General features: G+C 38.0%; 1 protein-coding gene and 1 pseudogene across 2 annotated transcripts; one reads left to right on the top strand and one right to left on the bottom strand.

The window, feature by feature from the left end:
- Positions 1-32,272: 32,272 nt before the first annotated feature.
- Positions 32,273-33,211, bottom strand: LOC307102064 (peptidyl-prolyl cis-trans isomerase A-like; annotated as a pseudogene). Its single transcript has 2 exons — positions 33,195-33,211; positions 32,273-32,599 (listed from the first exon to the last, which is right to left on the bottom strand). The product of its transcript is annotated as a peptidyl-prolyl cis-trans isomerase A-like (transcript).
- A 128-nt stretch (positions 33,212-33,339) lies between these two features.
- Positions 33,340-38,833, top strand: LOC307102062 (NKG2-D type II integral membrane protein-like; the record flags this gene model as incomplete). The annotated part of the gene is made up of 6 exons (XM_079775517.1): positions 33,340-33,343; positions 33,556-33,648; positions 33,862-33,897; positions 34,356-34,507; positions 34,808-34,911; positions 38,716-38,833. 6 exons carry the CDS (start codon positions 33,340-33,342, stop codon positions 38,831-38,833), a joined length of 507 nt encoding a protein of 168 aa, XP_079631643.1.
- Between the last annotated feature and the right edge of the window lie 32,596 nt (positions 38,834-71,429).

The raw sequence follows: 71,429 nt of genomic DNA, 5'->3' as shown, positions 1-71,429 counted from the left end.
AATCCTGGAAAATTTTCAATGTTTCCTCTTCTTTCTCTTTTTGTTAATTAAATTTATTGGGGTGACATAGAGTAATACAATTATATAGATTTCAAGCATACAATTCTATGATACATTATTGACATATTGTATTATATGCCCACCACACAAAGTCAAATCTTCTTCCATCACACATTTGACTCCCTTTACCCTTTACTACCCTCCACCCCCTTCCTTCTGGTAACCACCATACTGTTGTCTACATCTATGTGATTTTGTTTGTTTTTCAAGTTTGTTCATTTGTTGCTTTCAGTTTTATATCCCGCATATGACTGATTCAACCTCCATATGTTGTCTTTTTACATATACAATAACCAAGGTCTTTGCAATTACCATCCAATAACTGACCATTTTTCATATATTTGCAATGATTAGAGGCAATGTCAGGTTTTGTTAAATGGAGTCTAGAAGAGAAAAGAATTTCTATTTTTACTAAAATTTATTTCATAGATCAATTCTATTCTTAAAGGTTACTATGCATTAAATTTCATAGATCAATTCTATTCTTAAAGGTTACTATGCAATAATTGAAATATAACAGAACATACATTTCTTTGGCAGATTTATTAATATGTAAATAATAAATAATTTTTATTTCATTCAACTCTTAAGGAAGGAAAGTGACAGAGTAAGGAACTCCAGAACATTGGTTCATTAATGCATAAAGCTGACTATAACTGACTCAGATTTTTTAGAGATCAGGAATCTAATAAAAAGTGACAACAAGCAAGTGCTTGTTTAATGAAGAAAAAAGCTTCTATCTTTTGGTAAGAGAGCATTTGTTGCATTCAAGTAAATTAATCCAGGTCAGTATTGCTCAGTTGGTTAGAGTGTTGTCCCTTACATCAAAACTTTGAAGGTTCCACTCTTGGTCAGGGCCTATAACAGGTTGCGCCAGAGGCAGCTGATCAATCTCTCTCTCTCTCTCTCTCTCTCTCTCTCTCTCTCTCTCTCTCTCTCTCTGCCTAGGTGAGGATTTAAAAAACAAGTAAATGAAAGAGAGGTGCTAAAATTGTTTTTAGTCCTGATTATTATGCCCATGTGCTTGATAAAATAGAATGAATGGAATACCTCCTAAACATTAGCATTTTAATAAGAAAATTGGTGCTATAAGACCAGCTTTCAAATTTTGTGTCAGGACTCCTTTAAACTATTATAAATTATTCCAGAGACCCAAAGACATTTTGTTATTTGAGATATATCTATCCAAATTTGCCATATTAAAAATTAATTCTGTTATAGTAAAAAGATTCACTCATTTATATGTAACAATACTAAATACATATACATTTTTTTGTTAATATAAAAATAATTATATTCCCTCCCAAAATAGTGCCAACATTGTCATGTTTTTGTTTTATATTTTGCAAATCTTTGTCTAGCATAATTGACAAGTGAATTTTTATATTTGCTTCAGTGTTTAATCTCCTTTGATATATTATGTTATAATGTTTCAGAAATACTTCCATTCACTCATGAAAAAATGAAACTGAAAATCACATTTCAATATTATATTGAACATAGTTTTTCCTTCATAGTCCTCTCGTAAGTATCTTTGTCCATTATGTAGTAAATTATTATGGTTCAGAGAAATAAAAATTAAGTCTATACCTAGAAAATCAGCTGGTTCCTACTCGAGTATAAATCATTAGCCACCATACTAAATATCATTGTTATTCATTTCTAAAAGTCAAATATTTTAAGAGTTCTATGTGAGTTGTAGTAATCAGTATCAGGTTTAATAGAAAACTTCACATCATGGAATTTAACATCTAATTATATGCACACTAGATAATTAATTAATATTGCTATTCTGGGACTGGTGTTTCAAAATAGCTGGAAGAGCACAGTTGGTGTGGCTTGGTGGTTGAGGTCAAGGTTCAATTCTCTTTCAGGGCACATACCAGGATTGCTGGCTCAATCCCCAGTGTGGGGCGAGAAGGAGGCATCCAATCAAGGAGTCTCTCTCATCATTGATGTTTCTCTCTCTCTCCCTCTCCCTTCCTTTCTGAAAACAATCCTATCTAATAAAAGAGTAATATGCAAATTGACCATCACTCCAACACACAAGATGGCTGCCCCCATGTAGTCAAAGATGGCTGCCCCCATGTGGACACAAGATGGCCACCACAAGATGGCCAGCAGGGAAGGGCAGTTGGGAGGGACCAGGTCTGAAACGGAGGACAGTTGTGGGCGATCAGGCCAGCCGGGGAGGGCAGTTGGGGGGGGACCCAGGCCTGCAGGGAAGAGCAGTTAGGGCCAAACAGGCTGGCAGGGGAGCAGTTAGGCATCAATCAGGCTGGCAGGAGAGTGGTTAAGGGGTGATCAGGCTGGCAGGAAGAAGCGATTAGGGGCAATCAGGAAGGCAGGCAGGTGAGCAGTTGGGAGCCGGCAGTCCTGGATTGTGAGAGGAATGTCTGATTGCCCATTTAGGCCCGATCGGTGGGATCGGGCTTAAATAGGCAGTTGGACATCCCTCAAAAGGTCCCAGATTGGAGAGGGTGCAGGCTGGGCTGAGGGACACACAACCCTGTGCATGAATTTCATGCACTGGGCCTCTAGTCCTATATAATAAAGAGGTAATATGGAAATTGACCCTCACATCCTGGCACAAGATGGCCACCCCCATGTGGTCACAAGATGGCCATTCCTATGTGGTGACAAGATGGCCACCACAATGTGGTCAAATGGCCATGTCATCAAAGATGGCCACCACAAGATTGCTGGCTTGGAAGGGCAGATGGGGGTGAACAGGTCAGCAGGAGAGGGCAGTTGGGGGTGATAAGGCTAGCAAGGGAGGGCAGTTGGGGGCAACCAAGATGCAGGGGAGGGCAGTTTGGTGGAGACCAGGCCTGCAGGCGAGGGCAGTTAGGGGCAACAAGGCTAGCAGGGGAGAGCAGTTGTGGGGGGACCAGGCCTGCAGGGGAGGGCTGTTAGAGATAACCAGGCTGGTAGGGGAGTGGTTAGGGGTTATCAGGCTGGCAGGCAGAAGTGGTTAGGGACAATTAGGCAGGCAGGCAGGCGAGTGGTTGGGAGCCATCAGTCCGGGATTGTGAGAGGGATGTCCAACTGCCGGTTTAAGCCGGTTGCTAATTTTTGTAGCAATTAAGTAAGTCATTGCTACAAAAAGGAAGTACTGGATAAAACTAGAGGATTTGATAGGAATTCCTTTAGGACCAGGTGATCAAAATAATTTTTTTAATACATGAATCAGGCCTAAACCAGCAGTTGGACATCCGCCGAGGAGTTCCTGATTGGAGAGGGTGCAGACTGGGCTGAGGGACATCCTCTTCCCCCCGCCCCCACAAACAGTGCACAAATTTTATGCACCAGGCCTCTAGTAAAAATATATTTAAAAATAAACTAATGGGAAGATACTTACTTGTCCAAGATAAAAGCTGAGCCATCTAGCCAAGCCCATTTCAGTTCACTGCTGTTGTAATATAAACTGATCCAAAACTTTTCTGCCCCAATATGACATTGCTTCATTGAAAAAATTTTAATAAAATCCTGGAAAGAATGAGAACAGGAAATAAATAAATCTGATACTTTGGTTGGTTGTCTATATATACATATAGAAATTAAAACTTTTATTTACTTTATTAAACATTTTCATTTTTTATCTGGTATTGTAATGCTATAATACAAAATTCTCTTGGGATTTTTTGGCAACTTACTAATAACCAATAATTTATTCATTCATCAAAGAACTATTATGGAGCCCTGATAATACTGTGAACATTGTGCTGCATATTGAGAATTGAAAGGCAGTAAGTAGACTTGTTACCTGTGCATTTAAGAAAGATGCAAACCAATTAAGTAAGCCATTGCTACAGAAAGGAAAGTACTGGATAAAACGAGAGTATTTAACAGGAACTCCTTTAGGACCAGGTGATCAAAATAAATTTTTTAATACTATAGATATTTTAGGATAAACCATAAAGGTAAATAGGCACTTATTAGGGTGCGGTCACAAAGGATTGAGAAGAGGACAGTAAAATTATGAGAAGTTAGAATTAAACTTTAATAAGTACATAACTGAAGTATGTTTAAAAAGTGGGTGAGGAAGTGGAAGTGATACAAAGTTATTGGTAACTAAGTAGGCTGTGGAGATAAGCAAGAGTTCAGATGGAAATAAAACTTGCACTGATATATGGCTTAGGGGCTTTGAACTAGGTCCTGAGGAAGAGTTTCAAGAAAAAGAACAGCATAATCTGCTGTGTATCATGTGCATTTCCCTGTGCTGAAACAGGGATATCAGAGCAGACAAAGCCTAAAGCCCAAGAAATACCTCCTGGAGAAAATTATTAAAATGTAAAAAACATACACTTGTTTTTACCATTTCTTTTTCAGTATTTAGTTTAAGAAAACTTGAAGACTGAGTAGTACAATGAAATTCACAATTTCTCCAAGAACTTGGTTGTGTAAAAACAGAGTAGCAGTTTTCCCCATGTTGGTGCCAGTTGTCCTCACAAGGGTGACATTTACAACCTAAAGAAAAATTACAGTCAGTCTAAATGCCTCCTGTTTAAGCTGTGAAAAATAAGTGAGAATCATTACATAAATTATATGATCAATTATATTCACCCATTTAAAACTGCTGCTCTGTTAACTAATGTGCATAATGCTAAGACATGACTTATGCCACTATAATTTAATAGGACAATTATTACTATGTAAGCATTATTGACAACTTCAATTTTAAGTGGATTTTTAGCAAATATGTTTCTGGGTATCTAACACTGCATGTTAAGTGTAATATATTTAATTGCTTAATTATTATATATGCATATAAGTAAACACAGAGATATTTTTATTTCATAACTCTTAGGAAATCTGACCTTGTTCCTAATTACCTTGAACTTTTGTCGGTACTGGGGGAATCCCTGAATTTCTTGAAATCAATTTCTTCTGGTCTGTTTCCTGACTGGAAGTGAGATTTCCTGAACATGGCTCTGTTTCTGAAGACCAAATCACAAATATCAGTGTGATTTGTCCCATGTACCTGAAGATAAATATGCTATTGCACAAGCACTTTATTTGTTAGGTGACTACAAACAGTAAAAGTACATTAGCAATGATATCTAAAAGGCACCATATAATTGGAGGGGATACACAGACAAATCTAATAACAATAATACAAGCCTGATGGAAAAATTAACATAATATCGGTAAGATCACAGATTATAGAGAAATTGACTCTGATAAGGACAACCTGTGGGAGATTTTTCAGAAAAAGTAGTCCTGGTGTAAGTTTAAGTAAGAGAAGGAGGTTAACGGGCAGCAAAAGAAAGAGGAGTTCCTATTTCATGTGGATGGAATCATATGAATGAAAGGACAAAGACAGGAAAGTTCAAGGTAAAGACATAGTAATTTGATGTGGTTCTTAAAATCACCTCTAGTACAGAGACAAGAACAACAAAAAACGAAATGGTGCTGAGGATAGTACCTTAGAAAATAAAAGACCTTAAGGAGATTCCTTTCCATGAGCAGTGAGCAAGCTGACTTCTTTTCTATCATAGAGACTTACTCTTTGTAGCTAAGATTCTAACTGACACAAGGAGCACCAAGCAGATGAACCCCAGAACCGCAGAAATTATCTTCCATGAAGTCTGCGGGGCAGAGTAGCCTATTAGAAAGAGATCAATAAATTGGTTCAACATTGGCTTCTATATGCTTATTCACAGTTCTTTAATTTTTTTCAGTTATACTTTACTTTCAGTATTATTTTGTATTAATTTCAGGTGTACGGCATAGATAATCATATACTTGACAAAGTGCCCCCCCCACCAATAATTCCAGAACCTACCTGGCACCATATATAGTTATTACAATATTATTGACTATATTTTCTATGCTGTACTTTACATCCTCAAAACTATTTTGTAACGACCAATCCCTTCACCTTTTTCACCCAGTTCCCTAACACTCTCCTCTCTGGCCACTATCAGCCTCTTCTCTGTATCTATGACTCAGTTTCTGTTTTGTTTTTGAGTGTTTCATATTCAAACTCCAAAGACATGTCTATAGGCCTTATCTGGCTGCCAATTCATGTTGTAAAACTATTCTTGAGTTAATGGTCTTGATATTAATCCTCTCTAATAAAAGAGTAATATGCAAATTAACCATCACTCTGCTACATAAGCCACGCCCACCTGCCAAGCCATGCCCATCAGTCAATCAGGGCGAGTATGCAAATTAACCCCAACCAAGATGGCTACCAGAAGGGAGGCTTGTGTTTCCCCGGCAACAGAGGAAGCCAAGCTTTCCACACACTTTGGCAGGCCCAGGCCTCGACTCAAGGATACAAAGTTTCAATTATAGAAGATACATCAATCCCAAGAGAAATGGCTGCCGGCCACGGATCAAGCAGGAGGCTTGGCTCCACTCCAGGCTACAAAGTTTCAATTGTAGAAAGTAAATAAATTCCAGATACCAGGGCCTCTGCTTGCGTCGCCAGGGGCGTGGCTGGTCTGCAAACCACCACAGGCCCCTCGCCCAGGCCTCTCCACACCCCAAGGGAACCCCACCCTGATCCAGGATATCCTTCAGGGCAAACCCACTGGCCCCCACCTGTGCACCAGGCCTCTATCCTATGTAATAAAAGAATAATATGCAAATTGACCATCACTCCAACACACAAGATCAAGATAGCTGCCCCTATGTGGTCAAAGATCCTGCCCCCATGTGGACAAAAGATGGCCACCACAAGATGGCCAGCAGGGGAGGGCAATTGGGAGGGACCAGGCCTGCAAGGGAGGGCAGTTGGAGGCGATCAACCCTGCAGAGGAGGGCAGTTAGGGGTGACCAGGCCAGCAGAGGAGGGAAGTTGGGGGCAAACAGGCTGGCAGGGGAGCAGTTAGACATCAATCAGGCTGGCATTGGAGTGGTTAGGGGGTGAACAGGTTGGCAGGCAGAAGCAGTTAGGGGCAATCAGAAAGGCAGGCAGGCCAGCAGTTGGGAGCCAGCAGTCCTGGATTGTGAGAGGGAAGTCCGACTGCCCGTTTAGGATTGGGCCTAAACGGGCAGTCAGACATCCACTGGGATCAGGCCTAAATGGGCAGTCGGACATCCACTGGGATCGGGCCTAAACGGGCAGTCGGACATCCCTCGAGGGGTCCCATATTGGAGAGGGTGCAAGCTGGGCTGAGGGACACACCCCCCGCCCCCATGCACAAATTTCGTGCACTGGGCCTCTAGTTTTAATATAAATGCAAGAATGATAATATCTATTCTCTTTTTAAAATAAAAATTTTAAAACTTATATGCAATACTTTTATTCCATTAGAAAATTTGAGAACAGATTAAAAAATAAATAAAAAGACAATCACTTCCCTTGTGGGTCTGGTTCTGTGGATAGAGGGTCGGCCTGTGGACTGAAGGGTCCTGGGTTCAATCCTGTTTAAGGGCACGTACCTTGGTTGCAGGCTCCTGGCTCTGGTTGAGAGCATGTGGGAGGAAACCAATTGATGTGTCTCTCTCACATAGGAGTTTCTCTCTGTCTCTCCCTCTTCCTTCAACTTTTTCTAAAAATAAATGGGGAAAAAATCCTCTGGTGATGAAAAAAAGAAAGAAAAGAAAAGAAATCCAACCACTAAGTATTCACACAAAAGCACTCCACCATCATTTTTCTTGACTGTGTCTATTTTACCTAGTTAAAGCCATTTTTACTGCTTTAACAGGCCATGACATTTCTAATAAATGTTTTTAGGTTAACTGCATAATATTCACTATCATGTATATACCATCAGTTTTTACTATTCTTCTCTATTCAGACATTGAGGTAATTTATATAGGTACAATGTAGTCCCTATTACAATGGAATATTTTACAGAAGTAGAACAAGCAATCCTAGAATTGTATGAAGCCACAAAAGACCCCAAATAGGCAAAGCAATCTTTTTTAAAATATAGGGAGAGGGAGAGGGAGAGGAGAGAGAGAGAGAGAGAGAGAGAGAGAGAGAGAGAGAGAGAGAGAGAGAGAGAGAAACATACATTGATGTGAGAGAGAAACATCAATCACCCTACCAGGGATCAAATCCACAACCTGGGTATGTGCTCTGAGCTCTGACTGAGAATCAAATTGGCCACCTTTCAGTGCATGGGACAAAGCTCAACCAATTGAGCCACAACATCCAGGGCTAGACAAAGCAATCTTGAGAAAAAGACAAAAAGTTGGAGGCATCATGCTTCCTGATTTCAAACTATAATACAAAGCTATAGTAATCAAAAGAGTATGGCACTAACATAAAAAAAATACATAGATCAGTGGAACAGAATAGAGATCACCAAAACAAACCCATCTATACTAGTATATGTTCATTTAATTTTTGATGAAAAAGCCAAAATTACACAATGAGGAGTAGACTTTTCAATAAATGGTGCTAGGAAAAATGGACAGCCACATGTGAAAGAATGAAACTGAAGCAATATCTTATACCATATACAAAAATTAACTCAAATAGATTGGTCTTGAATATAAGACCTGATACCTAAATACTCCAGAAGGAATCATATGTGGTAAGCACCTTGGTGATGATGTTTTGGATTTGACACTAAAAGCAAAGGCTAAATAAGTAAAGTGTGACTCTATAAAGTAAAAAGCTTCTACACAGCAAAGGAAACCACCAACAAATTGAAATGGAAACCAACTATTGTGGGAGGAAATATTTGCAAATTATATATCAGATAAAATACATAAAGACTTCATTCAACTCAAGAGCAAAACAAATATGATTAAAAATTGGGCTGAAAATAGACATATGAAAAAATGCTCAATGTCACTTATCATCAAAGAGATGTAAATTAAAACCACAATAAGATATTACCTCCCACCTGTCAGAATGGGTATCATCAATAAATCAACAAGCAGCAAGTGCTGGGAGAATGTAGAGAAAAGGGAACCCTCGTGCATTGTTGATGGGAATTCAAATTGGTGCAGCCACTGTAGAAAACAGTATGGAATTTCCTCAAAAAATTAAAAATGAAACTGGCTTATGACCTGCAATTCTACTTCTGGGAATATATCCCAAGAAACACGAAACACTGGGTCAAAAGAATATATGCACCCCTATGTTTATTGCAATATTATTTACAGTAGCCAAGATCTGTAAACAGCTCAAGTGCCCATCAGCAGAGTGGATGAAAAAGCTGTGGTACATTAACAATGGAATATTCTTTGGCCATAAAAAAGGCAAATCTTACCTTTTATGACACATGGGTGGTCCTGGAGAGTATTATGCTAAGTGAAATAAGCCAGTCAGAAAAAGACAAATACCATACGATCTCACTTGTATGTGGAATCTAATGAACAAAATAAACTGAAGAATAAAATAGAAACAGAGCCCTACTGGGTTTGGCTCAGTGGATTGAGCATCAACCTGCTGACTGAAGTGTCCCAGGTTTGATTCTGGTCAAGGGCATGTACCTAGGTTGCAGGCTCGATTGCTGGCCCTGGTTAGGGCACATGTGGGAGGCAACCAATCGATGTGTCTCTCTCACATCGATGTTTCTCTCTGTCTCTCCCTTCCACTCTCTCTAAAAATCAATGGGGGAAAATAACATTGGGTGAGAATTAACAAAACAAAAAAATCCCCCACACAAATGAAATAGAAACAGAGACATGGGTATATGGAACAGACAGCTATCAGAGGGGAGGGGAGTTGGAGGACTAGATGAAACAAAGTGAAGGGATTAAGCAAAATACATATACATATATATGTATAACACAAAGTCACAGACAACAGTGTGATGACAGCCAAAGGGAAAGAGGGTGAGGGTAGGTGGAAGTGGGAAAGGGGTGGGAGAAACAGGGACTGAAACAGACTGCCTAGGGCCGTGGTCTGCAAACTGCAAACTGCAAACTGCGGCTTGCAAGCCACATGCGGCTCTTGGGCCCATTGAGCGTGGCGCTTCCACAAAATACCACAACCTGGGCGAGTCTGTTTTGAAGAAGTGGCATTAGAAGAAGTTTAAGTTTAAAACATTTGGCTCTCAAAAGAAATTTCAATCGCTGTACTGTTGATATTTGGCTCGGTTGACTAATGAGTTTGCCAACCACTGGCCTAGGGCAATGGGCTCATGAGGCAGTGTGCAGAGGATGCTTTGTTGAGCTGTACACTTGAAACCTGTATGCTATTGTGAACCAATGTCACCCCAACAGATTCAATAAAAATAAGAATGGAATAGAAAATATATCCCATAAACCATTTAAAAGATTGGGCAGAGGATCTAAATAGACATTTTCCCAAAGGAAACATGCAGATGGCCAAGAGGTACCTGAAAAGGTACTCAGTCATCATGGAAATGCCAATCAAAACCACAATGAGATTTACCTTATACTGGTTTGAATGGCTACTATAAAAAATAACAAATATTGGCGAGGATGTAGAGAAAAGGCAACTCTTGAGCACTGTTAGTGGGAATATAAATTGGTGCAGCTACTATGGAAAACAGTAAGGAGGTTCCTCAAAAGATTACAAATAGAACTACTATATGATCCAGCAATTCCAATTCTGCATATTTATCTTAAGAAAACAAAAACATTAGGTCAAAAAGATATCTGCACTTCCATTTTCACTACAGCATTTATTTACAGTAACTAAGATATGGAAACAAGTGTTCATCAACAGATGAATGAATAAGGAAAGTATGATATATATATATTATTCAGTCATAACAAAGAAGACATTCTTGCCATTTGTGATAACATGAATGGACCTTAAGGGCACTATGCTATCAGGCAGAGAAACACAAATACCATACACTCTCACTTCTATGTGTTGCATAAAAATAAAAATAAAAATAAAAATCCTGAGCTTGCAAAGTGGGGGATGAAGGAAGTGGGTAAAATGGATGAAGGGGATGAATGTGTCCAAACTCCAGTTATAAGTCATGAGGATGTAATGTGCAGCATGGTGACTTCAGTTATTACTCTAGTGCATATTTGAAAGGTGCTGAGGGAGTAAATCTTAAAAGTTCTCATCACATACCCAAAAATTTTTGTAACTACAGTGTTGGATGGTAACTAGAGTTTTGGTGATCATTTTGCAATATATACAAATATCAAATCACTATTTTGTATACATGAAACTAATTATATGTCCATTATCTGTACTAATAAAAGCCTATGTGGTCTTTACGCCCTCATGCCATAACGCCCTCACGTCGAAATGAGTGATTACCAGTAGGCTGTGTGCGCAGTGGGTGCGCGCAGGTGGGCAGGGCTGTGTATGCACGTGGGTGGGCGGGGGCTTGACGCTGTGTGCATGGTGCAGAGGCAGGTCCTGCCACTCTACATGGCAAGGCCGGGGTCCCATGGCTCTGTGCGGCATGGCAGTGGGATGCCCAGCTCCAGCCTACCTCTTTGGGGCAATCCATAGAGGAGCCCCAGAAGGGTCGGTGGGGCCTACCTCTTTGGGTAGATAGATCCCGGGGATCCCACACTGTGAGAGGGCACAGGTTGGGGGACTTCTCCCTCTGAATGCACAAATTTCGTGCACTGTGCCTCTAATAGCTCAATAAAAAAGCAAAAACAACAACAACAAAATTGTACTGCATATTAATTTCAGCCATCAACTCCATCACAGAACAAGTAGCAAGCAGGAATGTCAGACCATAGTCATCGTCAACCAACTGAGATGTATGAGATTGAAAACATACTTGAGACCTTAGTATGTTTTCAATCTCATACATCTTGAGAAAAAGCATACTCCAGCTGTGGTATTTTGTTTTGTTTTCAAATCTATTTTTACTAATTTCAGAGAGGAAAGGAGAAGGAGAGAGTTAGAAATATCAATGATGAGAGCAAATTAGTGATTGGCTGCCTCCTGCACACCCCCTACTGGGAATCAAGCCTGCAACCTGGACATCTGCCCTTGACCAGAATTGAACAAGGGCAATGCTCTATCCATGAGTCAAACCAGCTAGGGCCATACTCCAGATTTTACATGTGGTACTTAGGGCTTATAAAACATGAAAGCAGTATATGGAGATTAAAAGCTTAAATAATTCATTTTTAGTTAATTTATCTGCACTAAGCATAAAATTGTTCAGACATTTACTTATTTACACCAGTGAAAATCTAAAGAATTAGATATCCAAAAGGATGATTGCATAAAAAGATTAAGTATGCATCATTGTACTATTTATATAAGTTAAAATAGGGAAACAAACAACATAAAATTGACAGTATTGCCCCTAATGCATGTCATACATGGCTAATAAATAATGAAAATAAAATTGTAGTGATAAAATAGAAACATACTAATGGTAAAATGTTGAGTGAAAAATATATTTTATACTCATCTGGGGTGGCTCAATGGTTTAGCATCAACCTATGAACCAGGAGATCATGGGTTTGATTCCCAGTCAGAGCACATGCCCAGGTTACATGCTCGATTCCAATTGTGGAGCATTCAGGAGGCAGCTGATCAATGATTCTCTCTCATTATTGATGTTTCTATCTTTCCCTTCTTCTGTGAAATCAATAAAATATTTTAAAATATATTTTTATGTATTTGATAAAGGCGGATGTCATTTTTATTTATTTTCAATTACAAATGACATTCAGTATTATTTTGTGTTAGTTTCAGCTGTACAGCATAGTTGTTAGAAAGTCACATACTTTAGACAGTCACTGGACCCACTGATATTTGAAGTACCTGACACCATACATAGTTATTACAAATTGGAGGCCCAGTGCACGAATCCATGCACCCATGAGATCCCTCACACCAGTGCACGATTGGGGCTGGGGAGGGACCATAGGAGGGCTTCAGGACCCAATTGGCTGGACCCCAGCAGCAAGCTAACCTACTGGTCGGAGTGTCTACCACCTGGTGGTCAGTGTGCATCATAGTGACTGGCTGAAAGAATAGTAGGACACTTAACATATTAGGCTTTTATTATATAGGATTATTGACTATATTCCCTATGATGTACTTCCCTGTGACTATTTTTAACTACCAATTTGTACTTCTCAATCCCTTCTCCTTTGTCATCCAGTCCCCCAGCCTCCCTCCCCTCTATCAACCATCAGTATGTTTTTGTATCTATGAGTCTATTTCTATTTTGTTTGTTCATTTATTTTGTTCTTTAGATTCCACAAGTAAGTGAAATCATATGGTATTTGTCTTTCTCTGTGGTTAAAATTAAGTAACCACAAATTCATAGAAGGTATGAATCAATGATTAATTTCCTTTATTTCTTAAATATTTAGTATTGTGAATGTTTATCTTAACAAGATTAGATATGGTAAATTAAATAACCTTGTGCAAAATGTTTTTGCTCACTTGAAATGCATTTATTCAATCTAGAGCTAAGGTCATGTTGGACAGTGTATCATATATTGGCCATAATCCACAGTCAAAGATTGGGGAGGTTATAGTTTCATTTGTGTGTAAATTTTTGCATTTCTCATGTTCAATTTCAGACATATATCAGACATTGTTTTTAAGTATCAAGTAAAACAATAAAATAAAAGTGAGAAAGCTACAGACCTCGATGTTCAGAACGCATGATCCCTTTGGTTTCAGAGTAGTTAGGTGCCCTCCTCTGCAGCTGGGATGAAAAATGAACTCGCAACTCAGAGTAAGTCACGGCTTCTCCCATTTATGGCTTCTCCCATTTCTGAAAAACATAAACATATGGAAGGTAACATGAAAGCTTTCTTATGACCTCCTTGGCCATAGAAATGCCATATCTAAAATACATGGTTCATACAGATGTTATCTAGATTATAGTTAAACCTACTAAATAATTTGGAGTTTCTTTCAATTTAGAGAATATTTTTAAGAAGAGATGATCATTAAAGTTTAAAAAAGATTTTGAACAAATAAGGGCATGGCATTTTTTATTATATTCAACTTAAATATTTTTCTTAAATTACAAATTACCAACTTACAAATTGATGACATATGTTGAATTAATTCTTGTCATTAAACAATAAATAAAATACTTTTTAAAGCCAGACAATAGAAAACCTCCCAATTTCACTTATAGACCTTCATACTTTTTGTTAAACTCTTATCTCTTTTTAGTATAAATTTGTTTGCTTGTATTCCTCCATTATCATCAGGTAATTATTTAAAATATGACTTAAATTCTACTTGTGTCAAGAAAACTTTTCCGATCTTTCAGTAAGAATTTATCATGTCTTCCCACGAACTCTCATTTATAACACTTTCCTTTAAACCCATCATCATATTTTGTTTTATTTTATGCTGCTATTTCCTTACTAGGACACACTATGATTGCAGAAGTCACTTCTTAAACATTTTGTTATTAATACCATTTTTTGTTAGGTTTATTTATGCTCTTTATAATTACAACAACTTGACTTTGATGCCAAACTGAATATTTTATACATCAAATACATTTTACCTCAAAAGGAATCTTAAAATTTTTAAAATTTGAAGCTTTTTTATTGTCTTTAAATATCTTTCCATATAGAATTAAGAATTTGCTTCCAAGTATTGCTAATGATCTTTTTTCCAATGGTTATCATAATCAAGAAAATATATTCAAGTCTGTTCTCATCTGCCTACCTACCATCTATTTCTTTATCATTCTATAGATCTTTCATCTATCTGAATATGTACCTTCTTATTGATAAATATCACTTTCCATGTCCTATTAAAATTATTTTGATCAAATTTTATTTAATAATTTTTAGGATAATGTATGGTAAGTAAAATACATTAATATCAAGTACCTGCTTTTTAGAGGAAGACGCGAGGATATTTGTAGAATACGTATTTTCCTGGGAAGAAGGAGATTATAATTCTTGGGAAAGAAGTCTGAAAATAAGAATACTTGATGATCCTTGGTATAAAGTCCAACCCAGAATATAAAGAGAAGACAATAAATACATAGTATAATGTCTTCTTTGTCCTACATACAAAAAAGTAAATGAGAACAGAGTCTGAAAATAAGTGTTCTCACTATGCAACCACACAGGAAGCCCTTATATCTAAAAACATCACTAGATCTGGGGCCTTTTATCAGTCTGAACTTTCTTTAGCAGCATTAAAATACCTGATATATTTTTAGTAATGACCAACATGGTTCTCTCAATTCTTGGATTTTAAGATTTAAAAAATAAAGATTATTATTTTTTATTAGGAAAGTAATTCACTTCCACCAACACCCCCTTTTAAGTTCTCTGCAACATATCTTATCAACTGTTGGGCTAGATAGTACATCAAATTTTTTTTAATAAATGTGCATAATTCATCACAGTCTGTTATATTTCCTTTGGTTTATAGCATCATTTGTTATTTATATTTTCAATGGAATTAAAAGTATCTATCTTAACTATAACCTGAACTTGTAAAAGTGAATAGGAGTTAACTAGAGGGGGAAGTAAGTGGAAAAAGCTTGGTAAGCAGAGGAAATAGCATTTGCACATTTCCTAAGCCTAGAAAGAACATATGGAGAAAGTTTTGACATACAGATAAAGTTGTGAAACCATCACACAGTCACATGTGAAATAAATTTATCTGTCACCCATACACAGGATGGGGCAAAAATTGACTCAGTTATGAGTATGCAAAACACAGAGCTTATTCTTTTTAAAAAATATATCTTAAAATATTTTTTTGAGTTTTTATTATCCCTACTGTATTGGTGGAGTTATTTTTATATTTATTCCTAAATATTTTATTGTATTTATTATTTACATAAATAGGGTTTTCATCCATTGTCTTCTAATTGGTTTTATTTCTGTAGACTAATCCTATCTATTTTAGTATATTAATTTCACAACCTGCTAATTTGCTAAATTACTTATGATTTGAGCTGGGTTTATCATTGATTCTCTCATATTATTTTCATAGAATATCATGTCTTATGAAAATAAAGAGTTTTTATTCCATTTTAATATTTTTATTTGTTTGTTTTTTTCTAGCCTAGTTGGCTAACATGACCAGAACAATGTTGATGAGGAGTGAAGATAATTGGCATCAATGTAATCTTCTGACTCTAATGCAATATTTCTCAAGGATTTTTCTGCAAAGTACAACACTGGCTTTACAATGCACAGACACACATACATCCACATACAGCATATATATGTACTTTATTCAGTTAAAGTATCCATATGTTTTTGCTTTTCTTGAGCTTCATATTAATATTAATTGTATATAAATATATAAATAAATAAAGATCAATATATCTATTGAATAATGTTTGTAGATGCTTCAGGTGCATTTGAAAAGAAGGTATATTTCCTATTATCAATATACTAGAGGCCTGGTGCATGAAATTCATGCACAGGGGAGGGGGGGTCCCTGCAACAATGCCAGAGTCCCATGCCCCAGCCGACCTCTGGCCAGAGGCCCACCCTCCCTCGCTCCATAGGCTGAGGAGTTTGGGATGCTGGGGCTCATGGCCGGGGTGACGCTTCCCCAGTGTCCCACACGCCCTGACCAGCCTCTGGCCAGAGGCCTGCCTGCCCATCCTCACTCCCTCTGTGTACCAGGGCGCACGGAATGCTGGGGCTCATTGCCAGCATCCAGCACCCTGGCCACCATCTTTGTGACGGAATGCTGGTTAACTTTCACATTACCCTTTTATTAGATAAGATACTGGTCAATATACTGGTCAGTATCTATCATACTGAAAATACTACTAAGATTATTTGTAACATAACTTATTTTTGTCCAAATTTTCTGTCTTGTATTGAGAGTGGCCTGTTAAAATCACCATTTTTTTCTAGTTCAAAATACTTTTATTATCCCAAATAAAACCCAATAAGCAGTACTCTTCATTCTCCCTTCCTTCCTGTCACTAGTAATCTGTTTTCTGTAACTGTGGATTTACCTATTCAAAATATCTTATGGAAACAGAATCATACTATAGAGCATGGGACAAAAGTAGGTCCACAATTGTGAGTATGTGAAACAGAGTTTTTTCTTGTATTATTATTTCTTTATTATTTTATTTATTTTCCATATGAACAACTATAAACCTACTTTTACCCGACCTTGTATTTAACGTTTTGGTATATTTCACCAAAACATAATGTTTTTGAGGTTCATTCATATACTAGCATCTATCAGTACTTCATTTCTTTTTATGACTGAACTAGAGGCCCAGTGCACAAAATTCGTTGCACAGGGAGTGGAGTTTCCCTCATCCCAGCCTGCACCCTCTCCAATCCGGGACCCCTCAGGGGATGTCCAACTGCCGGTTTAGGCCTTATCCCCAGGATCGGGCCTAAACCAGCAGTCAGACATCCCTCTCACAATCCAGGACTGCAAGCTCCTAACTGCTAACCTGTGTGCTGGCCTGGTTGCCCCTAACTGCCCCCTCTGCTGGCCTGGTCACACCTTACTGCCCCCCTCTGACCTAGTTGCCACCAACTGCCCTTGTCTGCTGACCTGGTCGCCCCTAACTGCCCCCCGCCCCTGTGGGCCTGGTCACCCTTAACTGCCCCCCCTGCTGGCCTAGTCACCCCCAACTTCCCCTCCTGCCTGCCTGGTCGCCCCCAACTGCCCTCCCTGCTGGCCTGGTTGCTCCCAACTGCCCTCCCGCTGGCCTGGTAAGCCCCAACTACCCCCCTGCCAGCCTGGTCACCCCTCACTGCCCCCATCTGCTGGCATGATCACCCCTAACTTTCCCCCTGCTGCCCTGGACGTCCCCAACTGCCCCCTCTGCTGGCCTGGTGCCCCTCACTGCCTCCCTCTGGCCTGGTTACCCATAAATGCCCCCCTCTGCTGTCCTGGTCGCCCCTCACTGCTCCCTCCCCGCGCTGGCCTGGTTATCGCCAACTCCTCCTCCTGTAGCCTGGTCACCTCTCACTGCCCCCCCTGCTGGCCTGGTTGCCCCATGCAGACTGCTGTTTGGTCATTTGGTCACCACTCACTGCCCCCCAGGCCTGCCTGGTCACTCCATGCAGCCTGCTGTTCAGTCATTTGTTCATCCCTCACTAACCCCCCTACCAGTTTTGTCACCCCACGCAGCCTGTTTGGTCATTACTGTGTGGGCATCCTGACCAATTTGCATATTACCCTTTTATTAGTATAGATAATATTCAATTGTGTAGATATGCCACACTTTATCCATCCATTTATAGACATTCAGTATGCTTCCACCTTTTGTCAACTGTGAGTTGTGCTCCTGTTCAGTGCACAAGTGAACAACATCCTATATAATAAAAGGCTTATATGCAAATCAATGAACGACCAGTCTCTATGATGCACACTGACCACCAGGGGGCAGACGCTTAATGCAGGAGCTGCCCCCCCCCCCCCCCTGTGGTCAGTGTGCTCCCATAGGGGGAGTGTTGCTCAGCCAGAAGCCAGGCTCAAAGCTGGCAAGAGCAGCAGCGGTGGCAGGAGCCTCTCCTGCCTCCGTGGATGCACTAAGGATGTCTGAGGGCTCCGGACTGCGAGAGGGTACAGGCCAGGCTAAGGGACACCCACCCCCCCAAGTGCATGAATTTCATGCACAAGCCTCTAGTTTGTGTTTAAGTATTTGAGTACCTGTTTTCAATTCTTTTGGATATTTATTAATGTGTTACTACTATCTGCTTCTTCATGCAACTCCTTTCATTTTTTATTGCACAAATAGCCACTGTTATTTACTGGATAGATTCCTAACATTTTAATCTTCATGGTAGTAATCGATTTTAACATTATCAAGTGTCTTTCTTCACTCTGTTTAATTCTCTGTAGGTACACTTGTTTGCCTAGTATCGGGATTGAAACCTATACTTACTTATTGTTTCTGTTTGCCTTAGAAATCATTGTTCATCACTTTACTTTTAGCATTCTATTACTTTCCTGAGTTTGATCATATTCTACATATTCATGTCATATAATATCCCAGAGTGTTGACAACAGCTAATTAATTATAAGAAAAATTATAAATTCAATTATAAAAATAAAAATTATATAGTTGTTTAGTTAGATCATTGAATAAAAATAATGACTCATTATTTCAACTTTGGTTTCTCTCTAAAAGGTCTTTTGTACTATGTCAGGAATCTATCTTGATTTTTATTCTTATAATATAAATCCTTGAGAAATTATAAGTAGGTTCTATAATGATTGTTTCAAGGTATAAGAAATTGGTAAGTTATTAGTTCAAATATAACTATCCAGTTACTATCTTATTAAAGACTTGATTCAAAGTATTCAGTTTACCTAAATAGTATATTTTCTTAGGTAAAAAAAAAAAAATAGGAAACCAGAACTAAATACATACCTATTCATCTCCATATTGCAACTAAAGTAGACTGGAATTTTGAGAAGCACAATATTTCTTATTTTCTGCCCAAGTTTTTATTCATTAGAAATGAAGTAACAACTGCATTGGTATCCAATCCACTTTTCTTGGCAAGAACAGCAGCCAGAACCTATGAGAAAAAAATAAAGCATGATGGATAGCATTGAAAATTCAATATTATCACTGCTATGTACTCATTCAAAAATAATTAGCTATTTATTCATTTTTCTATAGCCCAAGTGCCCAGCAGTAGATGAGTGGATAAAAAAGCTGTGGTGCTGCTACACAATGGAATACAACTCAGCCATAAAAGAAAGGAAAGAAAATCTTACCTTTTGTGATAGCCTGAATGGACCTGGAGTGTATTAAGCAACGTGCAATAAGCCAGTCAGAGAAAGACAAATTCCATATGATCTCACTCATATTTGGAATCTAATGAATAAAATAAACTAATAAAATAAAAACGGACTTATATTAGGTCAGAGGGGAGTGGTATGGAAGTTGGGTGCAAAAGTTGAAAGGGGAAGGCAAAAACCAACTCACCGACAGACATAGTACGGTGATTACCAGAGGGAAATGGGGGTGGGGCCAGGCAGGAGAGGGTAAAGGGGGAATTAATGGTGATGGAAAAGACATGACTTAGAATGGTAAAATACAATACAATATACAAATGATGTGTTATAACTGCCTCCCCTGCCAGCCTGGTCACCCACAACTACCCTTTCCTGCAGTTGTGGTGGCCATCTTTGACCACATGGGGGTGGCCAACTTGTGTGAAGATGTGAGGGTTAATTTGCATATTACCTCTTTATTATATAGGATTATTATATAGTATTGATTAAAATTCAACATGTTATATTTTTCTGAAAATGAAGGATCAAATTAAAGTACACTACTTGCATTTAAAAAATAATATAAACTTTCATGATGATCATTTAAATAAAAATTCTTTATTTCGGGACAGAAATTTCTGAGTTCCATATCAGCTCCATCATGGTTTGGAATTTTTCATAATAGCAGTGATCATCTATAGATACTGATAAATGGTTCAACTTTCAAACTAAAGTAAGTTGTTTTTTAAATACTGCATAAAAATATAAAAAGGAAACATTTAAAAGAGTATTATTAATACATTGTTTTAGTTGAATTATAAACACGACGAATGAATTTCAAAGTTAATGAAATGTTGATATAAATACTAAAGAATGACTACCCAGTTTTCCTAATGACCAACTTTCACTAATATTATGTAAAGAGTATCATTACCCATTTTCAAAATGTTTTCCTATTACAATTACATGAAAAACGCTATTTATTGTTTCATGGATTGTCTCTATACACTATAACAACAAAGTTATGCATTTTTCTTTGTTACAGAATAGCAGACTTATCACTTGATAAAGGTTACTGTGCTCTGCTAACCCTCTATGGCCTCACATCATGAAATTGTAGATCTCCAAAAATACATAGTTGCAAGTATAAGCTTTAGAGTTAAAACACCTGAGTTTGGGTTCTTTCAGGTAACTTTATTTTTCATGAAATGCAAATAGTATTATTTGCATAACGCTTTTTTTGCATAACTCTTCAAATGAATTGTATTATTTATTCTAATATTGAAAAATTCCTTAACAATTATTAGAGAATAATATACACATTCAAATGTACAGATATCATTACTTTTAGTTTCTGACTTTTTTTTGTTCAACATTATATTTATGGCATTCAACCTTTCTAAAAGATCACATTGTGAGGCAAACCCACAGAAGCACAAATTGGTTGCCAAGAGTTGAAGAAAGGTGGGAATAAGAAATGACTGCAAGTTGGCACACTGTTTGGGGGGCTGAACATTTTCTAAATTTTGATCATGGTGACAGTTGCAAACTCTGGGAATATGCTAAAAATCACTGAAATATACTCTCTGAATGGATGGATTTTCTGCTTTGTAAATTACACCTTAATAAAACAGTTAAAAAACACTTGGGATTATATTTGGGACTGCATTTAAACTTTAATTTATTAAGATTAGTCATTTTACAATATTGACTCTTCCGACTAATATCATGGTTTATCCTTCTATGTATTAAGTTTCATTTAATTTCTCTACTATATTTTTAATTTTTCAATATTGAAGTCTTAGAGAAATATGGGTATTTTATAGTCACAATTTTGTAAATGACATTTTTATTTTTTAAAATGTTTAGTAATTTTTGCGGCTTCAAACAGAAAAACTTGAGCTTTGGGACAGCATGGATGGACCTGGAAAATATTATGCTAAGTGAAATAAACCAATCTGAGAAATACAAATATCACATGATCTCACTTATTTATGGAATATAATGAACAAAATGAATTGACCAACAAAATAAGACCCTAAGCATGGAGGCATGGAACAGACTGACATACCTCGATGTGGGGTTGGGGAGGGATGAGAAGAGATAAACCAAAGAACTTACATACTTATATGCATAGCTCATGGACATGAGCAATAGGGTACTGAAAGCCTGAGGAGGGGGTAGGTAACAAGGAGGAGGAAGATAAGGGGTGGGGGATGGGAGATACCGAAATACTATCAACGATAAAAATATTTTTTAAAAGAGAAATACAGTTGAGGTTTATATGTTGATGTTGTATCCATTGACTTCACTGATTTTTTTCAATTTTATTAAATTTAGTGGGGTAACATTCATTAGCAAAATTACATAGGTTTCAAGAGTACTGTTCTAGCAACCTGGATGGAATTGGAGAACATTATGTTAAGTGAAATAAGCCAGTCAATGAAAGAAAAATACCACATGATCTCACTCATTTATGGATAATAAAGAACATTATAAACTTGAACAAAAAGATAGATACAGAGACAGTAAAGCATCAAACAGACTGTCAAATTACAGGGGGAAGGTTAGGGAGAGGTGGGGGAGATAAGAGATCAATCAAAGGACTTGTATGCATGCATATAAGCATAACCAATGGATGCAAAACTCTGGGGGGTGAGGGCATATATGGGAGTGGGGTGGGGGGGCAATGGTAAGATATGTACACATATAATACCTTAATTAAAAAATTGAAAAAAAAAAGAGTACTGTTCTATGATACCTCATCTGTATATTGCATTGTGTGCCCACCACCCGAAATCAAATCTCCTTTCATCCCCATACACCTGGCCCTCTCTACTCTTCACTATCCCCCACCCTCCTTTTGTTCTGGTAACCACCATTCTGTTGACTGTGTCTATGAGCTTTTGTTTTTTTGTTTGTCTTGTTTGTATATTTGTTGCTTTCAGTTTTATATGCCACATATGGGTGAAATCATATGGTTCTTGAATTTTTCTGTTTGATTTATTTCACTTAACATGATACTTTCCAGATCCATGCATGTTGTGATAAAATATATAGATGGTGTATTATAGAATTGTACACTTCAAATCTATATACTTTCATCAGCCAATGCCACCCCTATAAATTCAATAAAAATATTTAAAAATTAGATGTAAAAAATAAAGGTTGTGCTCAGCAAAGGTAATCATCTACAAAATGCAAAGGAAACCTACCAAATTAGAGAAAATATTTGCTGATCATATATGATAAGGAGTTAATATCCAAAACATACAAGGGACTCATACAACTCAATAGCATAAAAAAACAACAATTCTATTAAAAATGGGGAAATGACTCAAATAGATATTTTACCAAAGATACAGAAATGAAAAAATGTTCGTGCAAAGGGCTCAACATCACTAATCATCAGGGAAATACAAGTCAAAACCATAATAAGATGTCACATCACAATAATACAAGAGATAACAAATGCTTGTGAGGATGTGGGGAAAGGGGGAACCCTTGAGCACTGTTAGTGGGAATGTAAACTAGTACAGCCATTATGGAAACCAGTATGGAGATTCCTCAAAAACATAAAAATAGAGCTATCACTTCATATAGCTATCCCAATTCTGAGTATATATACAAATTAAATGAAGATACTTTCATGTTCATTACAGTATTATTCACAATAGCTAACATATAAAGACAGCATAAGGGTCTATCAACAAATGAATGGATAAAGAAGATGTAGTATATTTAAATATATGCAATGGATTATTATTCAGCCATGAGGAGAAAGAACTCTTGTCATTTTTTATCTTATTCTTTAAGTGCAACTTATAATAGCCCTGTGAGCAAAGCATTACTCATTACCTGTTGTATTCTCAGAAGTATAAAAATGTGTGGTAAAAATATAGGGTTTTAAACCTGTAATTTAATGACACAGGAGTACAGAAAAGGCAACACAAATAATTTTCCCTAAGTGATAATATACTTATTCAAGGAACTGAATAGAATTTCTATGAGAAAACAATGCCTATAGATATATTGAATAACAAATATGTGGCAATAGAGATGGCATCACAGATCCTGAGAAAAGAATGGTCATCCAATAAAGGTGATGGAAAAAGTCATTACTCTGTGGAAAAATATTGACTATCAAAGATTTAATAATGAAAAAATGTCCTCACATTTTTAATAGAAAATATACTAAAATGTCTCAAGATCTTTAGTTAAGGATACATTTTTCAAATTTCACAATAACCACATTATAAATAAAAATAAAGCAAGAAAATAAGTAATACAACAAAACCACCAGGATGCTAAGAAAAATCTGAAGTCATCTTATTTTTACATCATGAATGTCATTTACTTCAGAGGAATTTTGAAAAGATTTATATTTATACTAGAGGCCTGATGCACGAAGATTCATGCAAGAATGGGCCTTCCTTCCCCTGGCTGCCACTGCCTTTGCCCTGGCCGGAGCTGCCTTTTTGCTCCGCCTGGAGCCACCTTTCTGCCTTCCCACACTGCCCAGAAGCCTGGAGTGGCTGGGGTGGTGCGGAACGCCTGTGTTGTCGCCATGATGACAACACAAGTGTCCTGCCCTGTCCCCGGTTGCTCAGCGCCTGTGTGTGCAAATTGCCCCACCATAATTGTTGGGTTAATTTGCATACTCACTCCTAATTGGCTGGTGGGCTTCACAAAGGTACGTTCAATTAGCATGCTGCTCTTTTATTAGTATAGATGACTTATTTATAAATTCTAAGATAATACTATAGGGGAAAATTTTTTCTTCTGTTCCATTATATGATATAGATTGATATTAAACAAACAAAAATGAAGTCGTCTACCATGGGCTAAGTTAATGTAATGAAAACATTTCTTTGTCAAAGAAATTACATCTTAATAGAATTGCTTATTTTTAAAATTATGGAAAGTTTCAACTAAGATGGGGTCAAGAAATTTCTCCACTCCTAGCTCAGGAAATTATGTCCAATAATATTAGTTGCCAAGATGCTGACCTGTTCTACTTCCTGTTCCATCAAAGCATACATTCAAGATTTATGGGATCTCTGTCATGTGTTCATCCCGTTGCAATGTTCTAGTTGACACTGTACATGCCCCACCCAGTACATTATACCTAGCTGAATGTTCTGAATAAATATGTTAGGTTGTGAATAAATAGATTCTAAATACATATTTGTTAAAGTATGTTTGCAGATTATTTGCTGTTATATTGCTCAACTTGTCACTTCTGATTCAGTATGCCCATGCATATCCAGACTCAGCTCTATTTCTTCCAGTTCATTTTATTTACTTCATTGCTCATATGAATTTTAGAATTTGTCTTTTTGGCATGTTCTTACTAAATTAAATACATTTAAAGAAAAGTCAAACTACAACAGTTTAAGTTCTCAAAACCATACATCTTATGCTTTTATTTCTTGCCAACTATCCAGTAAACACTTCTGACCACGAAGTTTTAGTGTCACAACTTGACGTGATCATCCTGCCCGAAGGACTGTTTCTCATGACAAAGTTACACTGTGGTCTCATTACCTCCTCCCTTGATGGTAGCAACACAGGAAGGACTTAATATATTCTAGCCATGTAAGTTAGATTGTATCATGTTTGCAAGAATGCCAGTTGATTAGACCTCGGTGGTATTCTTACTTAAGAAAAGTAATTTCTAAATAGTTTATTGAGGTGGGGGGGTATTTCAAATGATTGGAACCAGGCCTTTGGAAAATATTATAATTTTCTTTCCCTTGTAGTTTCAAGAGGTCAGATAAATATGCACATATGAGACCCATACATGTATTTTGGTAGTCAAATTATAGTTTCTACATACATTCGTTTTTGTTGGCTTTATTGCATTTATGAGAAAGTATGTTTTCTGAAATCTATGTCATGTACTTTTGTAATTTCATGTATCACTATAGCATCCCTAATGTTTAGCAAATCTTCAATAGATGTTTCATCATGACAGAGTGAGTATATGCTCACCATTGAGAAGGAAATTAGAATTTCTTTGTACATAGTATTTCTTTATATGAGTAAGATTCATTTTTAATTAAATATATTTCTTCCAGAATCCATAAAACTGGATGTCAACTAGACTTATTGTGGTGATAATTTCTCAATATATACAATTACACACACACACACACACACACACACACACACACATACACACACATACACACAAACACACAGACAACCTTGATCAGTGAAGAAACAACCGGTTTCTTGTGAAAAATGTAGACATGTCCTGCCTGGGGCGTGGGTGGGAGTGGGCTAGAAGGGGTCAATGAGGGGAAAAAGTGATATAATAATACTTTCAACAATAAGATTTAAAAATAAATCACTTGGGCTTCAGGATTTTCTAAAAGACTGCTAATATCTTGAAGTTAGTAATTATGTTGCCATTTACAACATTGCTCACAGTGGCCAATACATGAAAGCAATGAAAATGTCTTTTGATGGATGATTGGATAAAGAACTATGTATAAAAGAACACTACTCAGCCATAAAAAAGATTAAATACTGCCCTTTGGGATAACATAGATGGACACTGAGAACATTATACTAAGTGAAATAAGTCAGTCAGAAAAAGCTAATAGCCATATGATTTAACTCGTATGTAGGATATAAAACTGAAACTCATAGATATAGACAACAGGAACCGGATTTAATTAAAGATAAAGGGGGCCAAGTTTATGGTGATAAAAGATTATTTGACTTGGGGTGGTGGGCACACAATGCCACACACAGATCATGTATCATAGAAATGTCCATGTGAAACCTATATAATTTTATTAACCAATGTCACCTTAATAAATTGAATTAAAAATAAAATAGTAAAAAAAAAAAAAAAAGAACACTCCCCCCAAAAAACAGTAATATTTAAATAGACCAGCGATTTTCAACCAGTGTGTCTCAGCATCCACATTGGCATGCTGTAAGAATTTTTTAAACATGCAATATCTATTTACTCAGGGGCACTGACCTCTTTTCCTTTAGATTGTCAAAAAAATGATAACAGCCAACACAATAGCCTTCCAGTTTGAATGAATCAAAATTATATCTATTTTTGTCAGATTGGCAAAAATATATATATTCTGGTGTGTTGTGAAATTTTAGTAATCCTATCTAATAAAATAGTACTATGCAAATTGACCATCCCACCAAGACACAAGATGGCCGCCCCCATGTAGTGTAAGATGGCTGCCCCTTGTGGACACAAGCTGGCAGCCACAAGATGGCCACCACAATATGGCCACCATAAGATGGCCGCCACAAGATGGCCTGCAGGGGAGGGCAGTTGTGGGAAGTTAGGGTTGCCCAGGCCAGCAGAGGAGGGCAGTTGGGGGAAACCAGTTCAGCAGGCAAAGGCAGTTGGGGGGGACCAGGCCTGCAGGGTAGGGCAGTTGGTGGGATCAGGCCAGCAGGGAGGGCAGTTATGGGTGACAGGGTCAGTAGAGGAGAGCAGTTGGGGGAGACCAGGTCAGCAGGGGAGGGAACTTGGGGGGGGACAAGGTCAGCAGGGGAGGGCAGTTGGGGGGTACCAGGACTTCAGGGGAGGGCAGTTAGGGGGGACCAGGCCAGCAGGGGAGGGCAGTTGGGGGTGACCAGGCCTGCAGGGGAGGGCAGTTGGTGGGGATCAGGCCAGCAGGGAGGGCAGTTATGGGTGACCGGGTCAGTAGAGGAGGGCAGTTGGGGGAGACCAGGTCAGCAGGGGAGGGGAGTTGGGGGGAACAAGGTCAGCAGGGGAGGGCAGTTGGGGGGGGGGGACAAGGTCAGCAGGGGAGGGCAGTTGGGGGGTACCAGGACTTCAGGGGAGGGCAGTTAGGGGGGACCAGGCCAGCAGGGGAGGGCAGTTGGGGGTGACCAGGCCTGCAGGGGAGGGCAGTTGGTGGGGATCAGGCCAGCAGGGAGGGCAGTTATGGGTGACTGGGTCAGTAGAGGAGGGCAGTTGGGGGAGACCAGGTCAGCAGGGGAGGGGAGTTGGGGGGGACCAGGCCTGCAGGGGAGCACAGTTGGGGTGGACCCAGGCCTGCAGGGGAGGCTAGTTGGGGGGTACCAGGCCTGTAGTGGAGGGCAGTTTTGGGCAATCAGGCCAGCAGGGAGGGCAGTTAGGTGTGACTGGGCCAGCAGAGGAGGGCAGTTGAGGAAGACTAGGTCAGCAGGAGAAGGCAGTAGGGGGGACCAGGCCAGCAGGGGAGGGCAGTTGGGAGAGCCAGGCCTGCAGGGGAGAGCAGTTTGGGGGGACCAGGCCTGCAGGGAAGGGCATTTGAGGGTCCAGGCCAGCAGGGGAGGGAAGTTGGGGGCGACCAGGCCTACAGGGGAGGGCAGTTGGGAGCCAACAGTCCTGGATTGTGAGAGGGATGTCTGACCGCCTGTTTAGTCCTAAGGGGTCACAGATTGGAGAGGATGCAGGCTGGGCTGAGGGACACCACCCCCCGCCCATGCATGAATTTCATGCAACGGGCCTCTAGTTAGTCTATATGTGCTGTGAGATGAAAAAGGTTGAAAATCACTGATATAGATCCTAGCATGTATGCTAAAGATTGTTTTTATCATAAAAAGGTGTTGAATTATAGTAAACTAGACACCCAGTGCACGAAATTTGTGCACTTGGCGGGGGTGGTCCCTGAGCCCGGCCTGCACCTTCTCCATCCAGGATGCTTGGGTGATGTCTGACTTGAGGACATGCCTCTCACAATCCGGGACCACTAGCTCCTAAGTGCTCACCTGCCTGCTTGCCTGATCACCTCTAACTGCCTCTGCCTGCCTTCCTGATAGCCCCTAACCACCTCTGCCTGCTGGCTTGACCACCCCTAACTGCCCTCCCCTGCCAGCCTGGTTGCCCCTAACTACTTCTGCCTTGGCCCCCACCACCATGGCTTTGTCCAGAAGGACATCTGGATGGATGTCCGGAAGATGTCTGGTCTAATTAGTATATTACCCTTTTATTAGTATAGATTATACAATAAAAGCTTTAAGGTAGAATTGCATTAGTAGAAATGAAGAGACATTTCATTAAAAAAAGTATATTGGTTTTATATGATTCAAATCCACTTGTTTATGACACAAATCAAGTCTTTAAGAATAGGATTGCTTGCCCTAGCCAGTTTGGCTCAGTGGCTAGAGCTTCAGCCAGAGGAGTGAAGGGTCCTAGGTTCAATTCTGTTCAAGGGCACATGCCTGGGTTGCAGGTTCGATCCACAGTAGGATGCGTGCAGGAGGCAGCTGATCAATGTTTCTCTCTCATCATTGATGTTTCTATCTCTCTCCCTCTCCCTTCCTCTCTGAAATTAATAAAAATATATTTAAAAAATAAAAGAATAGGATTGTTTTGCTATCAAAGCCAAGTAAGGTGTGTCATTCATTGTCCCTGATGAAGTCTGAGCAGCTCAGTAGCTAAGCGACTTCGTTGGGTTCTTATCAAATGAAATCCATGGAGAAGCAACTACGCCCACCATGTGTTTAGGCTATAAAGACCAAAAGTTGGGGAGGACATAGTGCTTCTGGGACTGGAGACAGTGAGGGTCAGCGGCTGGGAGTCAGGGAAGATGTGTGAATGCCCAGTGCCTGGAAGCACTGGAGGGTCTGGGATATGCAAATCTGCTGGGGGTGGGGTCAGGCCCTGTGCTCCAAGAGGTCTGGTCCAGAGGGAGGGCCAAGGTATGGTTCCTGGGATCCCCTTCCTGAGAGGCTCCTCCTCCTCCCCTGAACCCCCTAACCTGTCCATTTGGATGAAGGGGGTGGGAAGCAGGTACACAATGCCTGGGCAGGATCCCTCATGGGGTAAGGGAGAGGTGCTTATATTGGTTTATTTGATTCTTCTTACACATTGAAGGGGGTAGAAGGGAAGTTGTCTACCAAGCATGGTTTCCTTCTGTTTGCTCACCTGATCTGCCCCGTGTGATGCCTTTCCCTTCCTTCCCCACTGCCCTGAGCTAACTCACATAAGATGACCCAGGATGAAACTGGGGCCCCCATTGTATTGCCTGGAGATTGTACTCCACAAGAACCTGCCTGATCCAGGGAGGGTTGGAGTCATTCACTGTGGGTAAAACTTAATTTAAACAAAGCCACAGCTTAGATAGGCGCTGGCTGAGCCATTTGCAGAGGGTTTATCATCCCTTCTGGCTGTTTCCTTGGAAACCACAAACTCAAGATAGCAGTGGAATGGTGTGTCTCCTTATCTGAAACCCTGATTCTCCTGGCCAGTGATTTAGATGCCCCAGGCAAGTGACTTAGATGTACCTTTCTTACTGATATGATGGCACACAGCCACGTTTTAGGTAGGCTAGGATTTGGGCTCCTTCCTGGGGCTAGCACAAGGGGTGGGGATGCAGCCTGCTGATCCAGTTGTTACATGATGGCATAACAGACAATTTGCATATTCCTCTATAATTAGTATATTCCATCTTGGTATATGCAAGTTCTTTCCATTTTTAATCTACTCTTTATAGATAGTTACATTTAATATTTTTTCTTTCAATGATGAAATACACTCAATTTGCTCATCTATATTAGTTTTATATACACTGATTTGGTTTGGCATAGTTTTGGGATGTTGCAATAATTTTCATAAATGAGATTTACTTTCCTTTTTTTTTCTGAACATGTTCCCGTCCTGAGTATCAAGGTAATTCAAATTTTAGTGAAAGAAATATCAACTATTCATTTTCCCCCTACTGATTGGAAGAGTTTGTGTAAGTTATAATGATCTCTTTCTTGAAAATTCATTATTTCTCTCCTGTCGATACTATTTGCCTTTTGTGTTATCCATAAGCAACATTTAACCTTTTGCACTCGGATGTCGAGTGTGACTCGACACGGTTAGCATTAGAATAAAGGAATCGAGAAAAAAGCAAGCGAGTGCAAAGGGTTAAAAAAAAAATATTTTATTGATTTTTTTACAGAGAGGAATGAGAGACGGATAGAGAGTTAGAAACATCGATGAGAGAGAAACATCGATCAGCTGCCTCCTGCACAACTCCTACTGGGGATGTGCTTGCAACCAAGGTACATGCCCTTGACGGGAATCAAACCTGGGACCCTTCAGATCGCAGGCCGACGCTTTATCCACTGAGCCAAACCAGTTAGGGCCATAAGCAACATTTTTATGTAACCTACTGATTGCATAACAATTATTCTAGCTTTATCAAACATTGCAGAATCAACTTGTGCCTGTGTTAATTTTATCTCACACATATTGTAAAAGTAAATATGATCTATTTATTCTATTAGCTGAAGTTGGTTGCCTAAAATTATCTCATTGATTAAATAAAGTATGGATTCACTGATTTAAATTTTGTTTCCATGAGTACATGTTTAGTGAGAGTTAATATGAGTGACTGCTTTTTTAGCTTTTACCCTCGGTTTTCTTCTTCAAAGTGTATTATTATTATCATCATTTATTATTATAACATTCAAAAAAAGCTCCAATTATTTTGTAAATAAAACTTTTATTTCAGAACTAGAGGCACAGTACATAAAATTTGTGCACAGAGGGGTGGGGTCCCTCACCCCTCCTGCACCCTCTCCAATCCAGGACCCCTCAGGGCATATCAATTGCCGGCAGTCAGACATCCCTCTCGCAATCCAGGACCTCTGGCTCCTAAACACTCTCCTGCCTGCCTGCCTGATCACCCCTAACTGCCTCTGCTTGCTGGCCTGATAACCCCCTAACTGGTCCCCTGCCAGCCTGGATGCCCCCTAACTGCCCCCCTGCCAGCCTGGTCGCCCCCTAACTGCCCCCTGCTGGCCTGGTTCCCCCCTAACTACCCCCTTGCTGGTCTTGTCACCCTCTAACTACCCCCTGCCAGCCTGGTCGCCCCCTAACTGTCTGGAAGGAAGTTGGACACTCCGAAGATGTCCAGTTGACCTGGTCTAATTAGCATATTACCCTTTTATTAGTATAGATAGCTTTAAATTTACAAAATATTATAAAAGAGGTACAGAAAGTTCTCATATATCCTATATACTCAGTCTCCCTTATTTATTAAGTTATATTAGTATGGTACATTTGTCACAGTGAACTATTGATATTGATGCACTATTATTAAATAAATAATGTATTTTATTCAGATTTTCTTAGTTTTTACCTAATGTTATTTTTCTGTCCATTATCTCATCCATTACATTTAGTCATTATATCTCTTTAGTCTCCTTTATTTGTGACAGTTTCCTTATCATTTTATAAGATAGCACAAATTATGAGTAACTAAAATTCAGAACATTCAGACATTAATTATGTTCTTATTCTGCATGAGATTTGGTGGTATGGCTTTGAATAATAATGAGGAGTAATATGGTAAGTGATGTTCACAATAAAAAATAAGAATGGGACCAGAGATTGATCTATCTGAGACACCCACCTATATCAAAAATGAAATAATAGTAGCCATAATAGACCATATGGCTAAGCATATGATGATTTATCATAGAATTTCTATTTTGTATACATTTTATATTATTTTGACAGACAACTGTTTAGTTTTTATTTCACAATCATAAACTTAACTCTGCAATCCAGCTAGACTGGGAATGGGTAAGGAAATTATGGAACCAAATAAACTGGCAAGAGCACAAAGATTATAGAACATACAAAGCAAATTGGTGTGAAGGGGTTCTCTCCTGAGCTACAGAAGAAATGGTCTGGTGGTAAAGATAAAACACAAGTCAAATTTATTAGAGTTGTCCACAGTCAGCAATGGTGATCTTCTTGCTGGTCTTGCCATTATTGGACCCAAAGCACTCCATGGTTGTCACAATATCCATGTCCTCTTTCACCTGGCTGAAGACCACATGCTTGCCATCCAACCATTCAGTCTTGGCAGTGAAGATGAGAAACTGGGAGCCTTTTGTGTTAGATCCAGCATTTGCCATGGACAAGATGCCAGGACCTGTTTCAGTACGAAGTTCTCATCCTCAAATTTCTCTCCATAGATGGACTTGTCACCTGTGCCATTATGGAATGTGAAGTCACCACCCAGGCTGACAGGAGAGGGCAGTTGGGGCAACCAGGCCTACAGCGTAGGGCAGTTGGGGGTGAAGAGGCCAGTAGGGGAGGGGTTTTGGGGGGGTGACCAGGCCTGCAGGGAAGGGCTGTTGGAGTGATAGGGCTGGCAGGGGAGGGCAGTTGGGGGTGATCGAGCCAGCAGGGGAGCAGTTAGGCATCAATCAGGTTAGGGGGTGATCAGGCTGGCAGGCAGATGCGGTCTGGGGCAATCTGGCAGGCAGGCAGGTGAGTGGTTGGGAGCCAGCAGTCCCGGATTGTGAAAGGGAGGTCCTGTGGGATCGGGCCTAAAATGGCAGTCAGACATCCCCCAAGGGGTCCCAGATTGGAGAGGGTACAGGCTGGGCTGAGGGACACCCCCATCCAGTGCACAAATTTTGTGCACCAGGCCTGTAGTATACCAATAAAACACAATGCAAGCAGTTATTTATGAAAATTTGACAACTTCATAAGACATGATTAGAATAATCACTAGGACATTTTCTTAAGTAAAAATAATCATAAAATATTTTGTATAGTTTCTTGAATATATGTTTTTAAAAGAGGGTTTAGGGACCTGTCCATTTTTCTCACAATTGGGGAAAATGCATTCTGTCTTCTGGCAGTATTTCAACTTAAACAGCACACATACAATACCTGCAAATTTTGTGCTTTCTTTTTTAATATAGAGGGATTTGGGATTGGTGTCTCAGAAATTTTAAAAAATGGAAATTTAACTATGAGTTCTTCTGGGGAACTTTTAAAGAGAAATAGGAGAAAATAGTAGATTTTATAGTCTTATTTTTAATAATTTACAAAGTACTCTTTTATCTGTCCTGAGAAAATATATGAGGAAAAAACACTAATATCACTCCCACATAGAAAACACTCTAAGGTCTATATTAAACATAAAAATACCAGAACCCTTTATGCTTTCTCTCTTTTTTCTTATCAGCATCTGCATTTTTCCTTGCCCGGTGCATTGCTGTAGCTCTGGGAATCTGTTTCATTGTAATGGTAATGATATGGAGTGCCGTCATCATAAATTGTAAGTGATAACAGAAACATAGATAGCATTGCTGATCAAACGATTGTAATACATTACTTTGATTAATATTTAGCAGGACAGAAACATAAACTAGCAACATTTAATGTGCCTTTATATTTTAGCTATTAATCTAGAAACTTGTCAATTATTTTTATTTTTGTATGAACTATGTCACAATACATAACTTTCTAATAATTATGATTATTTTAATAGCATTATTCAACCAAGCAGTGCCAATTTCCTTGAATGGTAAGAGAAAGTTTTCTAATATTTTGAATCACAAATTGCATGTATCTGTGTATACTGGGGTTTAGGCATGTATCCAATGCTGCTAACAGGAAAGTTTATAGGACAGATAATGTATTATCGAAATCTACACTTGAAACCTACATAATCTTATTAACCAATCTCATCCTGATACCTGTAATAAAAACAAAGTGTACAAGAAAATGAATTCTTGTCCACAATTCACTATAGCGTTTTAAATTTTATTTTTAAATGAAGGAGTAATTGTAAAAAGTGGAAAACATAGTTTTGGCATATCTATCTGTAAATATGTAGAGGTATGTCATTGAGTATGACCACAATGGCCTAATATTTGGAATTTTAGAGTTAGAATAAAAAAGGTATTTACCCTGCCTCGAAAAAAAAAATCTGATACAATGTTCAGACATGTGCAGAATTAATAACATATTCTCCCTTTCTAGAAAGTTACTGTGGCTCATGTCCTAAAAACTGGCTATGTTATAAAAACAACTGCTACCATTTTTTTAATGAGAGCAAGGACTGGTTTCAGAGCCAAGCTTCCTGCATGTCTCAAAATTCCAATCTCCTGAAGATATACAGCAAAGAGGACCAGGTGAAGTATTGTTTTAATTCATCTGCCTATATTGAGTCCTACCATATGTGGCAACTCTCTGGAATATGAACCTGACATATAATAGAGACACCAGGCTCTGATACACCAACCCAAAATTCTTCTGTATTCAAAATAAGAAAGCACAAAAATTGTAGGTATCATATAATATATGTGTTGTTGAAGTTGGAATTCTAAAAGAGGACAGAATGCACTTTCCTCAACTGAGGAGAAAATGATTAAATGATTAAACTTGTATATACTAACATTCTGAGAACTGGCTTTATTTGTGATTTCAAACAGGATTTCTTTAAATTGATGAAGTCCTATCATTGGATGAGACTAAAAAAAAATCCAACAAATGAAACCTGGCAGTGGGAAGATGGCTCCATTCTCTCTCCAGATCAGTAAGTCTGTACCTATAGGTCTCTAGTTGTGGATTTGCATCTAAGCTATTCCTATGATCACTGAACTATCACATTTTCCTTCACACAATGCCAGGACATCCCCATATGCTAACAGAGTCAGTCCAAAACTCTTAGGGCCTAGATTTAGTACTTTGGGAAGCAGCCAGTACCCATAAAAATGAGTAAAATTAATTGTTCGCTATGTGCTAAATACTGTGCAAGGTACTTGCTATGAACATATGTGTGCAAGACTTTGTATGAACATAGGCTCTCCTTTTTTTTTCATAAATACCTAGGAGAGAAATAGATGGATCTTATAATAAATATATATTTAACTATTTAAGAGACTGCCAGACTATTATCCAAAAGGCTTTTGAATTTTGCAATCCCACTAAGCAGTGTGAGACTTAGGATTTGCTCAATATCTTGGTCAATACTTGTTATGATCAGTTTCTTAAATTTTATCCATTCTAATGTGTATAGTGGTATCTCATTGTGGTTTTAATTTGCATTTTCTTAATGACTAATGATATTGAGCATTTTTCCTGTGTTTATTTAACATTCATCTTTCAATATTTTTATTTAATTGACTAGAGGCCCAGTGCACAAAATTCATGCACGGTGTGTGTGTGTGTGTGTGGGGGGGGTGTCACTCAGCCCAGCCTGCATCCTCTCCAATCTGGGACCCCTCGGGAGATGTCCAACTGCCGGTTTAGGCCTGATCCCTGTCACAATACCGGCAGTCGGACATCCCTCTCAAAATTCGGGACTGCTGGCTCCCAACCACTTGCCTGCCTGCCTGCCTGATTGCCCCTGACCACTTCTGCCTGCCAGCCTGATCACCCCCTAACCACTCCCCTTCCAGCCTGATAGGTGCCTAACTGCTCCCCCGTCAGCCCGATCACCCCCAACTGCTCCCCTGCCAGCCTGTTTGCCCCCAACTGCCCTCCCCTGTTGGCCCAGTCACTCCTAACTGCCCTTCCCTGCTAGCCCAGTCACCCCTAACTGCCCTCTCCTGCCGGCCTGGTTGCCCCTAACTTCCCTCCCCTGATGGCCTGATCACCCACAACTGCCCTCCCCTGACATCCATCTTGTGATGGCCATCTTGTGACCACATGGGCACAGCTATCTTGTGTGAGCACTTGATGGTCGATTTGCTTATTACCTCTTTATTATATAGGATTTCCACTCTGATCTTTATTATCTTCTCACTCAGAGTTAACTTTTCATTCTCTAGTTTCTTATCACAAAAACTAATATATGGATATGAAACTTTTCCTCTTTTCTAACCAAAGCATTCATGCTATTAATATTTGTGATGATTTGGCAGCATTCCACATTTATGAGGTATTTATTTTAATTTTCATTCATTCCAAAATAGTTTCTAAATTCCCTTTTACATTATTCTTTGATGCATGAAATTTTCAGGTGTTAGTTTATAACATTTAGAATTTCCCAGAGATATTTCTGTTATCAATTTCTAATTCCATTTTGATCAACAAACATATTTTGTGACTTGAATCTACTTGCACTTATTGATATTGGTGTTTATGGATTAGACTATGGTCTATCTTTTTTTAAGGTTGACTCTATTACAGATGCCCCTCATTTTGCTTCCCTTTTCCTCCCTCCACACTGCCCCCAACCAACGTAGGCCTTCATCACATTATTTTCCATGTCCATGGGTTATGCCTATCTATACTAATAAACGTGTAACATGCTAATTAGACTGGACAGCTGAATGACCTTCTGGATGTCCTCTGGACTAAGCTGACATGGCAGGGGCTGAAGCAGAGGCGGTTATGAGCAATCAGGCAGGCAGAGGAGCAGTTAGGGACATCAGGTAGGCAGAGGCAGGCAGTGAGGGGTGATCAGGCAGGCAGACAGCCCAGCCATTAGGAGCCAGCAGTCACAGATTGCGAGAGGGTGCAGGCCGGGCTGAGGGACTCCCTCCCACCCCCGTGCATGAATTTTGTGCACCAGGCCTCTAGTATGTATATATATACTGTATATATATACTTTGGTTGATCTCTTCCCAATGTTCTAACTTTCCTGACCTCTGAGATCTTTCAGTCTGCTCCATTTATCCATGCATCTGGTCCTATTTCTGAAATTTTGTATGTGTCCCTGTATAACTTAGAATTGATCTATATGGATGAGATGTCACTTTTGACAAAAAAGAGTTTGTTCTCTGGGAATACTAATAAGATTTTGTATCATCTTATCTCACTTTATCCACTCTGCAAGTATAAAAGTTCAGTTTGTAAATAAAACAACTAGCATACTAAACTTCTGTTTATGAATGTAACAAATACTGATTGAGTGCTACTCCATTTCCATAAACTATGCAGAGATAACTACAGAGTTGAATAGACCATAACTTCTTTAAAAGCTTCACACTTTAGTTAGAAATATAGTTATGAATGAATAAGTAAAGCCCATGTAATCTGTATTCTGGCACAAATGTGATGACAATGGCATAGGAAAACAAACACAGAAATTAAAGAAACACATGAAAAGAATTAGATTAGAAAGAATGAGCTTCTAATGTGCAAAGATTGAGACCAACTAAGAGCTGTTACCAAATATATCTTAATTTTTCTATCTTATAGTGGCTAGTTGTTTCTGTGTAGACAGAAATAATGATCTCTTCCTTTATAATATGTATATATATTATCAGGCCATGGTCCTTTATTGATGTTAATTTCATATGGAAGTAGAATCATCATTCTTTCTGCAGCCTTATCTTTCCTACCTGTTCCTGGCAGAAAACAAATCACTATTTATTACATGAATTATATAACTACAAAATACTCAAATCCTTGAGTAAAATAGATATACATGTATAATTATGCCTAACCACACACACACACACACACACACACACACACACACACGCACAAACACACACCCTTATGTATGTGTGCATATACTGATATACTAAAAATGTTATAATTTTAAAATTAAAAAAATTAAAAAATTTTAAAAGTAAAATTGCATATATATGAAGAATATTGTACATTTTTCACAAAACATGATATGGAATCCTGAAATTATTTCTAACCAAATATTTCTTTATAAACATTTTAAAGCTTGTATTTTACACTAGAGGCCTGGTGCACAAATTTGTGCACCAGTGGGGACCCCTGTCCTGTCCTGTAGGATAGGGCTAAATCTGGCTCTCCAACATCCCCCGAGGGCTCCTGGATTGTGAGAGGGTACAGGCCAGGCTGAGGGACCCCACCAGTGCATGATCAGGGCTGGGAGGGACACGGGAGTTTGGACAGCTAGGAAGGGACTGCGGGAGAGCTCCAGGGTGTGTCTGGCCTGTCTCACTCTGTCCCGATTGGCTGGATCCCAGCAGCAAGCTAACCTACTAGTTAGAGCATCTGCCCTCTTGTGGTCAGTGCACATCATAGTGAGCGGTTGAGTGGCCTTAGCATATCAATAGCATATTATGCTTTGATTGGTTGAACGGCTGACCTGACAATCAGACACTTAGCATATTAGACTTCTATTATATAGGATGGGTACACATATAAAGAGATTCCAGACTTTCTACATTTACTAATTTCCAATGGATAAAAGTGGTAGCACCTAATTTATAATAGAATACAATTTTTACTTTTATTACCTGAGTTGGGCTATATTTCACTTATCTATAAATTAAAAAGTCCAGGCATGGTCATTAAATCTGCTATAATGATAGTATTTCAGTACCTATATTTAAGTAAATAGTATTTAATTTTTATATTTCTGCATTAATGTAATCATACATGTAATTTGTTTTTCTCTCTAATCTAGAGTAACAATGGTTGACATGGCAAACGGGTCCTGTGCAGTTTATGGCTCCAGTTTTAAAGGTTACACAGAAAACTGTCTAACTCCATACACATACATCTGCATGCAGCCGATTGTGTGAAGAGTTTGTTATTTATAAAATATAAAGGATTTCAAAATAAAAAACGCCATTCTCTGACTTTCTTCATGAATAAAACTTCCAGAAGAAAATGCCACCAATATTTATTAACTGTTTTTTTATCTGACATGCCACAAACCATATACTTGCAGCAAATAAAAACGAACAATTAAATAACGTATCTTCTGTAACAATGTTTCATTTAATTTTGAAATTATTGAGTGATGAACAAATTCATTTTTAAGTTTAATAAACTGCTGATAATACTTATGTTAGAACTAGGTATTAATCCATGATTTTATTAAATATTCACAAATATTAAACTAATAAGGCTTTTAGAACTTTCAAACACAGTACATTTGAAAATTAAATATACTTAAAGCTGGATGAAGGCTATATGTGGGTTTATTAAATTTGTTATTTTTGAAATAGTCCTTAAAGTTAAAAATAATCCTGGAAAATTTTCAATGTTTCCTCTTCTTTCTCTTTTTGTTAATTAAATTTATTGGGGTGACATAGAGTAATACAATTATATAGATTTCAAGCATACAATTCTATGATACATCATTGACATATTGTATTATGTGCCCACCACCTGAAGTCAAATCTTCTTCCATCACACATTTGACTCCCTTTACCCTTTACTACCCTCCACCCCCTTCCTTCTGGTAACCACCATACTGTTGTCTACATCTATGTGATTTTGTTTGTTTTTCAGGTTTGTTCATTTGTTGTTTTCAGTTTTATATCCCGCATATGACTGATTCAATCTCCATATGTTGTCCTTCTTACATATACAATAACCAAGGTCTTTGCAATTACCATCCAATAACTGACCATTTTTCATATATATGCAATGATTAGAGGCAATGTCAGGTTTTGTTAACCGGAGTCTAGAAGAGAAAAGAATTTCTATTTTTACTAAAATTTATTTCATAGATCAATTCTATTCTTAAAGGTTACTATGCATTTAATTTCATAGATCAATTCTATTCTTAAAGATTACTATGCAATAATTGAAATATAACGGAACATACATTTCTTTGGCAGATTTATTAATATGTAAATAATATTTATTCCATTCAACTCTTAAGGAAGGAAAATGACAGAGTAAGGAACTCCAGAACATTGGTTCATTAATGCATAAAGCTGACTATAACTGACTCAGATTTTTTAGAGATCTGGAATCTAATAAAAAGTGACAACAAGCAAGTGCTTTTTTAATGAAGAAAAAAGCTTCTATCTTTTGGTAAGAGAGCATTTGTTTCATTCAAGTAAAGTAATCCAGGTCAGTATTGCTCAGTTGGTTAGAGTGTTGTCCCTTACATCAAAACTTTGAAGGTTTCACTCTTGGTCAGGGCCTATACCAGGTTGCGCCAGAGGCAGCTGATCAATCTCTCTCTCTCTCTCTCTCTCTCTCTCTCTCTCTCTCTCTCTCTCTCTCTCTCTGCCTTGGTGAGGATTTAAAAAACAAGTAAATGAAAGAGAGATGCTAAAATTGTATTTAGTCCTGATTATTATGCCCATGTGCTTGATAAAATAGAATGAATGGAGTACCTCCTAAACATTAGCATTTTAATAAGAAAATTGGTGCTACAAGACCAGCTTTCAAATTTTGTGTCAGGACTCCTTTAAACTATTATAAATTATTCCAGAGACCCAAAGACATTTTGTTATTTGAGATATATCTATCCAAATTTGCCATATTAAAAATTAATTCTGTTATAGTAAAAAGATTCACTCATTTATATATAACAATACTAAATACATATAAATTTATATATAACAATACTAAATACATTCACTCATTTATATATAACAATACTAAATACATTTATATATAACAATACTAAATACATATTCACTCATTTATATATAACAATACTAAATACTAAATACATTTTTTGTTAATATAAAAATAATTATATTCCCTCCCAAAATAGTGCCAACATTGTCATGTTTTTGTTTTATATTTTGCAAATCTTTGTCTAGCATAATTGAGAAGTGAATTTTTATATTTGCTTCAGTGTTTAATCTCCTTTGATATATTATGTTATAATGTTTCAGAAATACTTCCATTCACTCATGAAAAAATGAAACTGAAAATCACATTTCAATATTATATTGAACATAGTTTTTCCTTCATAGTCCTCTCATAAGTGTCTTTGTCCATTATGTAGTAAATTATTATGGTTCAGAGAAATAAAAATTAAGTCTATACCTAGAAAATCAGCTGGTTCCTACTCGAGTATAAATCATTAGCCACCATACTAACTATCATTGTTATTCATTTCTAATAGTCAAATATTTTAAGAGTTCTATGTGAGTTGTAGTAATCAGTATCAGGTTTAATAGAAAACTTCACATCATGGAATTTAACATCTAATTATATGCACACTAGATAATTAATTAATATTGCTATTCTGGGACTGGTGTTTCAAAATAGCTGGAAGAGCACAGTTGGTGTGGCTTGGTGGTTGAGGTCAAGGTTCAATTCTCTTTCAGGGCACATACCAGGATTGCTGGCTCAATCCCCAGTGTGGGGCAAGAAGGAGGCAGCCAATCAAGGAGTCTCTCTCATCATTGATGTTTCTCTCTCTCTCCCTCTCCCTTCCTCTCTAAAAACAATCCTATCTAATAAAAGTGTAATATGCAAATTGACCATCACTCCAACACACAAGATGGCTGCTCCCATATAGTCAACGATGGCTGCCCCCATGTGGACACAAGATGGCCAGCAGGGGAGGGCAGTTGGGAGGGACCAGGTCTGCAATGGAGGGCAGTTGTGGGCGATCAGGCCAGCAGGGGAGGGCAGTTGGAGGGGACCCAGGCCTGCAGGGAAGAGCAGTTAGGGGCAAACAGGCTGGCAGAGGAGGGAAGTTGGGGGTGACTGGGCCTGCAGGGGAGGGCAGTTAGGGCCAAACAGGCTGGCAGGGGAGCAGTTAGGCATCAATAAGGCTGGCAGAAGAGTGGTTAGGGGGTGATCAGGCTGGCAGGCAGAAGCGATTAGGGGCAATCAGGAAGGCAGGCAGGTGAGCAGTTGGAAGCCAGCAGTCCTGGATTGTGAGAAGGATGTCTGATTGCCCATTTGGCCCGATCGGTGGGATTGGGCCTAAACGGGTAGTTGGACATCCCTCAAAAGGTCCCAGATTGGAGAGGGTGCAGGCTGGGCTGAGGGACACACTACCCCGTGCACGAATTTCATTCACCGGGCCTCTAGTGCTATATAATAAAAAGGTAATATGGAAATTGACCCTCACATCCTGGCACAAGATGGCCACCCCCATGTGGTCACAAGATGGCCATTCCTATGTGGTGACAAGATGGCCACCACAATGTGGTCAAATGCCCATGTCATCAAAGATGGCCACCACAAGATGGCTGGCTAGGGAGGGCAGATGGGGGTGAACAGGTCAGCAGGAGAGGACAGTTGGGGGTGATAAGGCTGGCAAGGGAGGGCAGTTGGGGGCAACCAAGATGCAGGGGAGGGCAGTTGGTGGAGACCAGGCCTGCAGGCGAGGGCAGTTAGGGGAAACCAGGGTAGCAGGGGAGGGCAGTTGTGGGGGGACCAGGCCTGCAGGGGAGGGCTGTTAGGGATAACCAGGTTGGTAGGGGAGTGGTTAGAGGTGATCAGGCTGGCAGGCAGAAGTGGTTAGGGACAATTAGGCAGGCAGGCAGGCGAGTGGTTGGGAGCCAGCAGTCTGGGATTGTGAGAGGGATGTCCAACTGCCAGTTTAGGCCGGTTGCTAATTTTTATAGCAATTAAGTAAGCCATTGCTACAAAGAGGAAGTACTGGGTATAACTAGAGGATTTAATAGGAATTCCTTTAGGACCAGGTGATCAAAATAAATTTTTTAATACATGAATCAGGCCTAAACCAGCAGTTAGACATCCCCCGAGGTGTTCCTGATTGTAGAGGGTGCAGACTGGGCTGAGGAACATCCTCCCCCCAGTCCCCACAAACAGTGCACAAATTTTATGCACCAGGCCTCTAGTAAAAATATATTTAAAAATAAACTAATGGGAAGATACTTACTTGTCCAAGGTAAAAGATGAGCCATCTAGCCAAGCCCATTTCAGTTCACTGCTGTTGTAATATAAACTGATCCAAAACTTTTCTGCCCCAATATGACATTGCTTCATTGAAAAATTTTTAACAAAATCCTGGAAAGAATGAGAACAGGAAATAAATAAATCTGATACTTTGGTTGGTTGTCTATATATACATATAGAAATTAAAACTTTTATTTACTTTATTAAACATTTTTATTTTTTATTTGGTATTGTAATGCTATAATACAAAATGCACTTGGGATTTTTTGGCAACTTACTAATAACCAATAATTTATTCATTCATCAAACAACTATTATGGAGCCCTGGTAATACTGTGAACATTGTGCTGCATATTGAGAATTGAAAGGCAGTAAGTAAACTTGTTACCTGTGCATTTAAGAAAGATGCAAACCAATTAAGTAAGCCATTGCTACAGAAAGGAAAGTACTGGATAAAACGAGAGGATTTAACAGGAACTCCTTTAGGACCAGGTGATCAAAATAAATTTTTTAATACTATAGATATTTTAGGATAAACCATAAAGGTAAATAGGCACTTATTAGGGTGCGGTCACAAAGGATTGAGAAGAGGACAGTAAAATTGTGAGAAGTTAGAATTAAACTTTAATAAGTATATAACTGAAGTATGTTTAAAAAGTGGGTGAGGAAGTGGAAGTGATAAAAAGTTATTGGTAACTAAGTAGGCTGTGGAGATAAGCAAGAGTTCAGATGGAAATAAAGCTTGCACTAAGATATGGCTTAGGGGCTTTGAACTAGGTCCTGAGGAAGAATATCAGGAAAGGGAACAGCATAATCTGCTGTGTATCATGTGCATTTCCCTGTGCTGAAACAGGGATATCAGAGCAGACAAAGCCTAAAGCCCAAGAAATACCTCCTGGAGAAAATTATTAAAATGTAAAAAATATATACTTGTTTTTACCATTTCTTTTTCAGTATTTAGTTTAAGAAAACTTGAAGACTGAGTAGTACAATGAAATTCACAATTTCTCCAAGAACTTGGTTGTGTAAAAACAGAGTAGCAGTTTTCCCCATGTTGGTGCCAGTTGTCCTCACAAGGGTGACATTTACAACCTAAAGAAAAATTACAGTCAGTCTAAATGCCTCCTGTTTAAGCTGTGAAAAATAAGTGAGAATCATTACATAAATTATATGATCAATTATATTCACCCATTTAAAACTGCTGCTCTGTTAACTAATGTGCATAATGCTAAGACATGACTTATGCCACTATAATTTAATAGGACAATTATTACTATGTAAGCATTATTGACAACTTCAATTTTAAGTGGATTTTTAGCAAATATGTTTCTGGGTATCTAACACTGCATGTTAAGTGTGTAATATATTTAATTGCTTAATTATTATATATGCATATAAGTAAACACAGAGATATTTTTATTTCATAACTCTTAGGAAAGCTGACCTTGTTCTTAATTACCTTGAACTTTTGTCGGTAGTGGGGGAATCCCTGAATTTCCTGAAATCAATTTCTTCTGGTCTGTTTCCTGACTGGAAGTGAGATTTCCTGAACATGGCTCTGTTTCTGAAGACCAAATCACAAGTATCAGTGTGATTTGTCCCATGTGCCTGAAGATAAATGTGCTATTGCACAAGCACTTTATTTGTTAGGTGACTACAAACAGTAAAAGTACATTAGCAATGATATCTAAAAGGCACCATATAATTGGAGGGGATACACAGACAAATCTAATAACAATAATACAAGCCTGATGGAAAAATTAACATAATATCGGTAAGATCACAGATTATAGAGAAATTGACTCTGATAAGGACAACCTGTGGGAGATTTTTCAGAAAAAGTAGTCCTGGTGTAAGTTTAAGTAAGAGAAGGAGGTTAACAGGCAGCAAAAGAAAGAGGAGTTCCTATTTCATGTGGATGGAATCATATGAATGAAAAGACAAAGACAGGAAAGTTCAAGGTAAAGACATAGTAATTTGATGTGGTTCTTAAAATCACCTCTAGTACAGAGACAAGAACAACAAAAAACGAAATGGTGCTGAGGATAGTACCTTAGAAAATAAAAGACCTTAAGGAGATTCCTTTCCATGAGCAGTGAGCAAGCTGACTTCTTTTCTATCATAGAGACTTACTCTTTGTAGTTAAGATCCCAACAGACACAAGGAGCACCAAGCAGATGAACCCCAGAACCGCAGACATTATCTTCCATGAAGTCTGCGGGGCAGAGTAGCCTATTAGAAAGAGATCAGTAAAATGGTTCAACATTGGCTTCTATATGCTTATTCACAGTTCTTTAATTTTTTTCAGTTATACTTTAGAATCAGTATTATTTTGTATTAATTTCAGGTGTACGGCATAGTGGTTATATAATCATATACTTTACAAAGTGCCACCCCCCCCTAATAATTCCAGTACCTACCTAGCACCATACATAGTTATTACAATATTATTGACTATATTTCCTATGCTGTACTTTACATCCCCAAACTATTTTGTAACTACCCATCCCTTCACCTTTTTCACCCAGTTCCCTAACACCCTCCTCTCTGGCCACCATCAGCCTCTTCTCTGTATCTATGAATCTGTTTCTGTTTTGCTTTTGAGTGTTTCATATTCAAACTCCAAAGACATGTCTATAGGCCTTATCTGGCTGCCAATTCATGTTGTAAAACTATTCTTCAGTTAATGGTCTTGATAGTAATTTTAATATAAATGCAAGAATGAAAATATTCTCGTTTTAAAATAAAAATTTTAAAAGTTATATGCAATACTTTTATTCCACTAGAAAATTTGAGAACAGGCTAAAAAAAATAAAATAAAAAGACAATCACTTCCCTTGTGGGTTTGGTTCTGTGGATAGAGGGTCGGCCTGTGGACTGAAGGGTCCTGGGTTCAATCCCGGTTAAGGGCACGTACCTCGGTTGCAGGCTCCTGGCTCTGGTTGAGAGCATGTGGGAAGCAACCAATCGATGTGTCTCTCACATAGGAGTTTCTCTCTGTCTCTCCCTCTTCCTTCAACTTTTTCTAAAAATAAATGGAAAAAAAATCCTCTGGTGATGAAAAAAAAAAAAAAAAGAAAGAAAGAAAGAAAGAAAAGAAAAGAAATCCAACCACTAAGTGTTCATACAAAAGCACTCCACCATCATTTTTCTTGATTGTGTCTATTTTACCTAGTTAAAGCCATTTTTACTGCTTTAACAGGCCATGACATTTCTAATAAATGTTTTTAAGTTAACTGCATAATATTCACTCTCATGTATATACCATCAGTTTTTACTATTCTTCTCTATTCGGACATTGAGGTAATTTCTATAGGTACAATGTAGTCCCTATTACAATGGAATATTTTACAGAAGTAGAACAAGCAATCCTAGAATTGTATGAAGCCACAAAAGACCCCAAATAGGCAAAGCAATCTTTTTTAAAATATGTTTTCATTGATTTTAGAAAGAGAGGCTGAGAGAGAGAGAGAGTGAGAGAGAGAGAGAGAGAGAGAGAGAGAGAAACATACATTGATGTGAGAGAGAAACATCAATCACCTTACCAGGGATCAAAACCACAACCTGGGTATGTGCTCTGAGCTCTGACTGAGAATCAAATTGGCCACCTTTCAGTGCATGGAACAAAGCTCAACCAATTGAGCCACAACATTCAGGGCTAGGCAAAGCAATCTTGAGAAAAGACAGAAAGTTGGAGGCATCATGCTTCCTGATTTCAAACTATAATACAAAGGTGTAGTATTCAAAACAGTGTGGCACTAACATAAAAAAGATACATAGATCAGTGGAACAGAATAGAGATCCCCCAAATAAACCCATCTATACTAGAATATTGTCATTTAATATATGATGAAGAAACCAAAGTCTTTTCAATAAATGGTGCTAGGAAAACTGGACAACCGCATGTGAAATAATGAAACTGAAGCACTTTCTTATACCATATACAAAAATTAACTCAAATGGATTGGTCTTGAACATAAGACCTGATACCTAAACACTCCAGAAGAAATCATATGTGGTAAGCACCTTGGTGATGATGTTTTGGATTTGACACTAAAAACAAAGGCTAAATAAGTAAAGTATGACTCTATCAAAGTAAAAAAGCTTCTACACAGCAAAGGAAACCATCAACAAATTGAAATGGAAACCAACTATTGTGGGAGGAAATATTTGCAAATTATATATCAGATAAAATACATAAAGAATTCATTCAACTCAAGAGCAAAACAAATATGATTAAAAATTGGGCTGAAAATAGACATATGAAAAAATGCTCAATGTCACTTATCATCAAAGAGATGTAAATTAAAACAACAATGAGATATTACTTCCCACCTGTCAGAATGGGTATCATCAATAAATCAACAAGCAGCAAGTGCTGGGAGAATGTAGAGAAAAGGGAACCTTCGTGCATTGTTGATGGGAATGCAGATTGGTGCAGCCGCTGTAGAAAACAGTATGGAATTTCCTCAAAAAATTAAAAATGAAACTGGCTTATGACCTGCAATTCCACTTCTGGGAATATATTCCAAGAAACACAAAACACTAGGTCAAAAGAATATATGCACCCCTATGTTTATTGCATTATTATTTATAGTAGCCAAGATCTGTAAACAGCCCAAGTGCCCATCAGCAGAGTGGATGTAAAAGCTGTGGTACATTAACAATGGAATATTCTTTGGCCATAAAAAAGGCAAATCTTACCTGTTATGACACATGGGTGGTCCTGGAGAGTATTATGCTAAGTGAAATAAGCCAGTCAGAAAAAGACAAATACCATATGATCTCACTTGTATGTGGAATCTAATGAGCAAAATCAACCTAAGAATAAAATAGAAACAGAGCCCTACGGGGTTTGGCTCAGTGGATTGAGCATCAACCTGCTGACTGAAGTGTCCCAGGTTTGATTCTGGTCAAGGGCATGTACCTAGGTTGCAGGCTTGATCGCTGGGCCTGGTTAGGGCACAAGTGGGAGGCAACCAATCGATTTGTCTCTCTCACATTGATGTTTCTCTCTGTCTCTTCCTCCCACTCTCTCTAAAAATCAATGGGGAAAAATAATATTGGGTGAGAATTAACAACAACAAAAAAACACAAACAAAATAGAAACAGAGACATGGATATATGGAAGAGACAGCTATCAGAGGGGAGGGGAGTTGAAAGAAAGTGAAGGGATTAAGCATAATACATACACATATATATGTAAGACACAAAGTCACAGACAGTGTGATGACAGCCAAAGGGAAAGGGGGTGAGGGTAGGTGGAAGTGGGAAAAGGGGGGGCGGGGAATGAGGACTGAAAGAGACTTTGCCTAGGGCAATGGGCTCATGAGGCAGTGTGCAGATGATGCTTTGTTGAGCTGTACACTTGAAACCTGTATGCTTTCGTGAACCAATATCACCCCAACAAATTCAATAAAAATAAGAATGGAATAGAAAATATATCCCATAAACCATTTAAAAAATCAGGTAGAGGATCTGAATAGACATTTTCCCAATGAAAGCATGCAGATGGCCAGGAGGTACCTGAAAAGGTTCTCAGTCATCATGGAAATGCCAATCAAAACCACAATGAGATATTACCTTATACCGGTTAGAACGGCTACTATAAAAAATAACAAATATTGGCGAGGATGTAGAGAAAAGACAACCTTTGAGCACTGTTGGTGGGAATATAAATTGGTGCAGCTACTGTGCAAAACAGTAAGGAGATTCCTCAAAAGATTACAAATAGAACTACTATATGATCCAGCAATTCCAATTCTGCATATTTATCTTAAGAAAACAAAAACATTAGGTCAAAAAGATATCTGCACTTCCATTTTCACTACAGCATTTATTTACAATAGCTAAGATATGGAAACAAGTGTGCATCAACAAATGAATGGATAATGAAAGTGTGATATTTATATATATATATATAAATATGTATATGTGTGTGAATTTCTTCTTTGTTATGACTGAATAATATGTATATATTATTCAGTCATAACAAAGAAGAAATTCTTGCCATTTGTGATAACATGAATGGACCTTAAGGGCATTATGCTGTCAGGCAGAGAAACACAAATACCATGTGCTCTCACTTCTGTGTGTTGCATAAAAATAATAAAAAACCTGAGCTTGCAAAGTGGGGGATGAAGAAAGTGGGTAAAATGGATGAAGGCAATGAATGTGTCCAAACTCCAGTTATAAGTCATGAGGATGTAATGTACAGCATGGTGACTAAAGTTATTACTCTATTGCAGGGGTCCTCAAACTTTTTAAACAGGGGGCCAGTTCACTGTCCCTCAGACTGTTGGAGGGCCGGACTACAGTTTAAAAAAACACACCTATGAACAAATTCCTATGCACACTGCACATATCTTATTTTGAAGTAAAAAAACAAAACTGCAAAAACACTTGCATGTGGCCCGCGGGCTGTAGTTTGAGGACGCCTGCTCTATTGCATAGTTGAAAGGTGCTGAGGGAGTAAATCTTAAAAGTTCTCATCACATACCCCCCCAAATTTTGTAACTACAGTGATAGATGGTAACTAGAGTTATTGTGATGATCATTTTGCAATATATACAAATATCAAATCACTATTTTGTACACACAAAACTAATTATATGTCCATTATCTATATTAATGAAAGCCTATGTGTTGTCACGCCCTTATGCCATCTTGCCCCCACGCCAAAATGAGCAATCACCAGGAGGCTGCGTGCGCAGTGGGTGCACGCAGGTGGGCAGGGTTGCATGCGCACATGGGTGGACGGGGGCTTGATGCTGAGTGCACAGCTTAGAGGAGGTCCCACCACTCCACGTGGCAAGTCCTGGGGGTCCTACTGCTCTGCGCAGTGCAGCACAGGACCCCTGTGGCTCCGTGCAGTGAGGAAGAGGGACCCCCAGCTCCAGTCTACCTCTTTGGGGCAATCCATCCAGGAGCCCAGGATGGGTGGGCGGGGCCTACCTCTTTGAGGTCATGGATCGTGGGACTCCTGCACTGTGAGAGGGCACAGGCCAGGCTGGGGGAACTCCCCCCACCCCGAGTGTACAAATTTCATGCACTGGGCCTCTGGTATCTCAATAGAAAAGTAAAATCAACAACAAAAAATTGTACTTCTTATTAATTGCAACCATCAACTCCATCACAGAACAAGTAGCAAGCAGGAATGTGAGACCATAGTTATCCTCAACCAATTATACTTAAGACCTTGGTGGGTTTTCAATCTCATATATTTTGAGAAAAAGCATACTCCAGTTGTAGTTTTTTTTCAAATGTATTTTTATTGATTTCAGAGAAGAAGGGAGAGGGAGAGAGAGTTAGAAACACTAATGATGAGAGAGAATCAGTGATTGGCTGCCTCTTGCACCTACTGGGAATTGAGCCTGCAACCTTGCATCTGCCCTTGACCAGAATCAAACCAGGCCAATGCTCTATCCATGAGCTAAACCAGCTAGGGCCATACTCCAGTTTTTACATGTGGTATTTAAGGCTTATAAAACATGAAAGCAGTATATAGAGATTAAAAGCTTAAATAATTCATTTTTAATTAATTTATCTGTACTAAGTATAAAATTTTCCAGACATTTACTTATTTGCACCAGTGAAAATCTAAAGAATAAGATATCCAAGAGGATGTTTGCATAAAAAGATTAAGTATTCATCATTGTACTATTTATATAAGTTAAAATATGGAAACAAACAACATTCAATTGATACTACTGCTCCTAATGCATGTCATACATGGCTAATAAATAATGAAAATAAAATTGTAGTGATAAAATAGAAACACACTAATGGCAAAATGTTGAGTGAAAAATATATTTTATGCTCAGCCAGGGTGGCTCAGTGGTTGAGCATCAACTTATGAACCAGGAGGTCATGGGTTCAATTGCCAGTCATGGTACATGCCCAGGTTACAGGCTTTATGCCCAGTGTGGAGCATTCAGGAGGCAGCTGATCAGTGATTCTCTCTCATCATTGATGCTTCTATCTCTCTGCCTTTTTCTTCCTCTGTGAAATCAATAAAAATATTTTAAGTATATTTTTATGTATTTGATAATGGCAGGTATAATTTTTATTTATTTTTCAATTACAATTGACATTCAGTATTATTTTGTGTTATTTTCAGCTGTACAGTATGTTGTTAGACAATCACATACTTTACAAAGTAGTCCCACTGATATTTCAAGTACCTAACACCATACCTACTAATTACAATACTAGAGGCCTGGTGCATGAAATCTGTGCACGGGGGTGTGTGTCCCTCAGCCCAGCCTGCATCCTCTCCAATCTGGGACCCCTCGAGGGATGTCCGACTGCCCGTTTAGGCCCGATCTGGATCGGGCCTAAACGGGCAGTCGGACATCCCCCTCACAATCCAGGACTGCTGGCTCCCAACTGCTCGCCTGCCTGCCTTCCTGATTGCCCCTAACGACTTCTGCCTGCCAGCCTGATCACCTCCTAACCACTCCCCTGCCAACCTGTTTGCCCCTAATGGCCCTCCCCTAAAGGCCTGGTCACCCCTAACTCCCCTCCCCTGCAGGCCTGGGTCCCCCCCAACTGCCCTTCTTTACAGGCCCATTCTCCCCAACTTCCCTCCTCTGCTGGCCTGGTCACCCCTAACTGCCCTCCCCTGCTGGCCTGATCACCCACAACTGCCCTCCCTTGCAGACCTGGTCCCTCTCAACTGCCCTCCCCTGCTGACCATCTTGTGGCAGCCATCTTGTGTCCACATGGGGGCAGCCATCTTGTGTGTTGGAGTGATGGTCAATTTGCATATTACTCGTTTATTAGATAGGATTATTGACTATATTCCTTATGATGTACTTTGCATCTCTGTGACTATTTTGTAACTACTAATTTGTACTTCTCAATCCCTTCTCCTTTGTCATCCAGTCCCCTAGCCCCCCTCACCTCTGTCAACCATCAGTATGTTTTTTGTATCTATGAGTCTATTTCTATTTTGTTTGTTCATTTATTTTGTTTTTTAGATTCCACATGTAAGTGAAATGATATGGTATTTGTCTTTCTCGGTGGTTAAAATTAAGTAACCACAAATTCATAGAAGGTATGAATCAATGATTAATTTTTTTTATTTCTTAAATATTTAGTATTGTGAATGTTTATCTTGACAAGATTAGATATGGTAAATTAAATAACATCGTGCAAAATGTTTTTGCTCACTTGAAATGAATTTATTTAATCTAGAGCTAAGGTCATGTTGGACAGTGTATCATATATTGGCCATAATCCATAGTCAAAGATTGAGGAGGTTATAGTTTCATTTGTGTATAAATTTTTGCATTTGTCATGTTCAATTTCAGACATATATCAGACATTGTTTTTAAGTATCAAGTAAAACAATAAAATAAAAGTGAGAAAGCTACAGACCTCGATGTTCAGAACATATAATCCCTTTGGTTTCAGAGTAGTCAGGTGCCCTCCTCTGCAGCTGGGATGAAGAATGAACTCGCACCTCAGAATAAGTCACGGCTTCTCCCATTTCTGAAAAACATAAACATATGGAAGGTAACATGAAAGCTTTTTTATGACTTCCTTGGCTATAGAAATGCCATACCTAACATACATGGTTCATAAAGATGTTATCTAGATTATAGTTAAACATACTAAATTGGAGTTTCTTTCAATTTAGAGAATATTTTTAAGAACAGATGATCATTAAAGTTCAAAAAAGATTTAGAACAAATTAAGGCATAGCATTTTTTATTACATTCAACTTAAATATTTTCCTTAAATTATAAATTACCAACTTACAAATTGATGACATATGTTGAATTAATTCTTATCATTACATAATAAATAAAATATTTTTTAAATCCAGGCTATAGAAAATCTCCCAATTTCACTTATGGACCTTCATACTTCTGGTTAAACTCTTCTCTCTTTTTAGTATAGATTTGTTTGCCTGTATTCCTCCATTATCATCAGGTAATTATTTAAAATATGACTTAACTTCTACCTCTGTCAAGAAAACTTCCGATCTTTCAGTAAGAATTTATCACGTCTTCCCACGAGCTCTCATTTATAACATTTTTCTTTAAACCCATCACCTTTTTGTTTTGTTTTATGCTGCTATATCCTCACTAGGACACACTATGATTGCAGAAGTCACGTCTTAATAATTTTGTTATTAATACCATTAGTTGTTAGGTTCATTTATGCACTTTATAATTCCAACAACTTGACTTTGATGTCAAACTGAGTATTTTATTCATCAAACACATTCTACCTCAAGAAGAATCTTAAAATTTTTAAAGGAAGCTTTGCATATGTTTCAGTACCTAAATAGTCTATGGCTATTCCATGTGCTACTGAATGTACAAATCTAACAGTAAGTTTTCTGAACTTCTTACTAGTAGAATTTGGGGCTTCTTTATTTTCTTTAAATATCTTTCCATATAGAATTAAGAATTTGCTTCCAAGATTTCTAATGATCTTATTTCCAATGGTTATCATAATCAAGAAAATATATTCAAGTCTGTTCTCATCTGCCTACCTACCATTTATTTCTTTATCAATCAGTCTATAGATCTTTCATCTATCTGAATATGTACCTTCTTATTGATAAATATCACTTTCCATGTCCTATTAAAATCATTCTGATCAAATTTTATTTAATAATTTTTAGAATAATATATAGTAAGTAAAATACATTAATATCAAGTACCTGCTTTTTAGAGGAAGACGCGAGGATCTTTGCAGAATACGTATTTTCCTGGGAAGAAGATTATAATTCTGGGGAAAGAAATCTGCAAATAATAATTCTTGATGATCCTTGGTATAAAATCCAACCCAGAATATAAAGAGAAGACAATAAATACATAGTATAATGTCTTTTATTGTCCTATACACAAAAAAAGTAAATGAGAACAGAGTCTGAAAATAAGTGTTCTCACTATGCAACCACACAGGAAGCCCTTATATCTAAAAACATCACTAGATCTGGGGCCTTTTATCAGTCTGAACTTTCTTTAGTAGCATTAAAATACCTGGTATATTTTTAGTAATGACCAATATGGTTCTCTCAATTCTTGGATTTTAAGACTTAAAAAATACAGATTTTTTTTTAATTAGGAAAGTAATTCACTTCCACCAACACCCCCTTTTAAGTTCTCTGCAATGTTATCAACTTTTTGGCTAGAATAGTACATCAAAATTTTGCTAATAAATATGCATAATTCATCACAGTCTGTTATATTTCCTTTGGTTTATAACATCATTTGTTATTTAAATTTTCAATGGAATTAAAAATATCTGTCTTAACTATAAGCTGAGCTTGTAAACGTGAGTAGGAGTTAACTAGAGGGTGAAGTAAGTGGAAAAATCTTGGTAAGCAAAGGAAATAGCATTTGCACATTTCCTAAGCCTGGAATGAACATATGGAGAAAGTTTGGACATACAGATAAAGTTGTGAAACCGTCATAGGTGAAATAAATTTATCTGTCACCCATACACAGGATGGGGCAAAAATGAACTTTCAGTATGAGTATGTAAAACACAGAGCTTATTCTTTTGTAAAAATATATTTTAAATACTTTTTTTTGTTTTTATTATCTCTTGTATATTGGTGGAATTATTTTTTGTACTTATTCCTAAATATTTTATTGTATTTATTATTATGTAAATAGGGTTTTCATCCATTGTCTTCTAATTGGTTTTATTTCTGTAAACTAATGCTATCTATTTTAGTATATTAATTTCACAACCTGCTAATTTGCTAAATTACTTATGATTTGAGCTGGGTTTATCATTGATTCTCTCATATTATTTTTATAGATTATCATGTCTTGTGGAAATAAAGAGTTTTTAATATTTTTATTCTTTTTTTTTTCTAGCCTAGTTGGCTAACATGACCAGAACAATATTAATGAGGAGTGAAGATAATTGGCATCAATGTAATCTTCTGACTCTAATGCAATATTTCTCAAGGATTTTTCTGCAAAGTAGAACTCTGGCTTTAGAATGCACACACACACACATACATCCACATACAGCATATATATGTACTTTATTCAGTTAAAGTATCCATATGTTTTTACTTTTCTTGAGTTTCATATTAATATTAATTGTATATAAATCCTATCTAATAAAAGGGTAATATGCAAAGTATCTGACACTCCGTCACAAAGATGATGACACCCATAGCCACAAGATGGTGCTGTCCAGTCCTCTCAGCCCCGCCAGAGTACCCCAGTCCCTGGGGAGAGGGGGTGTGCACGGCCGCTGAGAGCGGGCAGTGTGAGCAGCCTGGTGGAATGCTTGCTTCATCGCTGTGGCAACGAGGCAAGCATTCTGTGCCCAGCTGCAGATGGGCCTCTGGGCTGCGGGCACAGAATGGCCAGGCCCCACAGAGAGCTACTGGCACATGGATATGTGCACAGGGCTACTAGTATATAAATAAATAAGGATCAATATATCTATTGAATAATGTTTGTAGATGCTTCAGGTGCATTTGAAAAGAAGGTATATTTCCTATTATCAATATACTAGAGGCCTGGTGCATGAAATTCATGCACAGGGGAGGGGGTCGCTCAGCCCAGCCTGCAACTATGCCAGCATCCCACGCCCCAACCGGCCTCTGGCCAGAGGCCCACCCTCCCTCCTTCCATGGGCTGAGGAATGTGGGATGCTGGGGCTCATTGCTGGGGTGATGCTGCCACCATCCAGCGCCCTGGCCAATATTGGTGCCGCCATCTTTGTGATGGAGTGATGGTTAATTTTCACATTACCCTTTTATTAGATAAGATACTGGTCAATATACTGGTCAGTATCTGTCATACTGAAAATATTACTAAGATTATTTATAACATAACTTATTTTTGTCCAAATTTTCTGTCTTGTATTGAGAGTGGCCTATTAAAATCACCATTTTTTTCTAGTTCAAAATATTTTTATTATCCCAAATAAAACCCAATAAGCAGTACTCTTCATTCTCCCTTCCTTCCTTGCAACCAGTAATCTGTTTTCTGTAACTGTGGATTTACCTATTCAGAATATCTTATAGAAACAGAATCATACTATAGAGCATAGGGCAAAAGTAGGTCCACAATTGTGAGTATGTGAAACAGAGTTTTTTCTTGTATTATTATTTCTTTATTATTTTATTTATTTTCCATATGAACAGCTGCAAACCTACTTTTACCCCACTTTGTATTTAACCTTTTGGTATCTTTCACTGAAACATAATGTTTCTGAGGTTCATTCATATACTAGCATCTATCAGTACTTCATTCCTTTTTATGACTGAACTGAGGCCCAGTGCACAAAATTCGTGCACAAAAGGTGGGGTTCCCCTCATCCTAGCCTGCACCCTCTCCAATCCAGGATCCCTCAGGGGATGTCCGACTGCCGGTTTAGGCCTGATCCCGCAGATTGGGCCTAAACCAGCAGTCGGACATCCCTCTCACAATCTGGGACTGCAGGCTCCTAACTGCTCACCTGATTGCCCCTAACTGCCCCCTCCACTAACCTGGTCACCCCTTACTGCCCCCCTGCTGACCTGGTTGCTCCCAACAGCCCCCGTCTGCTGACCTGGTCGCCCCTAATTGCCCTCACCCCGTGGGTCTGGTCACCCCTCACTGCCCCCACTCCCCTGCTGGCCTAGTCACCCTCAACTGTCCTCCTGCCAGCCTGGTCACCCCCAACTACCCTCCCTGCTGGCCTTGTTGCTCCCAACTGCCCCCCCCCACAAGCCTGGTCACCCCCAACTACCCCCCTGCCAGCATGGTCACCCCTAACTGCTCCCCCTGCTGGCCTGGTTGCCCCCAACCTCTCCCCACACTGGCCTGGTTGCTCCTCACTGCCTCTCTCTGGCCTGGTTGCCGCCAACTGGCCCCCCTGCTAGCCTGGTTGCCTCTCACTGCCCCCCCCCACCAGCCTGGTCACCCCATGCAGTCTGCTGTCCAGTTGTTTGGTTGTCCCTCACTAACCTCCCTGCCAGTTTTGTCACCCCATGCATCCTGTTCAGTCATTACTGTGAGGGCATCCTGACCAATTTGCATATTACCCTCTTATTATTATAGATAATATTCCATTGTGTGGATATGCCACACTTTAGCCATCCATTGATAGACATTCAGTATGTTTCCACCTTTTGTCAACTGTGAATAGTGCTCCTTTTCAGCGTATAAGTGAACAACATCCTATATAATAAAAAGCTAATATGCAAATCTATGAACAACTAGTCCCTATGATGCACACTGACCACCTGGGGGCAGACACTTAACACAGGAGCTGCCCCCTGGTGGTCAGTGTGCTCCCATAGGGGGAGTGTTGCTCAGCCAGAAGCCGGGCTCAAAGCTGGCAAGAGCAGCAACGGTGGCAGGAGCCTCTCCTGCCTCTGTGGATGCCCTAAGGATGTCTGAGGGCTCCGGACTGCGAGAGGGTACAGGCCAGGCTAAGGGACACCCATCCCAAGTGCATGAATTTCATGCACCAGGCCTCTAGTTTGTGTATAAGTATTTGTTTCAGTACCTGTTTTCAGTTCTTTTGGATATTTATTAATGTGTTACTACTATCTGCTTCTTCATGCATCTCCTTTCATTTTTTTATTGTACAAATAGCCACTGTTATTTACTGGATAGATTCTTAACATTTCAATCTTCATGGTAGTAATCGATTTTAACATTATCAAGTGTCTTTCCTCACTCTGTTTAATTCTCTGTAGGTACACTTGTTTGCCTAGTATCGGATTGAAACCTATACTTATTTTTTCTATTTGTCTTAGAACTATCGTTGTTCATCACTTTACTTTTAGCATTCTATTACTTTCCTGAGTTTGATCATTTTCTACATATTCATGTCATATAATATCCCAGAGTGTTGACAACAGCTAATTAATTATAAAAGGAATTATAAATTCAATTATAAAAATTATATAGTTGTTTAGTTGGATCATTGAATAAAAATAATGACTCATTATTTCTACTTTGATTTCTCTCTAAAAGGTCTTTTGTACTATATCTGGAATCTATCTTGATTTTTATTCTTATAATATAAATCCTTGAGAAATTATAAGTAGATTTTATAATGATTGTTTCAATGTATAGGAAATTGGAAAGTTATTAGTTCAAATATAACCATCCAGTTACTATCTGATTAAAGACTTGATTCAAAGCATTCAGTTTACCTAAATAGTATATTTTCTTAGGTAAAAAACAAACAGGAAACCAGAACTAAATACATACCTATTCATCTCCATATTGCAACTAAAGTAGACTGGAATTTTGAGAAGCACAGTATTCCTTATTTTCCGCCCAAGTTTATTTTTTTAAATATGTTTTATCGATTTTTTATAGAGAGGAAGAGAGAGGGGTAGAGAGTTAGAAACATTGATGAGAGAGAAACATCGATCAACTGCCTCCTGCACACATCCCACTGGGAATGTGCCCGCAACCAAGGTACATGCCCTTGACTGGAATCGAACCTGGGACTCTTCAGTCTGCAGGTCGACGTTCCATCCACTGAGCCAAACGGTTAGGGCCCACCCAAGTTTTTATTCATTAGAAATGAAGTAACAACTGCATTGGTATCCAATCCACTTTTCTTGGCAAGAACAGCAGCCAGAACCTATGAGAAAAAATAAAGCATGACGGATAGTATTGAAGATTCAATATAATCACTGCTATTTACTCATTCAAAAATAATTTGCTGTTTATTCTTTTTTTCTATAGCCCAAGTGCCCAGCAGTAGATGAGTGGATAAAAAAGCTGTGATACATCTATACAATGGAATACAACTCAGCCATAAAAGAAAAGAAAGAAAATCTTACCTTTTGTAATAGCCTGGATGGACCTGGAGAGTATTAAGCTATGTGCAATAAGCCAATCAGAGAAAGACAAATTCGATATGATCTCACTCATATATGGAATCTAATGAACAAAATAAACTAATAAAATAAAAACAGACTTATATCAGGTCAGAGGGGTGTGGTATGGAAGTTGGGTGCAAAAGTTGAAAGGGGTAAGCAAAAACCAACTCACCGACAGACATAGCATGGTGATTACCAGAGGGAAATGGGGGTGGGGGCAGGCAGGAGAGGGTAAAGGGGGAATTAATGGTGATAGAAAAGACATGACTTAGAGTGGTGAAACACAATACAATATACAGATGATGTGATATAAAATTGTACACCTTACCTATATGATTTGATTAACCAATATCACCCCAATAAACCCAATTTTTAAAAATCTACTACTTCTCTGGCCAGTGTGGCTCAGTTGGTTGGAGCATAGTCTCATACACTGAAAGGTCGTGGATTTGATTCCCAGTCAGAGCACATATCTAGGTTGCGAGTTCAGTCCCAGGTAGGGGAGCATACAGGAGGCAACTGATAGATGTTTCTCTTTTTCTCTTTCTAAAATCAATATACATATCCTCGGTTGAAGATTTTTAAAAAAAATCTATTAATACATCACAATTTCAGGATAGTAAGTGAACAAGTCAGACTTAAACTTTTTCCTCATGGAGATTATATCCTAGAGTCAGAATTCTTTAATTTCCAATCATTTTACTGATGAGAGAAATAAGGCAGAGCTAGATACTTGACCAACATCACTAAGTTTGAGACCCAGGCTGTCTTTCTCCAGAGCACACGCAAAGTCTTTCAAAGCAAGCCTATGTCTCTGTCCATGTTTTGTGATTTTGATTTTTTTTAGCACAGAGTGATGGGTATCTCCATCTCATTGTGTGCTTCTGATCTCTGCCTCATTAACCCAGCAATAGAAGGCGAATATAAAAAATGTAGAAACAGAGTGACTTCCCATTACTGTCACACACACACACACACACACACACACACACACACACACACACACACACACACAGTATGCACACACACGCACACACACACACATAGTAAGCACACGCACGTACACACATACATACACACAAGCACTCACACACGCCTGTGTTCTACGATTGCCTCAGGTAGTCTTTGTCCACACTAAAGTGCTTCATTTATTTGAGCTTTAAAAGCTTTTCACACTGTAGTCCTAGCCAGTTTGACTCAGTGGATAGTGCATCGGCCTGCAGATTAAAAGGTCCAAGATTTGATTCTGGTCAAGGGCAAATGCCCAGGTTGTCTGCTCCATCCCCCAGTATGGGGCTTGTAGGAAGCAGCCAATCAGTGATTCTTTCTTATCATTATTGATGTTTCTATTTCTCTCTCCCTTTCCCTTCCTCTCTGAAATCAATAAAAATATATATTTTTTAAAAAGCTTTTAACACTGTATTCTCCAATGTTGTTTTTCTTTCAAGTCTTTTGAATATGCCTTCAGACACTCTATTATCCTTATTTTTGCTAGAATATTAATTATTATACATTTACTGTGTTATTCAGATAATATACTGATAATTAAATTTACACTTTTGTTCTTGGAAGAATAACTTTATTAGTGTGGACAGATAATCAAAATAAAATTCTTGAGAGTAGGGACCTTGATCTCTGATTAAGTATCTGGAAATACAATCTACCATTCATCCACATATAAAGCAGACTCCCAAATAAGTTTTTCTTATTTATATTGTTTATTTTTAAGCATTGCAATATTACCATAGATGCACTTTCGTTGTTAAAGACAGTCTTTTCAACCAAAAAAAAAAAAAAGAGGAAAATGAAAAACAAAACCCAAGGAATGTGATTTTATTTTTCAGTTTCCATAAAAAGTTTTCCATCTTTTTATTCAGCGTGTACATGGTTCTGATTTAAATTAACCACCAAAACGGTAACATTTAAATGCAAACCAGAGAATGTAAACATAAAAATTCATTCATCCAGACTTTATGTAAATCCATTCTGAGAGAGGTGATGGATCAATAATCATTTGCCAACTTGAAGTCTATTTGTTTTTAGTTTTCATGTTGGATATCATTGAAGTAGCAAAAACTGCATAATTTTGCCCCATGTAAAATTGCTTTAAGTAAATAGAATTTTAAGAATTTGCTCACAGATTTAGTTTTGAGGTTATACAAATTTGTGACACAATATGTAGCAGGATGTCCTTCGTTTGTAAGTTATTCTGTTTTCAGAATCATGTTTGGTGAGACTTATCTAAAACATTCTCTTCTTTTTTTCATCTTAGTTCACTGACTTAGAAATAAAAATTCATCAAAGAGTGTTCAATTCAAGAACCTTAGGCTCACGTCACAAAAAAGATAACTAAACACACACATCTACACACTCACAGAAGAGTTGTACGTAAAATACTCCCTTTAATTCTTTCTGAACTGCCAACCTGGTTCGTTCTTTGAGTCCTTCTTGTACATAGGCACTGGAATAGTGTTTGTGCCTAGGTCCCTACCACTTATCTCCACTTGGAGTCGTGGTTATTATGGCCCTGCCCACACCCCTCATTATATTTGGTGAACTCTGGCCAACCAGTATCTGTAATTGCACCTGTGAATTTTTTTTTTTCTCCTAGAATAGCTGAAAGCTTTCCTGATCCCACACATGGCCGTTTGGACGCAATGAGATGTTACCATCTGGATGGGCTGCAACCAGCAAGTCTCGGGATTTGGTGCAGTCAAGCATCCTCAGCCCTTACAAAAGGCAAGTCTGAATACGGGGTTTGTTCCATTTCCCACAGTCACTCAACCGTGTTAACTTCCTGTCTCCTATACTAGTAGCTACATTCAGAGAGCAAGCTTTACTGTATTCTGCCTGCCCTTTCCTATATTAACACTCTCTTTCTGACCTTTATTCCCTGCACATCCAAATAAATTTTTCACTCAAAATTATCCTCAGGGTCTGCTGCTGAGAAAACCCAGACTAAAATTTCACTGAAATGTTCCGATTCAGTTATGTGTTTGGTTTTGAAAAGTTCGGTATCCTTCCAGAAGATGCATCTCTCTGTGCAGGACTTCTTCTCTCCCAGTGGCCATTGGAGGCAACCATACTTTTTCTCCGCTGTAATTTACTATCGTCCCTGTTCAAAGCAAAAGATGACTCCATTAAGTACAACATTCAGACCAAAACAAGGAGATAAGGGAATATAAACTAATGGCATGTGAACAGGGAGGTCTTTTGTCTGCTTAGCAATTTCTAACTGAAATATTGCAGAACATATGTAATAGTATACATGCTAAGAGCCCCAAATTGGAAATTCATTTTGATCTCACTATTTTGAAAATGCATGCATTCTATGAGTTGAAGGAAAATTGCTAGCACCAGGCTGCAACTTATTCTCCTCATAAGGGAGAGGGAAGGACTCCCAGAGAAAGGCAGAAAAAAAGGATTCTGGACTGACAAATTCTCCTGTGAACATGCTAATCATAAAACGGCTAGCAAAGACTGGTGGGTTCCACTTGTCAAAATCCTGATCTATTGACTATTTTATCAGGATGTATTAGAATGTGTAAAATTATTGATGATTGAAACAAAAGACAGGAAATTTTTTTTTTCTGTGAGTGTGTAGATGTGTGTGTTTAGTTATTTTTTTTGTGACTTGAGCCTAAGGTTCTTGAATTGAACACTCTTTGATGAATTTTTATTTCTAAGCCAGTGAACTAAGATGAAAAAAAGAAGAGAATGTTTTAGATAAGTCTCACCAAACTAGAATCTATGGGTTTCCAACTTCCTGGAAAATGTCACATAAACTATATAGCCATCTGAGTATAAAATAGAGATAAATCATGAACTCCAGGCATCACCTTTTATTTTATGTGATACACTCACAGCCTTCCATGAGAGGCCTCATTTGGTATTCAGTTAGTCTGGAATAGAGTGTGTCCTAAGGTGGAAAGAAGGGCCTGGGGGATGAATGCAGACCTGGACATCTCACTGCTTTGTCCGCACCTCACAAGTATTTACCATTAAAATTTCTAGCAAAGGTTGACACTGAGTGAAATCTCCGAGAATGCTTGTGAGTCGGATTTAACAATTTAATCCTTTGTGTTACTTTCTTGAGGAATTGGTAACTTCATCCACATAGGACATGTGAAATATATATATTCTTTCATGTCTATAATCATACAGCCCTTACCACCCATCTTCACTTGCAGCTGAGTTATCATGGCCCTGGGGAATGTCTGTTGTACCAGGGAGATCTCTGCATCTCTGTGCCTGGAGCCTTCATCTCCCTCTAGATCTGTTAGAAGCTTAGCAGCCCTCACACAAATGAATCTCAAGACTTGATATTGTAAGTATCACAGCTCCTTTTGCCTCTCTAATATGCAGGGACTTTTGAAGATGCATGTTCTAAAAAGAAATGTGTGAAAAAGGTATTTCTCTTTCTTAATATGAGGCTACAAAGAACTCTCCTGCCATGGGAGAAAGAAGAGTAAGCTAATGGAAATGATGGAGGAGGGTGAAAGATAAAAAAGAGAGGTCAGAGTGGCAAGACTGATGCTGCTGATGGGGATGGGGGAAGAGACATGCTGTGAGATGAGAGAATACATTAGGTGACACTCAGGTAACTCTCAAATCCGTATGTCCCTTCATCAAAACCTTGAATCACAATGGGAAAAGAGTAAACATCTGGGAAAAAAAACTCATCTTTCATGTGAGAGATTATCATGTACTTTCTGCTCTCAAGGCATATTCTAGCTGTTCTTGTCATTATCTGGAGATAACCCCTGGTAGGAAGAGTTGGCATCATCCCGTTTAACACCATCAGACAACACTGTTTCTTGCAATCTCCAATAATCCTTGTAAGACCTCATGAAAAAAGTAATAATAGTAATTAAGAAATTAAAGAACAGGCTGGAACCCTGTGGTCAGATAGAAGACTGTTTCTGAAATTTGGTCTGGTTAGACAAAAGAAGTCCAAGATTCATCTTGGCTGGAAATAATAAAACACCCTCTCTATACTTTTACATAGGAAGCTGATAAGAGTAGGAAACCAAGAATGAGAATCATTTGCCCTTTGGGGCCAACCAGGATAAGAATAGTAGGAGAAAGAAATGTTGGTTTGCAAAATAAGTACTTCTGTATTATGGATTTTTAAAGCATATGCATGGTTCCCTTTGGCAAAAAATAGATAATAAAATCAAATAAAAATTAAATCTCCAAGAAGTATAATTTATGTTATTTTAGACTTTAAATATTTTGAAATATGGGTTTTATATTCTGCATCTGTTATCATATAACTTAACCTTTTGCACTCGGATGTTGAGTGTGACTCAACATGGTTAGCATTAGAATAAAGGAATCGAGAAAAAAGCAAGCGAGTGCAAAGGGTTAATTTTATTTCTCTTATATCTTACTTTATTCTCAAGTAAAATGGTTTTGGTTTGATGGTCACATTGTCCTTATACCTGAAGATATAAATGGAAGTGTTCCATTATATCTGCATTGATCCAGTCCAAGGTAAAATGTAAAATAGTGAAATCAAGTCATACTCACCTCAATTGGGTTTTCAGTGTTTGAAAGACACAATTAAATGCAAAATAAGAATATCAATCCAATTTTCTTAAGATATATGTGCAACATTATCATAAAAGTGAGTTTTTCAACCCATGATATTTAGGGAACATGTTTTCTGAATTAATTAGGAAAAAAAGGACAAGTGAGTAACTCCTTTACTGAGAAGCATAAGTAAAACAAAACAAAACAAAATAATCCAAGAGAAAAAGTAAAAACATACTGAACAAAAGTGACCCGGGCACAGATTTTGTTTCTCTTGGGAAAATCTGAAAGCAAGCACTGTGTGAACCATGGTTTCAAAGCAAGAGGTTCAAATTATGTTTAATAAAATCAGAAATTTAAAAAAACAATTTTTCTTTTTATTTAAAGTAGAAAAATAAATTGAATCATTACCATTATGAATGGTTTAAAATGTATTTATATGATATTTGATACAATGAGATAAAATACACTTTGATGTGTTTCTCTGCCTTCTAGTGGCCGATTAATGAGCATGGTTTGTTACTAGTAAAATGTAAGAACTTCTGTTTTCAGTCATATAAATATTGAGTTTTTCCTGAGAAAAGAGCTAAATAAGCTGTTTCTTTCAAATATAATTGTTTTGATTTCATCACTTTCCCCACTCCCTGCACTATACAGGATAATGAAATAGAGATGTGTGTGTGTGTTTATTTGTGTGTGTGTGTGTGTGTGTGTGTGTGTGTGTGTGTGTGTGTGTACACACACCAGCCTACAAGTGAAGAGAAGTTAAAACACATATGGCACAAGAATACTTTCATCCTTTGAGCCTACTGGGGCAATCTGGATAGAGACAAATTATTATTGTTTCCTTGTCTCAAATTTCACACCCTGAGATCTTACTGGCAGTGCAATTCTAAGAAACTTGAATTGCTCGCTGAGACCTTAGCTTAAACTCAGAAAAGGCAGAGGAACAGTCGAACTATGAGACACTTAAATTATGAGAGAAAGTAGAGTCATCCTCCCAGAATTGGTTGCGGAGTGTCTGACCCCGTACAAAGATGGTAGGGAGTTCCTGAAGTCCTGGTTGGGAACAGAGTCAGACGCAGGAAATGAATCCCTCTCCTTGCAGCCCCGATGACACAAGATTTGTTTATATGCTTTTGCTTGTGCAACTCTGGGCACCTAGGATTTTAAATGAAGTGAATGTATTCCATCAGACTCAGCCATTTATCCTCATGCAACAAATTAAAGTGAGTGAATAACCACATGGCTTGTTTCTCTCTCTTTCACTCTCTTTTTTTTATTTATTTATTATTACTTTTTCACATTCAGTTATAGAGAATGAATAACCAGCAAACTGCACTTTTCTTAGAAGAGGTCAGAACTTAAATGTTTTAAGCCACACATCTTTCCTAAGTAATTAGAGATTCCATCTCAAGACATCTTTGTGGGTATGTTTCTATAGTTTATGTAGTCAGCACAGGTTTTGAATGCAGCCATAGCAAGAACTTCCTTCTTAAAAAGATGTATTAATTTTTATTTTTATACCTCAAATATGGTCCCACATGTTATTTCAGAGACATAGAAAAAGCCAATTAATTTAAACCAAATGAAAGCAATGAGTTAAAATTATTACGATTCAACCTTGTTGAGTAAAGCAATGGAAACAAATGAAATTTTACCATGTCTTGACTGAAGCTAGGTGTTAGAATTGTGATGGCCCATTTTATCTCTAATTACCTAAAGGACAAAACATGAACCTATTAAGTTTATTTAAGTGATATATCAAATGATAAGACTATTGAATACATATATTTTTAATATATTTTATTAATTTTTTACAGAAAGGGAGAGGGATAGAGAGTTAGAAACATCGATGAGAAACATCGATCAGCTGCCTCCTGCACACACCCCACTGGGAATGTGCCCCCAACCAAGGCACATCTCTTGACCAGAATCGAACCTAGGACCCATCAATCCACAGGCTGACACTCTATCCACTGAGCCAAACCGGTTAGGGCTGAATACATATATTTTATTTATGATTTAGGCCATTTCATTTTCACAGAAACACAGGCCTCTATAGCTTAATATTTACTAAGTGACATATTTTTATTTCTTATAAATTTACCCAAGTGTTTTATAATCTTTTTTCAAAAACTTTAATTTTATGCTATTCATATAATTTCTGAAGACACTTATGTCAGTTTTATAATGAGTATTTCAAAGGAAAGTAGTAACCAGATAATTTTTTCAAAAGTCCATTCAATATCAAATTAAAAGTGTTCAGCTTAACCCTGGCCAGTGTGTCTCAGTGGATAGAGCATCAGCCTGCACACCAAAGGTCATGGGGTTTGATTCCTGGTCAAGGGAACGTATGTGGGTTGCAAGTTTGATCCCAAGTGTCAGTTGGAGCGCATGCAGAAGGCAATCAATCAATGTGCCTCTCTCACATCGCTGTTTCTCTCTCTCCCCTCCCTCCCTTTCTTCCATTCTTTCTAAAAACTAATGAACAAAATATTCTCAGATTAGAATGAACAACAACAAAAAATGTGTTCATCTTAATTTTGAAGTATTTTTCAATGTCCCCCAAAGGTGATATGGTGATACTTGGTTTGAGAAAATATTGACTCATCTCTGCTCTGTAGCTGAAATACACTGGAACTCTATGACAATCACAGAGACCCCAGCTAATGATTAAAATTTGTGTATCATTAGAAAGGAGGTAATGCTCGAATCTGTCCCCAATCCACTCTGGAATAGAACAGAGTCACAGAGCAAGGAGATACATCCTCAGAAAGAAATGAAGAAAAAGGACCCATGTTAAAATTAAAGTTTGAGCAAGATTGTGTAAGGCTTGGAAATACACAACTGTGGTTACTGAAAAGTGAAAAATGGATACCAGACCTGCCTCATATCAAAACCTATTGAAGACAAAAAAAAATTTCAACAAATATTCTCTCTTCTTACCCTTTTAAATAAAATATAACTTATATATTAAAAATTAATAAAAACATAAAGTTTAATAACCATAAGATTCAAAACCCATGCAACTAAAACCCATGTAAGGAAATAGAAAATTTCCAGGATCACCAAGATCTTTCCTCCTTTAAACTTCCAGTTACCATCTTCTTTCTCTTTCCATATATTACCACCATCTTTAACTCTCACATGATCTTCACGTCTAATGTGAACTATAGTTTACTTTTGCCTAGTTTTGAAGTTTGTATAACAAGAACAATGTAATATAAACTCTGTTGTGTCTATCTTATTTTCCTTGTGTTCTTAAAAGGACATCCAAGGGCTCATTTTCATCTTCTTGACAACAACTAGGCTTGATGTAAATTACTGTGGCTGATGAATAAGACAAATGATTGATGTAAAGCAGTTGGGGCCCAATTTGGATACTGGAACTGGGTCAACTTTACTGAAAACGAAATGAAGAATAATGACTATATAAAGGAAATTTTGAGGCGTGGAACTTCTAGGAGGATGAACTTGGGAAATTGTTCGGATGAACAATTTCAATAATATTTTATTTGTTTTTGTATGTTTCTTTTTGTTTTTTTAAGGTAGGTCTTTATGAGTGAGTCTACCACTAAGTCCAACAAATAGCAGCTTCAAAGAATAAACATATTATATCACACAGTTTCTGAGGGTTGGGAATCCTTGAACAACTTAGGATGGATGTGACTCAGGTTTTCTCATTAGGTGACTGTCAAGATAGTTGGGGCTCTGTTATCTGAAGGCTTGAGTAGAGCTGGAAAGTTGGCTTGCAAGACATGCTCATTACATAGCTTCTAGAAATAGACGTTATTTATTTTTTAATTGAATTTATTGAGGTAACCTTGGTTCACAAAACCATACATGTTTCAAGTGTACAGTTCAACAAAGAGGTTTTAGCTCCCTGTCATATGGTCCTTTCAACAGGGCTGCTCCTGGTACGGTGGCTGGCATTCCCATATCAAGTGACCTGAAAGAGAAAAAGAAGGAAGAAGCCACACTACCTTTTATGAACTAGACTCAGAAGTGGCATACTATCATTTCCACTGTCTTTCACTGGTCATACATATCAACTGTGAGACAATGTGGAAGGACTTTAAACAAAGTTATGTGAATTTGAAAGTGTGAATCATTGGTGAACATCTAGCATTTGGCTATAATACATACTTTGTGGATTTTCACCTTAATAATAAACAAAGACTGATAATATGAGACACACCTCTTTGAGAAATGTAAAACTTATAAGTACATTTACAACTCTTATTATGTGACCTAAGAAAGATAAGGTAATGTAGAGAGTAGGGTTGCTGCCTATATCATCTCATTTCACACACTTTGACATGAATTGGCAAACTATGGCCTGTGGTGCAAATTTGTCCCACCATTTATTTTTCTAAATAAAATTCCCTTGTAACACAGCTAAACCATTCATTTACATACTATCTATGTTTTCTTTTTGCACTGCAATGACAGAGTTGAGTAGTTTCAACAGAAGACTGGCCCACAAAGCTAAAAACATTCACAATTCACTTTTTATAGAATGCTTTGAGGATGTAAAGAGAAAAAAATTCCAAAATTCCAAAATTACAGAAATGTAAAGTGTGGGTAAATATTCCAAATATTTCCAAATATTTAAAGAAATGATAAGGCTCCCATGAACATACTCATATAATGCTTTTAATAAAGGCAAATAGCCTGATATAGCAGGAGAAAGAGAATTCAAATGAGTTGGGGACTGAGAAACATCCAGGAATAAACTTCCCAATGTTACTCTTATTTACACAAAGATAATTTTTCTCTTGATAAAACTGCTGATATTTGTTCTTATATTTTTGTGATTAAATTTGGGTTTTGGAGAGCTGAGGCAGAAGTTTCCTGCAGAGTTTGGTATATAATGGAGACAGAATGTCTAATCAATTATCTCCATTGTAAGTTATTAATAAAAAAATTGGCCCTTGAGACTTTTGAACTTAAAAAAAAAACTTACCATAAATAATTAGTTAGTTAATTAGTTAGTTCACTGTCCTTAACGTGACCAAGAGGCAAAAACTGATGCTCAAATATCTCGAGATAAGCAGAAAGCTGTCCCGACCCAACTGTAAAGTAACCCTAAATTGGGCAAATTTAGATGTCACTAATGGAGTAACTAAGAATGAATATATTGGGATAACCATAAAACCACAATGATATACCACCTCACTCCTCACAGCTTTCAGAATGGCAACGGAGAGTGGTGGCCTCTGGGAGCTGAGGGCCTCAGTCCCACAACCACAAGGAACTAAATTATGCCAACAGCTCGAAGGAACTTGGAATAGAACTCTGAGTTTCAGATGAGAAGGCAGGCTGGTGAAGACCTTGGTTCTAGGCTTTTGAAACCACAGATAAGGAAACAACTAAGCCATGCCCAATTCCTGATCCAAAGATAATACCAGGTAATAAACATGTACTGTTGTAAGTTCCTAACCTCTTCATAATTTGCCATGAACCCACACATCGCCTGTATTATATACACTCGGGGTTACATATTTAGGGTGACAGGATAAAATAAGGAAGTCTACATGGACTACTGCCATATTATTTTGTGTGTTTCTTAGACATTTCCTCACCCTCTCCCATTTGTTTTACATCTAACACTGAGATAGTCACTCAACTAAATCCTTCCATGTGCATAATCCCATTTCAAAAAAAAATAGAGAACAAAAGAAAAAAATAAAGCATCTATCCCCAGAGAATATATTAGAAATCTCATGTCAGGGGGAAGAAAAATAGTTAGTAGAAAGAGCTTTATGTAAAAGAAGTCTCTCCCATCCCAAAGATTATAAAGAGACTTTCCGGATGAAGGAAAGCAGAATGCAGGTAAGAGTGGAAGGAATAATGTCCAACATGAAATGGGTCACACGGGTCAAGGCCTGACTATGACTAATATAAGGGGACCATGCTGTGAGAGAGACACATTGCCATGGGTGACTAGAATCCTCTATTCAATCCAGAACTTTCCATTGGAATACTCTGAAATTATATAGAAGCTGAAAAAACTCAGAGCTATAATTGGGAGGCAACAATAATTTTCCTCTCCCAGTGGAGACAAATTTTGACATAGGTTAGTCTCTGAAATTAGACATCATCTACCATATTAGCACCTTGTGCTTCCTCATTGCTCCTGCAACCGTAATGAAAGTTCATGAGCTCTCAGAAAAAAGGCAGGTTGGGCTCTGCACACCTCATAGGTGATAATGTACAACTAGCAATTTGAACCTACATTTGGATGTGGCTAAATGAAAGCAGTTGACATTCATCCTGGACAGAAATTGTGAAAATGGAACATCCTTGGTTCATTGCAGAGGAAATCACTCTAAGCAAGAAAACAATCAAACAAAAGAAACAAGAATCCCAAAGGAAATTGTTTCATGGGAGGAGGACAGGGAGAGGGGAGAATTGGAACAGAAAACTACTCATTTAACTATAATCTTTTCTATACTGTGTTTAAATTGAATTTAATGTGTATTATTTGGAAATCATGTGGACAATAAAGCCAAAACATAAAATATCCAGGAATAACAATGTATGTTCGCTTAGTTCCAGTTAAACATTTGAAAAATGTTTTAGCCTGTCCTGTGTTGTTGTTGTGTTTTCATAATATAACTTAAATGTATTTTTCCTAAGTCAATCTTTATACATGAAAGTAAAGAGTTCAGCTTTTAACCTTGTTATATTTATATAATGACATATAAAAGATTCTTTCTTCTTCCTGGCTCATTATATATTAAAAATCAATTTGAGTTCTTAATTATTATTATTATTTAATTGAAATATAAAACTATTAAATACATAGACATGTCAATATAAATTTCTAAATATGTCTATACAACAATTAACCAAAAAGAAAGGAAATTGGATTCTGAAATCTGTGAGACTGTAAAAACCTCATCCAGATCTCAGGACTTGGACCTCATTGTGTTCCTAGCCCTTCTATGACACATTCAGAAACCCCTCTATAAAATGGTTCACTCCCTCTTCCACAAAATAAAGGGAATTGTTCATATTTTACACATATCATTTAGGAAAAGGTTTTTGGGATTGATTAGAGATTAAGATCTTCAATGCATGTGCAAATCTTTTATCGATTGATAAGGAAGAGTGAAGTAAAGAAAGAGGTGTTGTCAATGTATGTGATCAGGACTTGGAGTCCCTTTACCCTTGCAAATTCT

The sequence above is a fragment of the Cnephaeus nilssonii genome (genome assembly GCF_951640355.1).
Source record: "Cnephaeus nilssonii genome assembly, chromosome: 6".
Lineage (NCBI taxonomy): Eukaryota > Metazoa > Chordata > Mammalia > Chiroptera > Vespertilionidae > Cnephaeus > Cnephaeus nilssonii.
Note: the sequence above shows the minus strand (reverse complement) of the source record. Positions and strands in the feature narration are given on the sequence as shown.